At 36.3% G+C, this 65,238-nt stretch overlaps 1 pseudogene across 1 annotated transcript; it reads left to right on the top strand.

The window, feature by feature from the left end:
* Positions 1-9,795: 9,795 nt before the first annotated feature.
* Positions 9,796-12,598, top strand: LOC149491686 (uncharacterized; annotated as a pseudogene). The gene is made up of 8 exons (XR_016319314.1): positions 9,796-10,087; positions 10,161-10,263; positions 10,339-10,703; positions 10,800-10,873; positions 11,479-11,521; positions 11,607-11,664; positions 12,102-12,191; positions 12,284-12,598. The product of XR_016319314.1 is annotated as an uncharacterized LOC149491686 (transcript).
* Positions 12,599-65,238: the final 52,640 nt, after the last annotated feature.

Below are 65,238 nucleotides of genomic sequence, written 5' to 3' on the forward strand. Positions count from 1 at the left end.
AAACAAAACAAAATAATGCCAATTAGAGAGTGAACACCGAAAGAGGAGAGAAGAACAACCTTTTGCGAGAGCTAGAGAGGTTAAGAGAGCGATCGCCTTGAGGCAGCCCGTGTTGCTCCTTAGGTTCAAGAGTTTTTCTCTAATGCTGACATTAACTTGATAGTTTTGCCTTTCTGTTTGTTTCTCTGTTGCAGGAATTTTCTAATGTCGTTCCTAATTTACCTAGTATTTTGCCACCTTTAAGAGGAATAAAACATCAAATTGACTTCATTCCTGCCTCCATCATTCCAAATCGACCAACCTATAGAAGAAATCTAATGGAGACAAAGGAGTTGCAAAGGCATATTCAAGTTCTAGCAACCAATGGAGTTCAATATGGTCTAAAAAGGAGAAAGAGTACTGGAAAAGGCATGGATTCCAAGGAGAATGGTCGGATTCTAACAAGCAAAAAGGTACCTCAACTTTTAACTAAGACTCGAGGACGAATCTTTTCGAGGGAAGAGGGAATGATACGGATTCGCTCTCAGTCAACCATGGAGCTCAAGGGAGCATGGGTACCTCAACTTCTAACTAAGATTCGAGGACGAATCTTTTCGAGGAAAGGGGGAATGATACGGATTCTCTACCACTCACCATAGAGTTCAAGGAAGAACTTGAAGGCACACCTAAGTTTCTCACATTAATGGAACCACATGTTGAGATGGAATCTAAAATTCCAGCCTATGGCACGCCCAGACCGTGCTAGGTTAGCATGCCTGTGCGAATTGGCACGCCCAAGCCGTGCTAGGGTCTGGCTCTAGCGAGATTAGTTAGTCTAATTATGCTTATTTTGAGTTGTATCAATAATAATGGGTTGGGCCTCCTATAATTCGGTCCCCCCTTTGGATTTTATCCTTGATTTGTTTAGATTTAGTTAATCTTTAGTTGATTTGGATTAGTTAATCCAAATCCTTAAGTTGTTAAGATTTGTTAGTCTTATCCTTAGTCGTATCAAATTAAAAAGAAGCTAATTGAAAGAGAGAGAGGGTTCGACATTGAGAAAAAAGAGAATGAGGTTTTAGGATCGAGAAAACAAAAGAGAGAAGAGTGAGGATGAGAAGAAAAAGGCCACAAAATCACAAAACAAATTGATGGCCCAATTGAGAGTGAAAAAACAAAGAGACGGAAGAAAGAAACAAATTATGTATGTGAGAAAGAGAGAGATCCAAAGCAGTGTTAGTGAGGGTAGACCGGTCTTAATGATTCGGTTTAAGGAGTTTTTGCATAATTTGACTAACATTAACACTTCTTCTCTACCTTCTAGTTATGTTTCTTTGTTACAGGAGTTCTCTAATGGTGAGAAGAAACCTGCATTGGTGAAGGAGTTGCACGCTAAGGCTAGGGCTCATATGGGCATGAAAAATAAAGGCTATACCAACCGTGCCAACAAGGGAAGGCATGTTGTTTTAAACCTGGAGATTGGGTTTGGGCACATTTTCGCAAGGAAAGGTTTCCCAATCAAAGGAAGATTAAGCTTGATGAATGTGGAGATGGACCATTCTAAGTCTTGGAGCACGTTAATGGCAACACCTACAAGATAGACTTACCAGGTAATTATGATGTTTCCGTTACTTTTCATGTTAGTTATTTGTCTCCTTTTGACCTGGATGCAGATTTGAGGACAAATCTTTTTAAAGAAGGGGGGGATACGGATCCACTACCATCAGCCATCCAAGGAGCTCAAGGAAGCAAGGAGCACAACATGGAAAATCCATTAGTACTTCCTAGTGGACTAATTACAAGGAGTCGTGCAAAGAAATATGGAGCAACCATGTCCCTATACATTCAAGAACAAATTACACAAGAGCTCCATGACCTTGCTTTCAACAAGTGCTATGAAGAACTTAAAGGCACACCTAAGTTTCTTACATTAATGGAAGCACATGTTGAGATGGAATCTGAAATTCCAGCATATGGCACGCCCAGACCGTGCTAGGTTAGCACGCCCGTGCAAGATAGCACGCCCAAGCCGTGCTAGAGTCTGACTTGTGGAGGAAAAAGCAATAACATGAAGCACGCCTGTACCAAATAGCACGCCCAAGTCGTGCCAGGATCTGACTTGTGAGAGGAAACAATTAACATGAAGCACGCCCGTGCATATTGGCACGCCCAGGCCGTGCTAGAATCTGCCTCTAGTGAGATTAGTTAGTCCAATTATATTTATTTTGAGTTGTAACAATGTTAATAGGTTGGGCCTCCTATAATTCGGCCACCCTTGGTTAATTTATCCTTTTTTTGTTTAGATTTAGCTAATCTTTAGTTAGTTAGGATTTGTTATTCCTAAATCCTTAAGTTGTTGAGATTTGTTAGTCTTATCCTTAGTTGGTTTAGCTTAGCTAAATCCTTATCCTTAGCTGATTTAGATTAATTATTTTAAATCCTTTAAGGATCAGGACCTCTTAGATTTAGTATAAATAGCTTGTTATATTGTTAAATAAAACACAATTCAATGAAAGAGAATTCTTCAAATTTGTTCATGCTTTGGCGTGTTTTATTGATTAGAGAGATTGTGAGAGTGCATTCCTCTAATTGCATCAAGAATCAAGATAAACTTATCAATTTATTTGTGGCGTTTATCTTATTCTTTACTCTATTATTGGTGTTCTTGCTTCTTTAAGCTTTGGGTGCCATAGAGGGGAGTTTAGTATGATCTTTGATCTATTCCAAATCTTGTCATAGAGTTATTGGAATTAATTTCCATAGGGTTCTGCGTCACTGGTTGCGTGTTCATTTCAGTGATTTAGGTTGCATTTCGCGTGAATGTCTGTGTATGCATTATTTATGATTATTCGCTTAATTAAAGCACTCACTTCCGCTTCACTTGATTTTTTTTTTCAAGAATCTAGGTTATTGCCTCTACATGTGCTAGAAGCTTTGTATTCTTTCCTCTACAAAGCTAGATAGGATAAAGTCTAGTAGAATTATAAGCTCTTCTTAACTTAATTTTCTTATTATGTATCCACAATTACAATAGGAAAATAATTTATGTAATAAGATATTCAAAAATGTCAAATCTCTAGAAATAATGATTTGAAAAATTTAGGAATGAAATGTAGTGTTGAATATTCTTTGGCAAGCTCCATAGATACTTTTATGAATGCTGAAGGATTAATCATTATATAGGCACGGGTGACTAAAATGTTGAATGATGATGCTGTATCAAATTAGGCTTTGGTGTAACACTTGATCAATTATAAATGAATTGGACTTGCCATATATATATATATATATATATATATAGTTTAAGTTGTGATTGCCTTTATTGGACTCGAGAAATACTATTGATGTCAAAGGCTTACTACGGGTCTCGATGGCCTTAAGCCTACCTAGCCCTAGTGCCGGTTCGATCCATGGTACCTCGTGATAGTAACACTAGGAGACTAATTCATTAAAGACCCATATGCACTGTTATTGATGTTGACACCCTCATGCCCTCTTTACGGTGTGGTTTCGTCTATATCCCGCTAGTCTAATCTAGCTCCGCATGGATGCCGCACACAAGAATGGATAGTACGGCATGTAAAAATCAAATTTTGCATAAAAAACCAATAGGCGGGAAACATGACCCTCAAAATTGCATTATCCCACCAATTTCATTAGGCCCATAAAGATTTGACATTCTATACAGGGTCATGTGCAACACTTTTATCTCAAACTAAATGCATTGCACTCCTCTACAAGTTATGAAGTAGAAGATAAAACAAAAGCCTATTCTATTATCAAACTTACTGATGTCATGTATGACCAACAGTGCTTGAAAGTATTATTTACATCATTTGCACTTACATATGGGCGTGGTTTTCCAAGGAGCACTTGCTGAAACTATGTTTTAATATATTGGGCCTAATTAGTGTTATATTATGCAGGCCCAATGAATTTTTAATAACTTGAAGCCAAACTTACTTTCCTTGCCCTTTATTTTTTCAGATTTTTGTTGTCTTTGAAATTTCATCTATACACCTATCATTTATTTGAGGTAGGCTTTATTCAGACTCGTTGGATGACAAATGAAATTAATGATACCGACAACTGCTGGTGTAAAAAGTAAGTTGATGTCAAAAGAAAAACTTAAAATAATTGTTTAGTACATATAACTTGTACTGGATTTTGGCTTTTAGCTTCCAAAGCACACTTTGTCCATTTGTTAGCTTCCCAAGTACAATCAAATTTTTGTTTTACTTGTACTCAACCATATCCAGTAATAAACACAATAGATTTTTGGAGTCCCAATATTCATCTGAATCATCAATGAAGCCAATTCCGTCTCCAACTATCCTCCTTCCTTTTTGCTACAAAGGTGAAAAACTCTCAATCAGACATTAAAATGGAGCAAGATGGAATCCTTTCTCAGATGCAGAGCTCGACCCAAACAAAAAAGCGAACCAAGTTACTGCCGCTTTATCTTTGTCGCCTGCTAAAAATCCAGATTACGGCTACCACCGGAGAAAATTGTGGCCGTATTTTCCACACCTGTGCTGGAAAGGACGTTAATTTCAATTTCACGATTTTTAGCATTCTATTTTATATGTAAATCTTCAAAATTTATTACAAAGTCTAACTTTGCAAGGAAAATATATGTGTATTTAAGATTTTGCATGAGGAAATCATCAATGAGAGTAACTGGGTGGCCATGAAGTCCACCGAGGATAAAAGAGGTGTGAAGAAAATGGGCAAACCAAGCACTGATTACATCATGAACGAGTTGAGAAAGGAGTTGAGAAAGGATGTTGGTAAGGTTAAACATGCACTCATAGAATCTATCATACCTCATCTGCGTCTAACAGAACATGTAATCGAAGAGTACAAGGACGTTGTTAGGGACGAATTTGTTGTAGGTTTAGTTAGGATGAAGGAGGATGCTGCTGAGTTGAAGGCTTTCATGCAACAAAGCATCTGTCTCACTAAAAGACAAAATTTGCTCCTTAAACTATATCTAATTTGCATTTTTTGTTGTATGGTGGCAATTTTCTGGAAGTGGATCAGTCTATATTGAGCGATTTATGTCTTTTAATTTCTCAGTTTGTATCGAAGGCTTTGCGAAAATAAAATTCTAGTGTTACTGCCACTCAATATTTTTTATTTTGCCAATTTACCCTTGTGGATCAAAACATGGGACTGCTATTATGTTATTTGGCATCACTCTTTACAATTATTATCCATGCCATGGTTACATTTCTTGAACTTTAAAACATATCATCATCTTTGTTACTTAATCCATAATAATTGCTTTCATATTTTAATTACGATAATGCAAATTTTTTTATATGTTTGCTAAGTTTTATTCTATGGTTGATGATTGGGATAATTTTTATCTTGCTAGGCGCACCAAAGCTACCTACTTTGCAAATACGAGCAATTTTTTATGTGTTGCAATTTCGACCAATTTCCAGCAATGACAAGTATAACATCGTAACTTTTTTATGCAAATATGCAATATAAAATTAGTGAATCTGCCTACTTTGCTACACAGAAACCATATGAGAAATTTAATAAACACAAGACAACTTATAGCAAATAGCACAATTTCAGAAACCAAAAACCATTTTAACATTGGATAAAACCAAAAATCATAATCTGGCCTTCCACTTCCATGGCTTCGTGAGGTTACTGGTGAAGACAAGCGTGACTTGGAAATATTTGTTTCGTGGTTGTGATTGCCATGTCTCTTTCAAATGTGTTTGGCAAACTTGTTAGGGATTGGGTTATAAATTGGGGATTTACTGTTGGAAGCTTCTATTTCCTTCCAACAAAGAATGCCATACTAGTGGAGTATCGCAATACCCCCTAATACTAATGCCTGAAACAGTGGCTCAGAACAAAAAAAAAAAAAAAAAAAAAAAAAGTCAGCCCATTACAATATATGTAGGACAAAACTTTGAGTGGCTTACATTAAATCCAACCCATTCATACCTTGTAGGAAAGGCCCACAAAAAAATGGAAGCCAATTATGTGCAGGGTGGACTATATGGGTCCAATACAAAAAATTTGCAACTGGATTACTCCAACTTGTACCTTAAACGACAACGTCGATTAACGTATTGCAATTCGTATGCCATGATGGTAAGCATATTAACACTGTTGTTCAAAATGCAAGAGGTGTCCATTGATAATTGTATGGAGAGAGAGGTCCATCTCTCCACAATTGCAATTTTTTCGGATATTTATAATCAAATGCATGGAAAATGCAAGATTTTTTTATCTGTTGCATATGCAAACCTTTGTCTAATAAATGAGTGAATAATGCTCTTTCATGCAATGAAACTTTAATCTTAAAAATGAAAATTTAATTTGGCGAATACATCATTTAATCCTTGAACTTTAACAAAAAAACCTTGGGCACCCTGAACTATAGAATCGACCTTATAGCACTCTAAACTTCATTTTTTGTAATAATTTCACACCTCCTTTTATCAAAAACAATAAATTTTAAAGGTTTTTGACTTTTATATTAAGATATGATTTGATATGCGGTTAATAAACATTTGCAATAATAATTTTATATTTTCTAATTTTTCAATAAGTGTTTAATTGATCTAATTTTATAAGTTGAGGTGTTCAATGGGTCAAACAAAGTATTTAATAGGTACAATTTTATAAATTGAGGTATTCAATGGGTCAAAATAAAAGTTAAGGGGACACAAAATTTTTTGTGAAATGTCCAAGAGTGAATTTATGTATTCAGCCAATTGTAATTGTCTAATAAATATAATTACCTAAAGAAACAAGACGCATCCTCCGAGACCACTTGCTTTTCCGTCCGTACTTCCTAATTGCTTCCTTAAAACGTTGAATGCTTTTTACCAACCACTCGAGTACAAACTCAACTCAATTAAAAGAAAAGATTGCTATTATGTCAGAAACCACCTCCATCAAATGTGGGCTAAACCTAGAGCATTGTGTTGGACATAGTAACACACCCAAGTTTGTATAATAAGAAATGCCTCTAAAATTCATCCTTGCTACTGCTCAATCTAATCTTTCTCAGTACCTCTGCCTCTACAACCACTTACATCCATTATAATCATCAATGATGCACTTAACTTTCTTATAATCCTTCTTTATATCAACAGAAGCAGTTTCGACTGATGGAATTTTGAGAACCCATCCAACATAGTTTGGTAATATCCTAACCGTGACATTGCGTGGCACCTCAAGGTAAACTTTTTCACTATTAAATTTCTCACATAGCCAATAGCAAAGTTTTCGATTTAGAATTAGTTTAGGCAATTTTAGCAATTCACCAAAATCCAGTTCTATTACCCATTCCTTCTGCTCTTCAATAAGTTCACTGACTAATGCCTTTAAAGCTAAGGATCGACACCGTACATTCGGACTCTATATCGTGCAAATCATATAACATAAATTAGCACTTTCATTTTCATAATCCTCATTACATGAATTAATTATTTAGGTTAATCAAACTCTTACACACTTGGTTTCTTAGATTTACGAGTCACACAGCCACCACTATTTTGTTCTTGGAATATAACAAGAACATTCACATAGTTAGCATCATTGCCGCCTTCTTCGTATCTATGCACCTCCCTGAATAGAAATCAAATAAATTCCACAATAACCATAATTCATAAATTATGTTGCCATGCCTATAGCCAATACCAAATGTGCAATATATATACAAATAACAAATTTTTACCAAAGCTGCAACTCTAATACAAAATTAACTGCAACAAACATTAATAATCTTTAATTAAATTCATTAACAAATTACATAGCTTCTTATTTCCACGAAAATTTCATAGTATCATACTGTCTTATTCGACACTCACGGAAAAATATCCAATCAATTCAACAATAACCTATTTTTCAATTCTACAATTGATTATGCTTTTCTACTGTTCCTAAAATTAGAACAACATCTTCTCAATTGACATTAATCATTCTCTACTCCAAAACAAAATGATACAAACACATATAATTTACTGCTTTAAATGAAGATATTACTTACCGACTTAATCGATTGGAATGCATGTGCATAATGCTTTACAATCGGCCACACTTTCTCTCCTTTTTGTCAAAGGTTGCTCCGGTTATACCTTTAATTCCTTTCACATTCGAGCGAGAAAGATCTCTCAAAGCGATGACGTCAATCCCTTAAAGCTATGACCCGATTCCTTACACTTCCTGCGACTCCAATTGAAGGACAGGTTCTCTACTTATTTTGCCTCAACCTTCTTCCTCTCATTTTACTCTCTAGTACCATGTATTTGACAATTTTAGCTTTCATCTTTTTTTTTTTTTTATTAACACTTATATATTTACCTTACTAACTTTACACATACAGCAGTATTCTCTTCATGTAGAATTGTACATCAGCTATACATGTGGGACCCAAAATATTCTTTTAGCACTAAAATATAACTCACCCTTATGGGCGACTTAAGTGGCCAATCATTACCGTTATGAAATTACTAATAATGCCACTAAGAAACCCAAATACCCATTCTCTCTTCTTGTACATTAGCAAAACGGTGGCGAAGCTTTGATATGTGAAAATCACCCCCATCTTTTTTTTTTCTTTTCTTTTCTTCTTCTTTTTGGTCTCTGTGTTGTATAGGTTGACAACATGTTGGGCAGGAGGGAAAATCTAGGGGAGCATGACGCGATTTGGAAGATGAAGATTAAATTTAGGATGAATTGGGATGGGTTCTGATACTTGCAGCACGTGTGAGTTTTAATTTAATTTTATTTGTTGTTCATAAACCACTAATTTAAAGGGCAACAGTTACTTAATTGATTAGGTGATGGAACCATATTGTCAATGTCGGGTTTTTGTACAAAACATTCTTATCATAATTCCCGGAGAAGGAAAAGCAGGTGTGGGTTTTAATTTGCATCTTGAGAATTCACACAAGGTTTTTAATGAAATGGATAAAAGAGATGAGCTCTTTTTGCATTGGAGATTGCAGCATTGGAGCAGTCAATGATTCATGAGCATGCTGTGGTTGTTGGATTAGATAGGGTTGAGCTGAAATAATTAATGATAACTTTTGTTTTTATTCTGCTTTTTTAAATAATTTTATAGGGTTGAGCAGTCAGTGATTTTTGTTTTTATTTTAAATAGTCGGATTGAGGCATTGGTCAAAGATTACGAAATAATTTATATAAATAGTAAGGACGAATTAATCTATTTTGTTAAAACTTAGAATTTCCAAAAGTAATTTATATTTAACTTGTGATAAACAATTTACAAAATAATTAAAAAAAAATATTCCTATCTATAGAAAATTTGCGAGTACATTGCTAGAGATGGCAATTTAACCCGACACGGCGGGCACCTGATTCGATCCGATTTTAATGGGCTCCGATAGTGAAAAATGGGTGAATAGGTTCGAGTAGTATTTTTATTATCCATAATAGATTTGGATCGGGTTCAAGTTCAAGGACGCGGTACCTGCTACCCATTACTATTTAGTAAATATTAAAAAATATTTAAGATGACTATTTTTTAAATAAAAAATTATACATATTCACTTTTTGAATTATAATTAATTTTATAATTATTTAATATTTATATTATATTTTTTATTAAGTCAAATTAAATAATTTTATAATTTTTGACTATTTTCATTTTTAAAAAATTAAAATAAAAAACATTTTCTAATGCTAAACAAATTTTAAATAGATTTAAATTTTTAAATGGATAATTATAATCGGGTTTAAAATGAGCTGTACAGTAAATATAAATTTTTAAACGGATTTAAGACAAATTCAGATACTCGCTTATAATCGAATTCGAATTCGAACAGTGTATTTTAGGTGAGTAACCCATTCGTTTTCATTCATATGCATTCAATGACAAGAAGCTGAATTTCCTACAGATATAGGGCACAATTGAGCCTCTTCCCAAAGAGGAAAAAAAAAAAAGTGTTCAACTTCAAACATTACCAGCTACCAGGCCACCGGTTTGAGAGGAGAGGAGCTGGAATTAAACGGCCAGTCCTCTTAGGCAGCGGCGGTGATGGAGTCGGAAGCTTCATCGTCGAACGATCACAGTAAAGAAGACAGAAGCAGGGCAAAAAGAAGAAAGGTAACACAGAAAGAACTAACTTAAAGAAAACGATCTGATTTTTGATTCGCAACTTTCAATTTTTGGTTGATAGATATTAGAAAAGAAGAAGGCAATTGACGAATTGATAAAATCAGCTTCTGTTGTAAAGGATCATCTCGCTTCTTTCCTGCCATTTCGCCATTTCAATAGAAATGGTAACAGCAGTCCTTTTCTTTCTTTTTTTTTTTTTTAATGAAAATAAATAAAATTTGTCTGTGTGTGAGTGTTAGGCTTGTCATTGTACTTGGAATCCGGAAATGGTGATAAACTGTCTGCTTCTCTAAAGCGAAAAACTTCAAAACCTTCTTAAGGCTAACATGGAGAGGCATTATGGTCCTGATTGGGCTAGTGAAGAGAAGGTGAAGCAAAGGGAAATGTAGCACCAGAAGCACGTTATATATTCGTTTATGAAGCTCAGGCTAAAGCTCAAACTCCATCAAATGAGAGTATGTTAGTTGGGTTTGTACACTATCGGTTTACTCTGGAGGAAGAAATGCCTGTCCTTTACGTATATGAAATTCAGCTCGAGTCTCGTGTACAAGAGAAAGGATTAGGGAAATTTCTAATGCAACTTCTTGAGCTTATTGCTCTTAAGGTGCTGAAAGCATTTTCTTTTTGTGGGGTCTGCTTTATATTTGATTATAGTGCTAGTTTACATTTGGAATTCAATTTTTTGTTTGCTCTTTTGCAGAATTGCATGAGTGCTGTAGTCTTAACTGTCCAAAAAGCAAATGTAGACGCTATGAATTTCTATAGTAAGCTGAGGTATATTTTTGACTTGAGACAATATTCGCTTGATATTTTCTCATATATTGCTGATAGTTAAATTAATAGGTTGAAGGGAAAGATTCTTGTTAAACACTAAATCTTGAACACTAATTTACTTCTATATCAAACGGCCTTTAAGGACCCTACATTTTCTGCACAGTACTGTTCTTGCTTGCTGATTGCAATGTGAGGGCTATGCCGCAGTGGCCTTCGTCCTGCCCTGTCTTTTCTTGTTTATTTTTGATTTCTAGTCATTCCTTCACTAACCTTACTTGTCATTTGCTAATTTTTCTAATTTCTAGCTTTCAAATATATATCGAGTATAATGTGCAAACTGTCCTCCATTATACTAATCTGTGTATTTCTGTTGAATTATTTCTGACCTGTAAGATATTCTTCATGGAGATAGTTTTTTCTTTCGAGCTTTGTGCAAGGAGGTGGTGTCCTTCCATGTCTCATTCCTATCCTAAACCTCCTTTTATCTCTTTTCCTTGTTCACGAGCTGTACCAAATCTTGGATTTTGCATTTCCTCCAAATGTATGATTTTACTTCTTGGTGGTCCCTTTTTCTTATCTAGTGATTCAGTTCTAACTTTTTGCAGATATACCATATCAAGCATTTCACCATCAAGAGCTGATCCACTGGTGTGAGACTTTGGCTATTTACATTTTATCCTATTTTTAATTGTTTCTCAAGGATTTGATCATTGTTACTTGTCATTTTGTGCAGATGGGAAATCAGAAGAGTTATGAAATTCTTTGCAAAGCATTTGACGATGAAGCTAAAGGTAACTAGATGCTTAACATATCCAGGTCTTATACTTCTGTATGCTTAAAGTTTGACATGCTCATGTTGACGATTAATGAATGAAATTTATACAATGTTTTGTTTAGGTGTCTAATGTGCACGCAAACTTGCTATGACATGATAATTATTGTACTGGGATCCAAAATTTTGTTTTCAGTGTAGTTGAATGTTGATAGCTCTTCTAAGGGCTTGTGGGAAATAAGTTCATCAGGTTTTGCATGATTGTATTCTGTTCATTATTTTATGGGACAGCTTAATTAAGGTGGATTTATGCATACCCTTTTGCTCTTTCTATCTCCTATCTATAATTCCTTTTCATGAATATGTTTTCCTGTTGTGTTGGTAGCATTTGCAATTCTGTTCATGAGTATCATTGATTCTGTGAGTCCACTTACAACTGGAATTATTTCATTACAGCCAAAGACGGTTAAGTATTTTCAACGAGTAAACCTGGATGAAGTGGTTTTCTCTGATGAAAGGCTTAAAGATAATTCGTACTGGGCAAAGGTTTGTGTCATACCAGTTTTTTGAGTTCTCTTCATCTGAGTTTTCTATGTTTATATCATTTCCTTCAAGTTTTTTACCCTAATTCTTTGCAGGATGGTGTTGAGAATGGTTATGGTGAAAAGGCACAAGAAATTCTTGGGCAAGTTAGAGGAAGGTACATTTTGTAGTTGAGGCTTTTGTTTTTCATGATACCTTGAGATGCATTCACAGAGAATAAAATCTAGATGTTTATGCTGTTTTGATATAACCTCAATGCCTATGAGAATCAGAAAAGGAATCAAATTAGTTATATAAAGTCATCCTAGGATGATTTGGCAAATTATGCAATTATTATATCATGTCAAACTGCTCTTTTCAAGGAACCTGTAAATCATGTAGCCCATAAAGAAAGAGTTATTTTGTTTTAATTCGTACTTTTAAATTTTCAACAAAATAGATTTTTCTGATAATCTTTTTTTGGTATAAGTATCCTGTGGACCCCTAGTCTTTTTTCTTTAGGAAGACAGGGTTTTGGTATTGTTTAACAATTTTTTTTTTCAGCAAATTTTCCTTTTGGAATTTTCTCACTTGGTATTAACTTTTTATTAAGTATTATTTCCATATGTAATCACTAATCTTAATAGGAAAACTGGAGTCTCTAGAAAAACTCTGTTTATATAGTTCTTTTGCTTGGGCTTTTTCCTGAGTGTTTTTGCTTATCTCCTGTGAACTTTTTAATTCTCTTCCATCTTCTTCTTCTCCCTTCTGCTGCTAGAAAATTCCAGAAACTTCTTTTTCTTGGATGCTCTTTATGACCCAATTCTGACCTTTCTTTTCTTTTCTTTCTTTCTTTTTTTTTTTTTCGTCCTAAATTCTGATTCCTAATTTCACTATCGTATTAGGTTGGAATTTATCCCTTATTTTTGTGCGTTCTTCAATATTTTATCATCTATAGCTCTTGCTGATTATAAAGTTTGATTTTCAAATAGTTGTCATGCAACAATGTTTCCATGTGCCTGAAGGTGTATGCTCTATGAAATTAAAGTTTTATTTTCTCTTTTTGTTGGATTAAACTCTGTTGAGGTTGATTGGCTGTGGTTAGAATTGTGCATTGGCTTGTAGGTTTGGTTTACCGGTAGCTAAAAAAATAAATTTCCCATAATAAATATATAATTGAACTGAATTCAGAATGGAAGAATTCTGAATTCTTTCAGTTTGATTCTTATGTGCATATTTGCGTCTGAACTTCTAGCAGCATAGGGACAGCTCTTATATTTTAAAGCAAAATTACAAGGAGTAGAGAAACAGGGAAATCAAGTAAGAAACTGATTTCTGTTTCTGATAAAAGGAAAAAGAGTAGAAAGGCCAAAATGGTGATTGAATTATATAAATTGAAAAGTCTCAAAATTTAAACCAATGTGTTATTTCTCAGGTATTCATTCTGGTTTGACCTGAATAATGTTCATCTCTAGCTGTAATTAAGGATCTAATTTGTAAATTCAGTGCTGTTGAGTTGCTTTAGCGCTGTTGAATAATGTTCAACGGTTGTAGGGAAAATAATTATTTAGTCTCTCAGGTTTACTACAATTATTTAAGTAGTCCCTGACGTTTAATATAATATTTAATTCGTTCCGTCTCGATAAAAGGTCTCTCTCTGTCCAAAATTAGAGGGTCTTAACTTTTAAAATCATATAAAAGTTAAGAGAGAGGTGAGATAGTTATTTTGAAATGACAACATATGCCCTTATTAGCCTGAATCCTCAAGAAAGCCAAACATATGCCCTTATTGGTTACTCGGTTCTAAGAAAATATGTACTGGAAATCACGTTTATGAAATTGGACTTCAATTAAACAAGAAATCTTTTTGCACCAAACCAAACTTTGCAGTTAACATTATTACTAACTTATCAAGCAATCTGGCAACGCAGTGTTTACTTGCACAAAATCCACAACTTGTATTATACCAAATCAAATGAAGAATATTACCTCCGTGAATCATTTCCCTTTGGAAATGGCCAAACATCATACATCTTTATACAATATAAAGAACAGCCATTATCAATGAAAATGCCTAAATAAAATATGTTAATTTGATACTCATTAGCAGTAATGCAAGGTGTCGGCCCAATGTACGTACCTAGGTGTTCCCTCCTCGCCAACAGCAGCAACTGCAGTCAGGGTGTAGTTAGGTTGTGCCCGTACCTGGGACGTCAGGGTGTAGTCAGGGTGTGCCCGCACCTGGGACGTGGCCCATCTTCCTTCTCAATAATTGCATTAACCACAGAATAAGTAGGTGCGTGCCTCGGCCTAACCACAGGGCTCTTCGATTTGAGACCATTTGGAACGTGAATCATTTGTGGATTAGTATATATTTTCAGCTGAAGGGTTCTTTTTTTTTTTTTTTTTTTTTTTTTTTTTTTTTTTTCTGCTGTGAAAGAAATAAATGGGTGTTCAATCATGTAGAGCAAATACTTAAATGAGTCAAAGTTTAGCATATTTACCTCAAAATTGAAGGTTCTTGCGTTTGATTCAACCCCAATTTGCAGCGGTTACCACACTAATCACTTGGAATCATGAAAAAAATATCCCATTCTGGAAAAATGCTTCAATGGATGAATCAGTGATTGAGAGGATTTTTTTAGTGTCAAGTTTACATTTGGGAGAAAATGAGACTTCTGGTTTCTCTCCATTGCAATCCCATGATGGTCCACATCACCCAAAGGGTGTTTTAGTCTTTTTATATGATTTTAACGTCTAAAACCCTTTAATTTTGATGGAAAGACCTTTTAATCAGACGAGTATTTAAATAATTATGGCAAATCTGAGAGACTAAATAATTATTTTTCCACAATTCTATTCTAGCAAAAGTATGGAATTTTATCACAAAGCAAATTCTCCAGCAGATTACACATTTGTCACACTAGTTTTTATGACCTGTCGTACACACTCATGATTTAATTTTTTTACGTAAATATATTACAAAAGTAGAACAACTATTTAAGATAAATTCAATAAAAAATAAAATAAAATTCACTAAGAAAAGTTAATTAAATCAATATATTTTATAAAATAAAATTATAACCATGCATTTTGAAAGATCAATTTGAAAAAAGATAAACTTTACTAGGAAAAATTATTTAATTCAAGATATTGCATAAAAAAATTTATAAGCATAAAAATATAATAATTCACACTTTAAAAATTATTTTTATTTTGATATCTTAGATTATAATTTCACGGATATAAGAACTTAAAAAGCACAATCAAAATAATTGCGATTATTTTAATAAAACAAAGAAAAAATATAGAGCATGTAAATTGAATAAAGATATGTAATACATATTTTTATTTCTCATTTCTTAATATATTATTGTGCAGATGAAAAGTTATAAAGGAAATAGATTTATTAATTTTATAGAATTTTTTGGCAATTCGAATGTGTCTCTCCCCATTGCCCTTTTTGATATGGATCAACCATCACTCAAGCATGGAGCTCAAGGGAGCAAGGAGAACAACATGGGAGATCCATTAGTGTTTCCTAGTGGGCCAATTACAAGAAGTCAAGCAAAGAGATATGGGGCAGCCACATCCTTATATGTTCAAGCCCAAATTACACAAGAACTTCATGATGTGGCATTTAACAAGTGTTGTGTGGAACTTGAAGGCACACCTAGGCTTCTTACAATGTTGGAGACATGTGCTGTTGGTGTAGCACACCCTAGCCATGCTAATATGTAAGGGATGTGGGCTTGGACGTGTCCTTATCCCTTGTTGCATGTTTTGGTCCAATTAATATGTAATATGGGCTCATAGTGTTTATTTAAGTTGTTTTGGGTTGGTTTTATGATGCATGCAATCTGCCCAATATTAAGTTGTTTGTTTTGGGCTGGAAATGACTTTATTTTGTGTTTTAGAGTTAAGCCCATGTGTTTTGGCCCTAGGGCAGCCTAGTTAGATGCTCTTCTTTAGGGTTATGTTTGTTTAAGGCATATAAATAGCCTCCTTAAGATGTAAAACGGGATTTTTGGCATAATTTGAATCAAAGGCAGAATTGCTCATGCTCTTGCATGTTCTTCTTAATTAGAGTGATTGTGAGAATTTGCTATCCTCTAATTGCATCAAGAATTAAGGTAAACTTATCAATTCATTTGTGGCGTTTATCTTGTTCTTTGCTCGATTATTGGTGTTACCGTTTCATTATAAACGTGGGGTGCCATAGAGCGTTTTAATCTCGATTATTGGTGTTTCCGTTTCATTATAAACGTGGGGTGCCATAGAGGCGAACTTACATCTCATTCCTTTGATTTCCGATCCCGGTTCCGTGTCATTTGGTATCAGAGCCAAATCAAAGTTTTGGGGTAAGTTCTGTTATCTTAGTTAGGAATTTGAGTTTTCTTGTTGTTGGATTCATTGTTGTTTATCTTCGTGTTACATTATCTCTTTAGATCTTGTTGGATCTAGACATTATCTCTTTAGATCTTGTTGGATCTAGACATTATCTCTTTAGATCTTGTTGGATCTAGACATTATCTCTTTAGATCTTATTGGATCTAGACAATTTCTCTTTAGATTTTGTTGGATTTAGATAATTTCTCTTTAAATCTTCTTGAATCTAGTTTTCTTTTTGTATCTTCTTATTGTTTGCATCATTTTCTAGTTACCCTTTTGACTAATTCAAGATCTATCTTTGAATATTCTTGTTGTTTGCTTGTTTCTTGATTAAAAAAAAAAAAAAAAAAAAAAAAGGTTATTGATAAAGAGAGATAAGTCAGAATTTGTTAAGGTCATTACCTACTTAAGTTGAATTGGGAGACACAAAAATTGTTGGACAACCTACAAACTAAGTCAATATCTACCTAGATTGAAATTGAAAGACACAATTGCTGGACAACCTAAAGGCATTTTGACTTGATTTGGGAATTTATTGATAGTCCATCTTACATTCAAATTGAAGGATATCATATTTTGACTTGATTTGGGATCTTATCTTGAGAAAACACAAAAATCATTGTTGGGCAACCTAAATATTAATTCATTACCTACCTAAATTGAAATTGGGAGACACAAACCATCCACTTATACCTTGTTAAGCCCTTACCCTACCTAAATTGGGTCACATTTGTAGGTTAAGTGAGGATATAAGTCAAAAACGTGTGCTACAGTAACTTGCTACAGTAACTCAGAAGCAAACTTGCTACAGTACCTTAAAACGTCTGCTACAGTAACTTGCTACAGGAACTCAGAAGCAAACTTGCTACAGTACCTTTAAAAAAATTTTTTTTTTTTTTTTTTTTGGGTTTTCTTTGTTTGCTTGCTTTGATTGGGTAGAATTAATTAGGTCCATATTTGGTTTGCTTTGTAGTGAACTAAATTCATGCAATATATCCAGAAATTGTCTTTCAAATTCTAGTTTCTATTTCTTGTTTTTGTGCTATCTTTGCTTCATTTATATTGTTAGGGTGTATTTGCTTGTTCCAACACTCTAATTAATAATCAAGTAGTACATTGTTTTGTTCTTGTGCTACCATTCATTTCGTTTGAGTTTTCATTCTAGAATTGTGCTTACGTTTCTTTTGTTAAGGTTTATTTTCCTTGTGTTCTAAACGTGCTTTGAGATTGATTGGTTGGCTTGAAATTCTGAAGTACAATTGGAGGATTTGCAAGGAGTGATTGAGGAGTGTAAACACGTGAGGGAGTGCCTTATCACTAACTCAAATTTTTTTCGTGTTTTCTATTTTTGAATACTAACCATGAGTACAGGCAAATCTGGAGATGGTAATGATGGAATTCCAATTAAAGATCCTCAATTGAAACTTTTCATGGAAGCAATTCAAGGACAGTTTAGAACCTTCAATAATCTTGTCCAAGACATGAGGGAGGAATTGCAAGAGATAAAAGCTTCACATAGCTCTAATACAACTAGAACTCGTCCACAAACTAGATTTCAAGACCATGATGATGAAGAAAGTGAAGAGACCAATCCTAATAAACTTGATGGGGACTTGGGATCAATTAAGATGAGGATTCCAGAATTCAAAGGCAACAACAATGCTGAAGAGTATCTTGAATGGGAAAGGAAGGTAGAACAAATCTTTGAATGCCATAACTATTCCCAGGAGAAGAAATCCCATCTTGCAGCTGTGGAGTTCAAAGGATATGCTATGTTTTGGTGGGAACAATTGCTACTAAAAAGAAGAAGCAGGGGGATGCGACCAGTACCACCATGGGAGATCATGAAGGAATTAATGCACCAAAAGTTTGTCCCTGCTCATTACTTTAGGGATTTACACACCAAACTAGCAAGAATGGTGCAAGGAGGGAGGAGTGTGGAAGAGTACTACAAGGAGATGGAGATTTGCATGGCAAGAGCTAAGATTGAGGAAGATGTCCAAATCACCATGTCACGATTCCTTGGAGGTCTAAATAGCGATATTGCTGATGCTTTGGAGATGTATCACTATGATACACTAGAAGAGATGGTAGATATGGCCATGAAGCTAGAAAGGCAGAAAAAGGGAAAGTCTACCAACAAGTATTCCAACAATACTTTGGGAACCAAATGGTCCAAAGGAGGTGAGAAGAAAGACTTCAAAGGTCCTAGTTTCCAAAGGACAGAATCAATTTCGAAAGGTAAAGAGGTTGCCCAAACTACATTCAAAGGAAACAAAGGTACTTCTAACTCTATAAACCCTGCTAGAGAGATTAAATGCTTTAAGTGTTTAGGAAAAGGGCATATTGCATCTCAATGTCCTAATAAAAGGGTTATGATTATTAGGGAAGATGGAAATGTTAGTTCTGAATCCGAATGTAGTGATTGTGATGATATGCCTCATTTGCATGATGTTGATAATGATAATTCAGATGAGGATGAGCATAACTTGTTGTTTGCTGAACGTGGAGAATCTTTGGTTGTTAGGCGAGTTTTGAATATGCATGTTAAGGAGGAGAGCCTTGAACAACGTGAGAACATATTTCACACTAGATGCTTGATACATGGAAAAGTGTGCTTACTTATTATTGATGGGGGTAGTTGCACTAATGTTGCTAGTGTAAGTATGGTGAATAAGTTGAATTTGGCATGTCTTAAACATCCTAAACCTTATAGATTGCAATGGTTGAATGATGGTGGAGAGGTGAAGGTGACACGCCAAGTGCTTGTGCCATTCTCCATTGGATGGTACAAAGATGAGATTTTGTGTGATGTAGTACCGATGCAGGCAGGCCATCTATTGTTGGGAAGGCCATGGCAATATGATCGAAAGGCACTACATGACGGGTTCTTTAACCGATACTCTTTGGTTCATAAGGGGAAGAAGGTGACTCTTGTTCCATTATCACCTCAAGAAGTGTACACCGATCAGAAGAAAATACTTGAGAGAGAGAGAGAAACTTCAGCTTTGAAGGAAAATGAGAGTGAGACATCCAGTTCGAGAGAACAAAAGAGTATTAAAAGAGAGGTTGAAAAGAAAGAGGCCACAAAAGATACCAAACAGATTATTGGCCCAAAAGTGAGTGAAACACAAAGAGGGGAGAGAAAGAAACACACTTTTTATGCGAGAGCTAGAGAGGTTAAATGTGCCATAGCCTTGAGGCAGCCCGTGTTGCTTCTTAGATTCAAGGAAATTTTGTTTTCTAACGCTGACACTAATCTTGATGGTTTACCTCCTGTGTTTGTTTCTATGTTACAGGAATTCACTGATGTTTTTCTAGAGGAGCTACCTAGTGGATTACCACCTTTGAGAGGGATAGAACATCAGATTGATTTCATTCCCGGCTCCACCATTCCAAATCGACCAGCCTATCGAAGCAATCCAACGGAGACAAAGGAGTTGCAGAGGCAAGTTGATGAGCTTATGGAGAAAGGATTGGTGCGAGAGAGCATGAGTCCTTGTGCCGTTCCAGTACTTTTAGCACCCAAAAAGGATGGTACATGGCGAATGTGTATTGACTGCAGGGCGGTCAACAAAATCACTGTAAAGTATAGACACCCTATTCCTAGACTTGATGACATGTTAGATGAGTTGTGTGGGTCTACTTACTTTACAAAGATCGATTTAATGAGTGGTTATCATCAAATTCGAATGCAACCAGGTGATGAATGGAAAACTGCTTTCAAAACTAAGTATGGTTTGTATGAATGGTTAGTTATGCCTTTTGGATTGTCTAATGCACCTAGTACTTTCATGAGGCTTATGAACCATGTTTTACGTGCTTTCTTAGGAAAATTTGTAGTTGTGTACTTTGATGATATACTTGTTTATAGCAAGTCTCTTAATGATCATGTTGGGCATGTTAGGCTAGTATTACAAACTTTGAGAACTGAACAATTGTATGCTAAGCTTAAGAAATGCACATTTTGTATAGATAGACTTGTGTTTCTTGGTTTTGTTGTGAGTGCGCAGGGTATAGAGGTGGATGACGAGAAAGTGAAAGCTATCAAGGAATGGCCGACGCCGAAATCAGCTTCGGATGTACGAAGTTTCCATGGGTTGGCAAGTTTCTACCGACGGTTTGTACAAGATTTCTCTTCGATTGCTGCACCACTCACGGAGGTAATTAAAAAGGAAGTTGGGTTCAAGTGGGGCGAGGAACAACAGAAAGCGTTTGACATGCTTAAAGGGAAGTTGACATCCGCTCCAATACTTTCTTTACCTAATTTTGAGAACACCTTTGAAATTGAGTGTGATGCTTCTGGTGTAGGTATTGGAGGAGTGCTGATGCAAGAGAAGAAGCCAATTGCCTACTTCAGTGAGAAGTTGAATGGAGCACAACTCAATTACTCGACCTATGATAAGGAGCTATATGCCTTGGTGAGGACTTTGAACGTATGGCAACACTACTTATTACCTAAGGAGTTTGTCATTCACACTGATCACGAAGCCCTAAAACACTTGAAGGGTCAAGGTAAGCTCAACAAGCGACATGGTAAGTGGGTTGAGTTCATTGAACAATTCCCTTACGTTATTAAATACAAGCATGGAAAGGATAACGTTGTTGCTGATGCATTGTCACGGAGACATGCTTTACTTACTACTCTTAGTTCTAAGTTGCTAGGATTTGAGTATGTTAAGGATTTGTATGTGTCTGATTCAGATTTTGGCAATGTGTATTTGGCATGTGAACATGGAGCATTTGATAAATTTTATCGACATGAAGGATATTTGTTTAAGGGCAGTAAACTTTGTGTTCCTAAATGCTCTATGCGTGATTTGCTTGTACTTGAGTCTCATTGTGGGGGATTGATGGGACATTTTGGGGTACATAAGACTTATGACATGTTGAATGAACATTTTTATTGGCCTCATATGCGTAAAGATGTCGAGAAAGTTTGTGATTCTTGCCTTACTTGTAAACAGGCCAAGTCTAAGTCTATGCCTCATGGCTTGTATATGCCTTTACCAGTTCCTAGTTCACCTTGGGTTGATATCTCTATGGATTTTGTACTTGGATTACCTAGGACTAGGCATGGTAGAGACAGTATATTTGTAGTGGTTGATAGGTTCAGCAAAATGGCTCATTTCATTCCTTGTCATAAAACTGATGATGCCATTCATATTGCTGAATTGTTCTTTAGAGAGGTGGTACGATTACATGGAGTTCCACGGACTATCGTTTCTGATAGGGATGCTAAGTTCCTTTCACATTTTTGGAAGGTTTTGTGGGGTAAGCTAGGTACAAAATTACTTTATTCTACTACCTGTCATCCACAAACAGATGGACAAACTGAAGTTGTGAATAGGACTTTAGGAACTTTACTTCGTGCGATAGTGGGTAAAAATTTGAAAACTTGGGAGGATTGTTTGCCATTTATTGAATTTGCATATAATCGAAGCATACATTCTACTTCAGGTTTTACTCCATTTGAACTTGTTTATGGATTTAACCCACTAACTGTTTTGGATCTTGTTCCTTTACCTTTACATGAGCTCTCTAGTTTAGATGGTGATAAAAAGGCTGAATTGGTGAAGTCTTTACATGAGAAGGCTCGAGCAAATATTGAAAAGAGGAACAAACAATATGCTGACAGGGCAAACAAAGGAAGGAAGAAGCTGGTGTTTGCGCCTGGAGATTGGGTTTGGGTGCACCTTCGGAAGGAAAGGTTTCCCAACCAACGAAAGTCTAAGCTAGATGCACGTGGAGATGGTCCATTCCAAGTCTTGGAACGCATCAATGACAACGCCTACAAGATAGACTTGCCAGGTGAGTATGGTGTTTCCGCTACCTTTAATGTTAGTGATTTGTCTCCTTTTGACATGGATGCAGATTTGAGGACAAATCTTTTTGAGGAAGGGGGGAATGATATGGATCAACCATCACTCAAGCATGGAGCTCAAGGGAGCAAGGAGAACAACATGGGAGATCCATTAGTGTTTCCTAGTGGGCCAATTACAAGAAGTCAAGCAAAGAGATATGGGGCAGCCACATCCTTATATGTTCAAGACCAAATTACACAAGAACTTCATGATGTGGCATTTAACAAGTGTTGTGTGGAACTTGAAGGCACACCTAGGCTTCTTACAATGTTGGAGACATGTGCTGTTGGTGTAGCACACCCTAGCCATGCTAATATGTAAGGGATGTGGGCTTGGACGTGTCCTTATCCCTTGTTGCATGTTTTGGTCCAATTAATATGTAATATGGGCTCATAGTGTTTATTTAAATTGTTTTGGGTTGGTTTTATGATGCATGCAATCTGCCCAATATTAAGTTGTTTGTTTTGGGCTGGAAATGACTTTATTTTGTGTTTTAGAGTTAAGCCCATGTGTTTTGGCCCTAGGGCAGCCTAGTTAGATGCTCTTCTTTAGGGTTATGTTTGTTTAAGGCATATAAATAGCCTCCTTAAGATGTAAAACGGGATTTTTGGCATAATTTGAATCAAAGGCAGAATTGCTCATGCTCTTGCATGTTCTTCTTAATTAGAGTGATTGTGAGAATTTGCTATCCTCTAATTGCATCAAGAATTAAGGTAAACTTATCAATTCATTTGTGGCGTTTATCTTGTTCTTTGCTCGATTATTGGTGTTACCGTTTCATTATAAACGTGGGGTGCCATAGAGCGTTTTAATCTCGATTATTGGTGTTTCCGTTTCATTATAAACGTGGGGTGCCATAGAGGCGAACTTACATCTCATTCCTTTGATTTCCGATCCCGGTTCCGTGTCACTTTTTCAATATACTTATTAATATATACAAACGTGCATTGCACATTATACAAACGTGACTTCATTTTATTTTGTTTTTAATTTTCTATATGTAATCTTTTTATAATTGTACAGAAGAGTTTTTTTTTTTTAATATCTTAATTTTTGTTAATTAAATTATTAATATGCGGTATTTTATCAAACCATCTAAATAAAATAAAACAGAGAGAGTATATATTATATATTTTGTGAACTCGTTAAGCACACAAAATGGATGATAGCCCCAGTACCCATTTCGTGAGGGCGACAGCAATGGCAACCTTACTCCGGCACTTGAACCCTACGTTAAATTAAAAAAAAGAAAAAAAGAAGTTAAACCCATTCTTTATCCTAATTATATATATGTAATCCACAATATGTTTGATATAATTATGAATACTTCCCTTAAAAATATAGTAACCTCCGTTGTGAAGAAAGAGATTGTAATTCTTAATTTTAATGTAAGATATGTAATTTTAATGTATGTATACTAAATCAAAAATAATCCATAATAATTTTTTAATTCATTGGAGGCTTTTATGAGCCGAAATAATATAGTGGAATATACAACAGAGAGTGACCCTCCTCTTGGCTCACCAAATTAGTGAAAATAACTATGGTCCGAGAGAACTCGAACTCAAGACCTCCCACTTTTTACATAAGTGAGAAGACCAACCAGACTGCTTCCTAATTGGCAATAATTTATAATAATTTAATTAGCAAAATAATTAATACGTCCATAATCAAGAAAGAGCTCGTAGAGTGATGAGTCATAATTTGAAATAATCAACAAAATAAAATTACAATGATATGGTTCGTTTGGTATAAATAAATTCAAAATATGGAATTCATTTGTGAATGAATTATTCATGTTTGATTTGATTAGTTTAAAACATGCAATTCAATTAAATTCCACATAAACAAGTATGGAACAAATTTATAATTGAAAGTTTATTTGCTTTTGTTTCCTAAAATATTTTTGAAATAATAATTTTACAATAACAAATACCACTTATATTTATGTTATGTTATATAATTTTTTTTATAATTTTATTAAAATAAAAATATAAAAAATAATATTAATAAAATTATTACATTTAATTTAATAATGAAGGTATATTTAATTTGAATCTCTCTCCTCAATAGTAAAAAATTTGCTTAAAATATTAAAATAAAAGATGAAAAATGTTAGAATAAAATACACAATAATAGAAAAATATTTTTCTAAAAAAAAAAAAAATTTGTTTACATGGTTTTGGTTAAGTTTCATAAATAAATGAATTAAATAAGTAACAAAATTGAAAAATTGACTTTGTAAAATTGACTTTGTAGAAGGAGAAGGGTAGTTTTATCATAAAAAGTTAGATGACTTAGTTTTGTAATTCATTTGAAAACTCCAACTATTTTTGTGAAATTTGGTATAGTTATGTTCAATTCCATAGAATTGAATTTCTAAAATTGAAATCTGCATTTTTTTTATTTCAAACACAAAAATATGGATTTTTAAATGAATTTCATTCCAAACAAGGGGTTAAAAATAAAAAATAATAATAATAATGAAATCTTAACCCACACAACAAAGCCAGAGAGAGCTTTAAAATCCTATATGTGGCCTTTTTGTATGCAAAACAAAGGACAAATTAACCAATTATACAAGACAAGCCTGCATGCGAAAAAGGTTAAATAGGGCTCGATATATAAATTCATTTCTTAACTTTACAAATGACCTAATATGTACTTAAATTTATAAATTTGGTAATATTATATATTTTTCGATACTAACATCAATAATTTTTTGAGTTTTTGGCTTTTTTCTGTAAAATTTCACTTGATATGCAATTAGCATGACTTTTGGAACAATAATTTTCATAAATTTCAACTCTTTAACGAGTATGTAATTAATCTAATTTTGCAAGTTGAAGTGTTCAACAAAATAAATTTAAAAATTGAAAAGTTTAATAGGTGCAATTTTATAAGTTGAAGTGTTTGATGTATCAAAGTAAAAGTTGAGAGTATCACAAGGTTAAAATAACAAAGTTCAAGGGTAAATCCATGTATTCAGCGGATTAAATAAGATACCAAGTTTGCAAGATTACGTTTCCGTAAAGCAATTGGCAGATATTTTTACAAAACCTTTAAATGAAAGCCAATTTTGCTTGATTAGAAGAGAACTGGGTATGTTAGTTCTAAACTCTTAAATTTTAGAACTCTGTGAGTATGTTCTAAAAATGCTTTCTATATTTGATATTGAAAAACCTGTTCTGTGTTATGTTCTAAAATTCTATCATGTGTGACTTGAAAAACATTTTTGTGTTTAGAAGAGCTATGTAAGGTTCTGATGTGGATTTCTAATGTCACTGATTTCTAATATCTTCATCTACATCAGATTTTTTCTTAAAAAAAAAAAAAATCATTTTTAAAAATTATTTTATTTTTATTTATTCCATCTTTTTGTTTTTTTTTTTGTTGTTTTTGTGTGTTTTTTATTTAAATTCTTGCTTAATTTTTTTTCGGAAATGAAATCAAGTTTAGAAAAAGAAAAAGAAGATTCTTCAGAAAAAGAAAAAGCTGAGAAAGACAAAACAGAAAAGAAAACATTAAGTTTAGAAGAAGAAGAAGCTGATAGTAAGAACAAAAAAAAAAAGGGGGAAATAGAGTTCATGAAAGAAAACCTCCTCTACATCCCTTTTCTAAACAATTTGAGAATCCAACTAAAACATCACCTGCTCAGAATCTCAGGACATCGAAAAGACTCAGAACTGATTCTAAACCTATTTGATTTCTTTCTAATCTACTCTCTGATTGTGTTTCTATTTTGTTTTGTGAACAATTTTTTTGTTATTTGCTCTGATTTTTATTTGTGTCTGTCGTTTACTTAAAATTTTTTTTTTCACTTTGTTTATTTTTTTATTTCTATTTTGCTCTGATTTACTAACCCTTTTCTCTGATGACAAAAAGGGGGAGAACACAATACACTTGATGCTTGAGTACTTGGAGGAGAACATAATATATTTATTTTAAGTACTTAATCTCTTTGCTTATCATGTTCTAATCTGTGATATTTTTATTATAATGTGGGAGAACACAGTACACTTGATGCTTGAGTACTTGGAGGAGCACATAGTATATTTATTTAAGTACTTAATCACTTTGCTTATAATGTTCTAATCTGTGATATTTTGTTCTAATGTTTTGTTTCTATGTGAACAGAATATGCTTTACATGCTCTGATTGTTAGATCTTAAAACTTAGTTTCAATTCTAAGTATGCTCTGATTAAAGACTTAGAACTCAGTTTTAATTCTAATGTCAGTTTCTAAATCTGTATTCTGTTCTAATCCCCACAGATATTATATTGTACTTATTCAGGGGGAGTTTTATATAAGTTCTTATCTTGCTTCATGATAAATCTGTTATGTTTAGAACTTGTATTTTGTTGACATGCATAAATTTAGGGGGAGCACATGATTTAATGTTTGATAAATTTATTAGTTTTGTCATCATCAAAAAGGGGGAGATTGTTGGCTCAAGGGTCAATTTTATCTTGAGATTTTGATGATTATACAAAACAAATAAATTTAATTTTCTTGTATGTGCTAATATTATTTTATGCAGAAATTATTATTGAAAATTATTGAAGAAATGAAGTTCCTACATCCCAAGATTTTTATTTGAAGACCATGAAGATTAATGAAGATATTTTCTATTGGTTCGTATTATAATAAGTCTTAGGAAATTATTGTGGGATAGAGAGTAAATGATATTATAAGCACAAATCTATTTTATATCTCTCAAAATTGTTTTGAAATGTTTTTGAATAAATTTATTAAGAGGATATAGCCAAAATCTTTACTCTTCACGTTTTTCCATCTAAAATATCTTTGGAGTAAATATTCTTGGTAGCTATTAAATGAAATTCTGCAAAAAAGCATTTTCTGATCTAAAAAGCAGTTTCTAATTTAATACAGCTGGCTGTTTCTAATACAGCTGGCTGTTTCTGATATAAATGTTACACTGTTTTCTAAACTGAACCTTTCACCTCCAAACCTTGTATGTGTGAATATTAAATGTGGTCAAACAACCCTTTTAATTGCAACCCATGCATTGCCTCGTTAGTTTTAAAAACATCAGAAACTTTATTGCTCATTAAAAATCTCAACGTTAACTTCTAAGAGAAAATTCATCTTTTCATATAAAAACCATTTCCTCTTTTAAAAAGAATGGGTTTTGCAAAAGAGTATGAGTTCATTGTTCATAGTTTAAATCTCTCAAAACTCTCTCTTCAATCCCCCTATTTCTTTCGTCTCTTTGCTTCAAGAAAAATTTTTAAGAGAAAAGAAAATTTATTAACAACATTTTCTGAAGAAACAGTTCTGATCTTTAAATCTGTTTTCTAAATTCGTTTTCTGTTCTTCCTGTGCTTATATTTGCATTTCTCTCTGTCTATATAGATTCTGTAATCTGTTGTAGACAGGCCTCTTTATTTGAAAACTTTTATGTAATAGCTTAGGTGAAAAGCTATGGTGTTATAGGGTTATCAAGCGACCTTCTCCTTGTGTGAGATTCTAATGTCTTGATTTGAGTTTCTGATCTCTGCAAAATCAGAAAGGGTTGAGGTTAACTAGAACCTTTGGAAAATCTAGTGGGATAAAGGTTAGATCTAGGTGTTGATCTATTTCCTTGTATTGTTGGTTTGTCTCTTACCCTTGAAAAGAGATAACATAGTGGAGGATCTCAAGATGCGTCTTGGGGAGTGGATGTAGGCGAGTTAGTGCCGAACCACTATAAATCTCTGTGTTTATCTTCTTTTACTTTCTGAAGTTCTGCTTGATTATATTCTATTTACGCAACTGTTAATCTGTTTAGAAATGCGATGTTGTTAATGAGTTTCTGATTCTAATCGTGAATAAGCTTTATCTCTGTGGAACATTAGAACTCTGGATTTCTGTATTGTGATTTACCAAGTTCTAATCTGTCCTTCTATATTCAGTGTAATTCACAATATGAATTATAATCAGTTTTCTAATCTTGCTTAAAGCTTTGTGAACCAGTTCTAAAATGCAATAACTGTTGTTTACAGAGTCTTTCTAAAATTGCTAAGCTTGTGAAGCTGTTCTAATCGCAATAGCTGTTCTTCACAGAGTCTTTCTAAAATAGCAATAAACTTTGTGAAGCTGTTCTAATCGCAATAGCTGTTCTTCATAGAGTCTTTCTAAAATTGCTTAAGCTTTGTGAAGCAGTTCTAAATGCAATAGTTGTTCTTCACAGAGTCATTCTAAAATTGCTTAAGCTTTGTGAAGCAGTTCTAAATACAATAATTGTTCTTCACAGAGTCTTTCTAATCGTGCAATAAGCTTTGTGAGGAAGTTCTAAACTTGATAACTAACTCTCACAAATGCTTTCTAATTCCGCTGCAATAGAATTCTGATTTCTGTTTTTGAAAGTTAAATTTTTAGAAAACCCAATTCACCCCCCTCTTGGGTTGTGCCATATATAAACGGGACCCACATGTCCTAAATTGAAAAAGAAGTCAACGAAAGAGAAGCTGAAGCAGGCTTTCATAGCTGCTTGGAGTGATTCAGATGATTCTAATCCTGAAAGCCACAGCGATCAAGAAGAAATTTCTAATATCTGTCTAATGGCTACTATCGATTCTGAATCTAAAGAAATCAGCACTCTGACTTCAACACAGAAAGCTGGAATCAACGAAACAAATGCAACGGTCCAGAGAATGAAGAAAGCACTGTAAGTATTTCTGAACCTGAATCAGAAAATGATCTTCTAAATACTTACAATAATCTTTGCAATGAGTTTGAAAAGCTTGTTAGAAAGCATAAAGTTCTAAAGAAGATTTCAGAAAATTAAAATCTGAAAGTAATCTAAAAGATGCTTTTTTCAAGAAGTTACATGCAAAGATCTCATACAAATCAAAGATCTTAAAAGTTGTAATAATCGATTTTGAAAATCTGACATCTTGAAGAAAAATGTAAAATCTGAATTCTGAAAATGAATCTTTGAAAACTGAGATTAGAATTCTAAAATCAATTTCAGAATCGTTTTCTAAGAGAAGACAAGTTCTAGCTATGATAGCATTTCTAAACTGAATCGTGTTTCTAATAAGAAAAATGTTTTCTAATGTTGTGACTTTAGAACATCAAAGTTTCAACAGAAAGAAAAATCATAGTAAGCTAAATGCACCTGTTACCACTAACCCTCCAGGACCCAATATGAGTTGGGTACCTAAATCTGCTTGATCTTTTCATGTGCCTAAGGAGTGAGCTGAAAGAAATGTGGTACATGGACAGCGCTTGCTCTAGGCATATGACTGGTGATAGAAAGAAGTTCACCAGATTAGAAAAGAAAAAGGGAGGTACGTAAGCTTTGGAGACAAAGCAAAAGGTAAAATCGTTGGTATTGGTGTGGTAGGTTCTAATCCTTCAATAGAAGATGTATGCTTAGTAGAAGGATTACATTACTTGTTAAGTGTTAGTCAGATTTGTGATAAAAAGAAGAGTGATCTTTGAACCTTCTCATTGTGAAGTTCAGAACATGCATGATAATAAAACCTTATTCGTTGGAAAAAGGTTTGGAAATATATCCTAGTAGATCTCTCTGATATGCATAACCAGGATATATGTTTAGTTTCTATTGATAATTCTAGTTGGTTATGGCATAGAAGACTTGGACATGCAAGCATGCACCTTATTTCTAAACTGTCTAAGAAAGATTTGGTTCGTGGTTTGCCAAAGTTGAAATTTGAAAAAGATCACATTTGTGATGCTTGTCAAATGGGCAAACAAACCAGAACATCTTTTAAATCCAAGGGCATGGTTTCTACTTCTAGACCTTTAGAATTGCTACACCTTGATCTATTTGGTCCAATTACTCCTTCTAGTCTTGGAGGAAAATTCTATGCATTTGTTATTGTAGATGATTACTCTAGATTCACCTGGACACTCTTCCTTAGAAATAAGGATGAGTCATATGACATGTTTGTTCATCTTTGCAAGAGAATACAAAATGAGAAAGGATACAACATCACGCAATTAGAAGTGATCATGGAGGAGAATTTGAAAATCAGAAATTCGATGCTTTTTGCAACGAGTCAGGAATCTTCCATAACTTCTCAGCACCTAGAACACCTCAACAAAATGGAGTGGGAACGCAAGAATAGAACACTTCAAGAAATGGCCAGAACCATGCTAAGTGATTCTAAACTACCAAAGTATTTCTGGGCAGAAGCAGTTAACACTGCCTGTTATATTCTAAACAGGGCTTTGGTAAGATCTAAACTTAAAAAGACTCCATATGAGCTATACAAAGGTAGAAAACCAAATATTGGTTATTTTCACATTTTGGGTGCAAATGCTTTATTCTAGATAACAAGAAAAATCATCTTGCTAAATTTGATGCTAAATCTTATGAAGGTATTTTTCTGGGATATTCTAGTAATAGTAAAGCATATAGAGTTTTAATAAAAAGACTCTAGTTGTAGAAGAATCTATTCATGTTGTGTTTGATGAATCTGACTCTACATCTAGAACATTAGAAAGTGATGATGTTGTAGATTCTAATCATGAAAAGCAGAATGAACAATCAGAACAACTAGAACAGCCAGAAAGTGATCAGAACATCATAATCAGGCTGAACCAGAAGTTGAACATGAAGATCAGAATACAGTTGAAAGTCAAATGCCAGAAACAGAAAATGAAGATTCTCAATTACCAAAAGAATGGCGATTTCATAAGTATCATCCCAAGAAGACATTATGGATAATCCCTCAGAAAGGATGATGACTAGAGCTCAACTTAAAGATATTTTGGTAATGTTGCTTTCGTTTCTCAATTAGAACCTAAAAATTTAGAAGATGCTCAAAATGATGAAAGTTGGATTCTTGCTATGCAAGAAGAGCTAAATCAATTTGAGATAAACCAAGTTTGGAAACTTGTTTCTAGACCTAAAAACCATTCTGTTATTGGAACAAAATGGGTGTTTAGAAATAAGCTTGATGAACAAGGTAACGTTGTGAGAAATAAAGCAAGATTAGTGGCTCAAGGGTACAACCAAGAGAAGGCATCGATTTTGATGAACCTTTGCCCCGGTTGCTAGACTTGAGGCCATTAGAATGCTTTGTGCATTTGCATGTTTTAAAAACTTCATGTTATCAAATGGATGTGAAAAGTGCTTTTCTAAATGGTTTTCTAAATGAAGAAGTGTATGTAGAACAACCTCCTGGTTTTGAAATTTTTGATAAACCTAATCATGTTTACAAACTTACTAAAGCTCTTTATGGTTTGAAGCAAGCTCCTAGAGCTTGGTATGAAAGATTAAGTAAGTTTCTATTGGAAAATGGTTTTTCAAGAGGAAAGGTTGATACAACACTATTTATTAAAAATAAAGCACATGACATTCTAGTTGTACAAATTTATGTTGATGACATAATCTTTGGATCTACTAATGATCTTCTTTGTAAGGAATTTTCTAAGATTATGCAGGGTGAGTTCGAAATGAGTATGATGGGAGAATTAAACTTCTTCCTTGGACTTCAAATCAAACAATGTGAGAATGGAATTTTCATTCAAGAAAATATACTAGAGAATTGTTGAAACGATTCAAAATGGAAAATGCCAAGGTATGTAGTACACCAATGAGTCCATCCTCAAAATTAGAAAAAGATGAAAAAGGTAAGGATGTGGATATCAAGTGTTTAGAAGTATGATTGGTTCTTTACTATATCTAACGGCAAGCAGACCAGACATACACTTTAGTGTTTGTCTATGTGCTAGATTTCAATCGTGTCCCAAAGAATCTCATTTAATTGCTGTAAAAAGATATTAAGATATCTTTGTGGAACTTCTAATCTGGGTCTGTGGTATTCTAAAGATACATTTGATCTTGTTGGTATAGTGATTCTGATTTTGCAGGAAGCAGAATAGATAGAAAAAGCACGTCTGGACTTGTCAATTTCTGGGTAGCGCCCTTGTATCATGGTTTAGCAAGAAACAGACATCTGTTGCTCTTTCTACTGCAGAAGCAATATGTTGCTGCTGGAAGTTGTGTTGCACAAGTTCTATGGATCAAACAACAGTTGGCAGACTATGGACTGAAATTAGAAACAGTGCCAATCAAGTGTGACAACATAAGCGCCATCAATTTATCTAAAATCCAGTTCAGCATTCTAGAACCAAGCATAGAACTCAGACATCACTTCATACGTGATCATGTACAAAAAGGTGACATAGTAATTGAGTTCATTCCTACAGAAAAGCAATTGGCAGATATCTTTACTAAACCTTTGAATGAAAGTCAATTCTGCTCAATTAGAAGAGCTTGGTATGTTAGTTCTAAACTCGTAACTTTAGAACTCTGTAAGTATGTTCTAAACTGCTTTCTATATTCGAAAATAAAGACTTGCTATGTTCTAATTTTTGTTCTGTGTGAAAATTGATTTTGTCTAAAACGCATTGCCTGATATGACTTTCTAATGTCATATCAGAATCTTGCTTTAGACTAAATCCAAAAAGTTAATTTATTGTGTGTTTGTTTATTATGTTTCGTATCTTAGTGTTTGGGTTTTATTTTTTATTTTTTTTATTTTTTTTCTTTTATCTATTTGTCGTTTTGAATTCCTTTAAAAACTGTTCTTTATTTTCTTCCGCCACTTAAGTGTTCTTATTTCCTATTAACTGCTTCGTATTCTTTCTATCGCTCTTGCTAACAAAACCCTAAGCTGTTCTGTGTTTCGAAAATCTCAACAATGGCCGAATCAAGCTTACCTCTTCATCCAACTCCTTAACTGAGCAAGAACTTCAACTCCTGAAAAAGCTTTCAAAGAAATATGAGCAAAAGGAGTCGAAAGAAAAAGCCAGAAGAGGAACCAAAGGAAGGAAAAACGAAACTGCTACTTCAAAGAAACAAGTAGCTAGGGCACGCGACAAAGGTAAATCTGTTCTCACCTATCCTCTCATGCGTTCGTATGTCATTGATTGGAAATTCTTTGGTAGTGATGAGTTTGATTTCAAGGAACTCTTTGAGTTTCAAGGCTGGATGAGTTTTCTGTCACTAAAGACTGTGTTATGAAAGTTTGGTTAAAGAGTTCTACGGTTCTCTTAAAGTTAGTGGAACAGAGTCGATCTCTGTTAAGCTTAAGGGAGACCAAAGCTTGTCTTACGCTGACTTGGGAAAGATTTTTATGTGCCAAATACTGGGTCTAGGGTGACAAAATTAAGGATATTTCTAGGGTTAGTGATTATAAAAAGGAAGAATTTGTGAAGAAGATTGTGAAAAGGGTTCTGCAGACAAACAGGGTACATAGAATGCTCAAACCTGACAGATATGAAATGGCTGTACAAACTATTGTACATTACATTTATCCCAAGAGTGCCTCACTCACTATGTGAACCAGGTTGAGTTGTGCATAATGTGGCACATAGTTGAGAAGAAACCTCTCAACCTATGTCATATTATCTTTGACAAGATGCAGAACAACCCTAAGAAATGCCCTATGGTTGATTCTTACACCAGTGTTTGAGTTTCTGATGTTGATTTAAAGGAGAGTGATGGTCATAATGTCTCAAGTTGGACAGCGGGTCATTAAAAATGAAAGATGAAGAAGGAGAGAAGAGAAGGAGAAAGAAGAGAAGGAGAGAAGAGAAGAAAAAGAAGAAAGAAAAAGAAACTAAAAAGAAAAGAAAGAAAGAAGTTGGAAAGTAAAGAAAGAAAAAAAGTTGAGAAAGAAAAGAAGAAGAAGAGATGAGAGAAAGAAGAAGAAGACAAAGGAAAGCGAAGAGAGAAAGAAAGAGAAAAGAAGTCAAAGAAAGCAGAAGAAGAAAAAGAAGTTAGAAGAAGCAGGAGAAGAAGAAAAATTAGAAGAAGAAAGAAGGAGGAACAGAAAGAGCTGCTGAGAAGAAGCAGAATTAGAAAAAGAAGAGAAAAGAAAAAAAAGGAGTCTGAGAAGATGGAAAAAGGAAAGAAAGTAGAGGAAGTCAGTGATGCTGAGACAGAAAAGCTAGAAATAAGTGATGAAGAGAAATCTACTGAGGACAAAAAGAAAAGAATCTGAGTGTTATCAGCTCAAAGGAGTAGGGAAGCTATGCTAGGAAGGAGGAGAGAGCTAATAGAAGAGCACAACAAGGAACTTGATGAGGCAATACAACATTGCAAGACTGTGATTGGACAGAATCAGTCTCTCATTGAGACCTTGGAAAGAATGAAAGATGTGAATGAAAGGAAATTAGCTACTCTAAAGTTAAAGGAACACCCTACACCCTCCTCAGAGAAACCAAAGAAGGTCAAGCACACTGCTGGAAACATAGGACTCATGGAAGAAAGCCTCCACTTCATCCATCTTCTAAAAGGCCAGAAAGTTCTTCTGAAACTGCTCCAGCTCAGAATTTGAGAAGTTCTAAGAGACTTAGAACTGATTCTAAGCCTCTCTAATCAGTCTTTATGTGTTGTGAACAATATTTTTGCTTTATCTTTGTAGTTTATTCGTTGGAATTCTGTTCTAATTTTCTTTTTATTTGCTCTGATTTTGTCAACCCTTTTGTATGATGACAAAAAGGGGGAGAACGCAGGTATTTTGGTGGTACTTTGAATATTTTGGTACGTACTTGTGACCAAAGTACTTATATCTTAGCGTTTATTGTTTTCTAATCTGTGTTGGTGTTTATTGCTTTCTATATGGTCTATTTTGGTGAGCTATATTTTCTATATGATAAGCTGAGTGTTTTTAGAACTTAGATCTTATTCTAACGACTGTTCTGCAGGTTGGACATAAGATCTTTTGTTCTATTTCTAATATCAGTTTCTATTCTTTTGCTCTGACCTATGCTCTGATTATTAGAACTTAGAATATCTTGTCTATCTTTGCTAATTCTAATACTTATGCTTGATTATTGAATCTATTCAGGGGAAGCAAATATAGTTCTAATGTGCTTCATATTAAGATCATTTGGCATGATTAGAACTTATATGCATAAAAATTTAGGGGGGAGCACACTTTTTTTATGTTTGCTAAATTTATTGGTTTGTCATCATCAAAAAGGGGGAGATTGTTGGCTCAAGGGTCAAGTTCTAATCTCGAAATTTTTGATGCTTAAAACAAAACAAATAAATTTGAATTATATTATATGTGTGCTAATATTATTTATGCAGAATTCATATGGAAAGAATCGTACAAGGCAAAGTCCTACAAAAATCCATAATGTGTGTGAAGATTTTTTGAAGACCCCTAGTGGTTAGGAATTTAGGATACATTGTAGTATAGAGAGAAAATTCATCTATAAGCACATAAATAATTGTTTCTCTCATCAAAAATTATTTTCGAAAATTAGACTCTTCAAATAAATTTTTTCGTCAAAAATTTATTTCGAAAATATGCTTTAAAAATTAAAATGATTTAATTTCCTAAAACTAAAGAGATTACGTCCTAAATGTTTTTGGTAATAAATCATACACTTTTACTTTGTGGAAATATTCTTTTGAGATCTAAAGAATTTCTCAACTTATTCTCTTACCTAAACGAAGGAAGATTGATCTTTTTCGTTTTTAGTAAGTAGTATCTTATTCGAAAAAATATTTTCCAAATAAAAATTCTTTTGAAAATCTTTTTGTTTAAAGGAAAGATCGTCTTTTATTCTCTACCAAAAAGGATAAAATAAATTTTGGTAACTAAGATTTTCGTATCTTAGAGATAAGGAAAGCAAATATTTTGATTTCAAAATAAAATATCCGCTTTCCAAAGCAAGAGACACGAAGCTGTCTATATAAAGGAATTCTTCACTCTTTGAATGTGGTGAAGTAAGAGTTTTCGTTTTAAGAGCATTCTCTCATTGATCACATCTTTATCTCTCAAAACTTACTCTCTACCCCCATTTTTCTTTTCATCTTTACACTTCACGTTTTTATCTTTTAAAGAAAAAAGAATTTTTTTACAACTACTTTTTGAAAAACGGTTCTGTGTTCTAAACGATTTTCTAATCTGATAAACTGTTTTTCTTGTGCTTATATGTGCATTTCTTTCTGTCTATTTAGATTCTGTAATCTTTAGTAGACAGGTTTTTATTTGATAAACATTTGTGTAATAGCTTGGGTTATAAGCTATTGGGAAAGAGGTTATCAAGCAACCTTCTCCGTGAGAGAGATTCTAATGTCTTGAATTGAGTTTCTGTTCTCTGCCAAAACAGAAAGGGTTGAGGTTAACTAGAACCTTTGGAAAATCTAGTGGGATAAAGGGTAGATCTAGGTGTTGATCTATTGCCTTGTACTGTTGGTTTGTCTCTTACCCTTGAAAAGAGATAACATAGTTGAGGATCTCAAGATGAATCTTGAGGAGTGGATGTAGGCGAGTTAGTGCCGAACCACTATAAATCACTGTGTTGATCTTTTAATTTCTGAAGTTTGCTTGATACTGTTTTTATTACACTTCTGTTTATATTTTAGAAATGCTAAAATTGTTAATGATTCAGATGTTCTAGAAACAAGAATAAGTCTTATCTTCTCTGAATATTAGAACTCTGGAATTCTGATAAGTGAATATACCAAGTTCTAATTGTTCTTCTATTCACAATATATTTCACTACTTGGGTTTTTAATTTATTTTCTAAACTTTATGAGGAAGTTCTAATTACAATAGCCTTCCATCATAAAGTAGTTCTGATACTTGATTAAGGCTTTGTGAAGCAGTTTCAATTTCAACAACTGTCACGCACATAGTCTTAAATGATTTTCTAAACATTATGAGGAAGTTCTAATTTCAATAGCTTTCCTTCATAAAACAGTTCTGACATTGAACAAGACATTGTAAAACAGTTCTAATCAATAGCTGTACTTTGCATAATCTTTCTATTTGTCATGAATAAAACATTGTGAGAAGTTCTAATCCATAACTTATCCTTACAAGTTCTTCACTTTTCCGCTGCACTTAGAATTCTATACTTTTGTTTTAAATTCTAAAAGATTTTTAGAAAACCCAATTCACCCCCCCCTCTTGAGTTGTGCCATACATATACGGGACCCACAACTGTCACCATTTTGGTAAAGAAGGCCACTAGAGGAGGATCTACGATGAGTAGTTTGTAACTTTGAAGGCAAATATTGGTGAAGCTTATACTTCAAATATGTTTACGATTGAGATTCATCTTTCTAATTTTAATTCTGGTTTTTGATATTAGATATCTGAATGTGGAGTTCTGGAATAATGTGTAGGAATTGAGAAACAATAGAATATTGAGCAAAGGAGAGGTGAACTTATGAGTGGGCAATAGAGGAAAGGTTGTTGCATTAGCTGTAGAAACATATTATCTATCTTTGCCTTTGGGCCTAGTATTGAATCTTAATAATTATTATTTTATTCCAATAATTTGTAGAAACATTAATTCTGTTTCTTATTTAGCTTTAGATGGCGGATTCAAATTTTTTATTGAAAGTAATACTTGCTATTTTATAATAATAATATTTATTATGGATCTAGTATTTACACAACCGGTTGTATTATCTTCATTTGGAAAGCTCTATACTCAATATAGATAGCAAAAAACCTAAACTGATAATTAAAACTTATCTTATATTTGGCATTATAGACTTGGTCAATCAATGAAACAAGAATTACTAAGTTGCATAAAGATGGATACTTTTGATTTTTTTTTTATTATGAATGATATGAAACTTGTGAATATTATTTAATGGGTAAAATGACCAAATCATCCTTTACTAGAAAAGGTGAAAGGTCAAAAGAGTTTTTTTGGGGCTTATGATAACCTATGTTGTAGGTGGATATTCATGTTTCATTGTATTCACTGATAACTATTCTAGATATGGTTAAGTATATTTAATGAAAATAAATCTAAATCTTTTGAAAAGTTCAAAGAATTCAAAATGGAAGTAGAGAAACAAATTAGGAAAAATATTAAAACACTTCAATATGATTGAGGTGGGAAACATTTAAGCCAATAGTTTAAAAATTATCCAAAAGAGAACAAGATCCTTTCACAATGGGCTACTCCTGGAACACCAGAATATAATGGAGAGTCAAAAAAGAGGAATTGAACCCTATTATATATGGTACTATCCATGATGAGCCTTATAAACTTAGCACTTTCCTTCTAGGGCTATACTATGCAAACTACAATTTACCTTCTAAATAGAGTTCCGTTCAAATCTATTCATAAGACTCCATATGAAATATGGACAAATAAAAGGTTTATATTGTTACGCATAAAGATTTGTGATGTGACACTTATGTGAATTGAATGGTATCTAAGATGCTTGGAGCTAAATCAAATTAATGCAAATTTATGGAATACCCAGAAAGAAAATATTAAATATTATTTCAATCATCCTATTGAAAGATAGGTCTTTATCTCAAAACATGCTACCTTTATAGAAAAGGAATTTTTCCTTAAAGGAAGTAATGAGAGTGAGGTAGAATTTAAAGAAGTTCAAGAACCACAAACTGACATCGAACAAGAGCTAGAGACTGTAGCATCAGATGTGCAGCCTAAACTCAATTAGTACAAATTATGCATAGATTTGTTAGGATGCATCAAGCTCAAAAGAGGTATAAACTTCTTATAGAAGCTGGTAATGTTGCATCGCTCTGCTTGATGAGCCTACCAATTATCATGAAGCAATATCTGATATTGATTCCACAAAATGGCTTAAGCCCATAAAATCTAAAACAGATTCCATATACACTAATTAGGTATAGACCTTGGTTGATCCACCTGAAGGGATAAAACCTATTGGGTATAAGTGGGTTTTTGAAAGAAAAACTGACATGGATGGTAATGTATAAACATACATACCTATGCCAAAGATTATAGACAAACGCAAGGAGTTGACTTTTATGAAACTTTCTCACTAGTAGTAATTAAATCCATAAGAATTTTGCTTGCAATAACTATATATCATGATTATGAGATCTGGAAAATGGATGTCAAAACTGCATTCCTAAATGAGAACTTACTTGAGGAGGTATACATAACACAACTTGAAGGTTTTGAGTCTAAAAAATTTTCCAATAAAGTATACAAGCTAGAGAAGTCCATTTATGGACTAAAATAGACATCACGAGTTAGAACATCTGTTTTGATGAAACTATTAAACAGTTTGATTTTATAAAAAATGTGGACAAACCTTATATAAGAAGGTAAGTTAGAATCATCTTTTTATTTGCGGATGACATATAATTAATAGGAAATGACACTCCAATCTGTAAAGATTAAATTGTCCAAGAACTTTTACACGAACATTAGAAGTAGCTTATACACTGGTAATTAAGGTTTATAGGGTTAAATCTAAAAGGTTGCAAGGTTTATCCCAATCTACATATATAGACAAAGTGCTTAAACAGTTTAGCATGGAGAAATCTAAGAAAGAATATCTACCGATGTCATATGGAGTATTTATCTTCAAAGACATGTCCCCACAAATTAAGAGAAAGTAGGATTAAAAAAGCTCCTTATGCCCCTGCAATATAGGATGTTTATGTTTAAGACCATATACATCTTGTGCTTTGAGCATAATAAGTAGGTACCAATCTAACCAAGAGAGGGTCATTGGATAATAGTAAAGAGTATTCTTAAGCACTTGTAAAGAACTAAAAATGCTTTTCTTGTCTATTGAGATGTTAAATTAAAAATTTTAAGGATATTCAGATACTAATTTTCAGTCAAATATTGATGACAGCAAATCACAATCTGGATACATCTTTATTTTAAATGCTAGTATCGTGAGTTGAAAGAGTACCAAACAAGATATTATAGTAGATCAATTGAGACTGAGTGCATCTATGCATTTGAGTTGGCGAAAGAGGCCATTTGGATCAAGAAGTTCATTTCTAAACTAAGTATCATTCCTATCTAAACTAAGTATCATTCCTAGTATTGTTGAACCAATAACCTTGTACTATAACAGTAATGTAGCCACTGGACAAGCAAAGAAATTCAAGTTTCATCAATGATCCAAACACGTCCTTAAACGCTATCTAGTCATAAAAATCAAAAGGAAAGATGTAAAGATAGAGCAAGTATCCACTGAAGATAATTTTATAGCGCCTCTTACCAAGGCACGATCCTTGCAGAAACCTAATTGCCACATGAATGCTTATGGCATTAAGTACATAGGTAATTGGCGTTAGTGCAATTGGGAGGTTGTAAGTATGTATAACTTGCATCCAATCAGGTAGTTGCCCATGGACATCATACTTTCATGTACTACACCTTTTTTAATTAATAAAAGACATTATATATCTTTAATATTCAATTAATGAATCTCGAGTAAAGATAAATTCTTTTGGTGAACTGTTTATAATTTAATTATTTAATTGTTTAAATTAGTAAATAAGTTACAGTTATATTACAACCTAGTATATATATAATCTCTTACATGGATTAAGAACAATACTTTTTAGCCATTAAAATAAGAGAGTGTATTTTGAGATAGCATTCAAAATACTCGCTGTCTCTTAAATTTTGTTCAAATAATTTTAGAATTTTTGCATTGTCAATACATGCGGATATTATTACAGACTGTACAATTGGATGATTTGTGATTTGTGACAACTTAGCTATGAGCAACAACTTTCTAATTCTACCTATGAAATATTTTATAAAAGGTGTTATTCCAAACTAATTGTTTATTGCTTTAATCATTTAAACGTGATCCCTTTGAATTAAAAATTTTAAATTATCTTTTCCTCTATGAACTTTGTTTCATATAAAACTAACAATATGCACTTGCATAAAATTAATAGTCCTTATTGAATTATTAAGAGTTTAAAATTTTCAAGAGAAACGACAATTCTTGTAGTAAGCAAGATTAAAACTCTGACATCTAATTCTCAATGATAATGGTGTTAGAGTTTAAGATTATGCAACAAAGCCACTAGTTTGTGACTAATGCATGTTTCAATCAAGGAAGTATAAGAACATAGGAAAAGAGTGAGAGAACGAGGAGAAAGTAAGAGAAATATTTCAAAAAGAGTAAACAAGAGAACAAAAGGAGAGAAAAAACATGACGTGGAACCCTATGGAAATTTATTCCAAGAACTCTATGACAAGATTTGGAAGAGATCAAAGATCTAAATAAACTCCCCCTCTATGGCACCCAAAGCTTAAAGAAGCAAGAACACCAATAATAGAGTAAAAGAATAAGATAAACGCCACAAAAGAATTGATAAGTTTACCTTGATTCTTGATGCAATTAGAAGAATGCAATCTCACACTCTCTCTAAAGCAAGAACACGCCTAAGCATGGAAGAAGAAATTATCTTGCAATTCCTCCCTCATGTCTTGGACAAGATTATTGAAAGTTCTAAACTGTCCTTGAATTGCTTCCATGAAAAGTTTCAATTGGGGGTCATTAATTGGAATTCCATCCCCTTTACCATCTCCAGATTTTCCTGAACTCATGGTTAAGAAAGAAACAGAAAAACAAGAATAGAAAACACTCCCTCATGTGTTTGCACTCTATAATCACTCCTTGCAATTCCTCTAATTGTACTTCAGAATCTTAGGTCAACCAACCAACTCAAAAGTACGTTTAGAAACAATGAATAAACCTTAACAATGAAAAGCAAGCACAAATTCTAGAAAGAAGACTCAAAACGAGATGGACAGTAGCACAAGACAAAAATAATGCACTACTTAATTATCAATTAGAGTGTAGTAAACAAGCAAACACACCCTAATAATGTAATAGAAGCAAAAGAAAGTTCACACAAAAACAAAGAAACTAGAATTTAAAAGACAATTTCAGGATATAATGTATGAATTTAGCTTACTACAAAGCAAACCAAATATGGACCTAATTAATTCTACCCAAAACAAAGCAAGCAATCAAAGAAAATCCAAAAGAAGAAAAAAAATTTGTTTCTTTTATATGGTCAGAACCGAGCACGGGCGGGCTAGATGGAAGCACGGGCGTGCGTGTAAAGCTTGGTCCAAGAATTGAGACTCAGGACCTAGCACGGGCGTGCTTGTGGTGAAGCACGGGTGTGCTAATTATATCCTCCCTTATCCTTTCAATGTAACCCAATTTAGGTAGGATTTTAGATTTTGTCAAGGATTATAATGGATAAACTAAATCTCAAAAGATATGGACAACTAATTCTTGTTACAAAGTAGTTAAGATTGGATTTTATCACAAGATTATGGTGGATAAACTCAATCCCACAAAATAAGGTCAAATCCCTTAGAATTAAGAATAAATCCCACAAAATAAGGTCAAATCCCTAAGAATTAGGATCAAAATCCACACAACACAATCAAGCTTTTAATGATGGACGAAATTTTGTTTGTACTCTTTTTTTTTTTTTTTTTTTTTGCAGATCTAATTAACAAGATCTAAAGATCACGACTTCCAGAATTAAAACAAGAACGAAATTAATCAACACAATTGAAGCAAAAATGAATTTAAATCTAACAAACAAGAAGATAAAACACAAAAAGAAGAACAAGAACACATATAATCACAAACCCTAGAACTAAGATAAATAAGAATTTACCTTAATCTTTGGCTCTGATACTAAACTGACGCAGAACCCTATGGAAATTTATTCCAAGAACTCTATGACAAGATTTGGAAGAGATCAAAGATCTAAATAAACTCCCCCTTGTTGACGCGTGTCTTTATGCCCCCCTAACCCGATGAGGATACGAGGACGTGAAATGAGGGATCATGGTTGTCCGGAAGTCTTTAAACCCAAGGATTTGATTTAAACCAATTTGAGGGTGACTGATTTGTATTAGAGTTGCGTCACGCAGCTATAAGGTGTGTGACGGCACTGACAGTTGCGTCACGCAACTCCAATTAAGATGAAGACACCTTGAAAGTCGACATAACGGTTTCACATTCTGTTTGGATACGTGGCGACGGTCCAGAAAGAGAGCTGCGTCACGCAGCTATCGGGTCCATCACGTAGCCGTCAGTTGTGTGACGCAGCTATCCCCTGTTGCTCTACCCATATAAATACTGCGTTTTTTATCTTATTGAAGAAAAAATTCGGAGGGCGTAAAAAAAAAAAAAGACAATTGCGGCTAGGTTTTTTGCAAAAATCCTCTGAGTTATCTTGAAGAAAAACAGCCTTTAGAAATTAATTAAGTTAAAAACGAAAATCATATAAAGAGAAAAAAAGAGAAAAACAAGAGAGAAGGAGGCGGGTGTTGAAACTTGGTGAACAAAGGCTTCTGGGACCCTGAAACCTCATTCTTTAAGGCATTCAGATTGTTTACAATCCTCAATCTGAGGGTTAGGTAATTATCTAAGACTTTTCTTGGTATTTTTAGTTGTTTATTCATTATTATTTATTTTATTGATGTTTTAGTAGTGTGATCTTAATTAAGCGGTACTCTGCCCATTCTTGGATGTTTCTAGGTTACATTAAAACAAGTTCTAATAAAAGGAAAACGTAAAAAGGGTTGTTTGAAAAGTAGTTACGGACCAGAGCAGTTGCGTCACGCAGCTACAAGGTGCATGACGGAACTATTCATGTCCAAAACATAGTTATATTACCCTGATTAGTTGCGTGATGGAACTGTTCGTATTTATGATTTTGTTTCACTTTTATTTTTGTTTAGTATTGTATTTGAAATAAACGACTGATGAATCTGAAGATTTTTTCTCAAGTTATGAACAACTGCGTCACGCAGCCATTAGATCCGTCACACAACTGTTCTTCCATAGAACAGCTACGTGACGCGACTGTTCTAGGGTTCCAGAAAAGATTTTTGTTCTTTTTAAAAAATAATAATAATAATTTCGTCCAATTAAATAAATATTCAATTCTTTTAATAATTCAAGAGACAACCAATCATGGGCAGATTGTAGTTTAATCAAGTCTAGTATGTTAATGTATTACTATGTATGATTTCGGGTTTTTAGGGTTTCTGGGATTTAAATTGGGTAGAATGTATTTTAGGTTCGGTTTGTGGCCCGCCTTTAGCCATAAGGCAAGAGCAGGTCTTTGTTTACTTTGACTTAACTGCTTTGAGTTGAATGGTTTGAATGGTTTGAATGTTTATGAATGCTACGAATGAATTTATTTGGGACGATTAAATAATTTTCCGTATAGGAACTCGGTTCGATTTATTCGGGTTGGGTTTGTATAAATAAATTAGCTTTTCGAAATTAAAATAAATTAGAAATTGTAGGTTAAAAGAGGCCGGTCTTCCGGGCGTCAGCTTCCAACGGGCCGACGTACCTAATTCCCTTATCTAGAATCGCACTTGGTGAGCCTGACCAGTTCTCTAAATTGGCCTTAAACAAAATTGGGTTTTAAATGAAGTCACTTTTAAAATTGGAAACGGTCTCATTACCGAAAAAATGGGTGGCGACTCAAATGTTTTATAAGATCGATTTATCGGCATCGTATCCTAAAAATATTTTGTCACCACTGTTCTAAATAAAAATCACCTTTTCCATCAATATCAAAAGAGGAACGTTTTTCGGATCGCTCGGGGGCGAGATGAAAACAGATTGGCGACTTCACTGGGGAAAAGCAACCATTAATCCCTGGTTATTTTTTAATAACTAGATGGTTGCAATTAGGAATTGACTCTAAACCTACATTTTCTAAATAAAAATTGATTAGAAAGCCATTGGAAAATTCTTTAATCGTCCGTATATGTTTATGTGCTTTCCTTTATTTTTCTAAGTTCTTGCATTCATACCACATTTCTCTCTTCTCATCACTTTCTACCCATGTTACCCTTCGATATCTTTGTTAATTTCGAAGGTGGATCCAGCCTAAACCTCGCGTTTTAGGTACATCTACCCAAGAATTAGCAAATGTACCAATCGCAAGCCTAGTACCTTTAAAGGTGCGTCAAAAGGAGTAGGCCCATAAAAAAGCCCGAATCCTGTTTGCGGAACCTGGACCTTGTAAGCCTAATAGACTAAAGCCCATGCATGTAGTCAAAAACCTTAGTTACTTTCCCTAAGGAACACCTGGTTCTGTTTGCTGTTGTTCTGTTCCATTCATTCCGAGAGTTTATATCGTCAATCTCAAAACCCCCTGTTGGTTGTCAAGATTAGACCAAATCCTAGGAAACAGATGTCGAAATTTGTACCAACAGAATCCGTGTGTGGGAGAAATAAGGTTGGAAGGCATGCATTTCCCAACTCCCGTTCCCCTGTATGTTATAAACTGATCATATGCTGTGACATTCATGCACCATGTAATACTTTTCAGCCAAGCATTTAAGAGCTAAATTTTCAGTATGGACGTTTGATCTTGATTTTGAGACTGGACCTCAAATTCGTTTTGAATAACATAATGCAATCATTTATAGTGAATTTATACCCAAAAGAAAAGGGAGTTATAAGAGGGTTATGATTCCTTTGTATTTTCACATTTCTCGCATTATCTGAAAGTAAGTGAGATTACAAAATTGTAACTAATCAAAATGAGATCCTGCTTGGGACCATATGTTCCAGCAAAAAGTAAGGATACAAAACAAAAAAAAAAAATAATAAAAGTGTTCCGCTTGGAAATCCTTTCACTCCAAGACAAAAGTTAGGAACTTGAGAGAAAATAGCCGACCGCAAAATCCAAAAGGAACAGTCGACGACAGATAATGCCAGAAATGTTTGAATACGAAATAAGTTATTGCCATGTTATTCACACCGAATTTTGGGTCCAATCGTTGAAACCGAGATCTTACTTCCATACCGATTATTAGCACATTAGAACTGCATTCCTCATTCTATGTGTTGTTATTTCTCATGCATACATGCAGGACCTACTTTAAATCAGGTATTTCTATCTATCAGTCAGAACTGATCCATCCCGGGAAATCGCTTCGAGAGCTTGGCATCGACGCCCTAGTCAACGTTTGGTCAGAGTGTCCCCAATCCCCAAGCCTACTCCGGTTAGTCCTGTGGTTCATTCAAGTCCATCGAATTCGGCTTCTGATTCAGATTTGGTAGAAATGGCTGACAACACTGTGAATGAGATTGGTTTCTCTCCAGCCCAGCTAAGGACCATCACTGAGATAATAGCTGCTGCCTTCGCCCAAGAGAGGGCACATAACCAGGTTCCTCCTGCTTCAAGCAATCAGCCTATGGTTGAGGAAAGGGAGATTCCAGAACCCACTTTGGATAATCAGGCCTCTACTGGTAATGCTGTCCCAGTTGAGAATGATCTAATTAAGCAGCTTGCAGAGCTGAAGGATAAAGTGAAAAAAATGTCTGTTGCAAAAGAGAAGGACCCAGTCACTAATTTCCATGTGGTTGAATATGTCTTGCATCCAACGAGTTCCACTTCATTCAAGACTTTCAAGCATACTTTGTTTGAAGGAGACAATGACCCGCGATCCCATCTGTCTGAGTTCCTCCGGGTCTCCCAAATGAACCGATATAATGAGGAAGATGTTTTACGGGTATTTCCTTAGACACTGCACAAGAGTTACAGGAGATGGTATGATGGCTTGGATACGGAGACACAGAGAGATTAGGTCAAGCTACAGACTGCTTTTCTCAAGCACTTCAAAACAGATGACAGTGATGAGTTCGGCCTGTGTGACTTGGAGAGCTTAAGGCAGGAAAAGGATGAAAGTTTCTCAGATTATTACAGGAGGTGGAGAACAAAACTGTTCATGGTCCAAACAAGGCCAAAGGATCAAGAGTTGATCAAGATTTTCAGTCGAAGCCTCCTACCTTTCTTCAAGGAGAGGATGCTGGCCCAACCTCTTACTGATTTTGCTCTAGGTCAAAGGGCTGGATTGAATATCGAAGAGCTTTACAAAGATGAAAAGAAGAAGAGCTGAGGGTTTGGTAACTACCGGTCCTCCTACACTGATAGAAATGCTGGAAATAGTGCCCCAAATCAGTCAGGGAATAGCAACACGGTTGGAGCTGTTAACGAGAAAGTAAGAAGGGAGTTCACTGACTTGGACAGACCTTTAAGCACGGTCATGAGATCTTGCATTAAGAATGGGGTGCTGTCCAAATTGCCAGTTAATCCAACTAAGCCGGTTTGGGGTAGGTTTATGGATCGGGAATGCGAGTATCATCAGTGCAAGGGTCATGCTACTGATGACTGCTTCAAGCTTAGGCACGACATTCAGGATCTAATAGACAGTGGGAAGATTACCAAACCTTCTGAAAGGAATAAGCCGAGCACAAAAATAATCCATTGCCACAATACCAGTATAACTATCCGGCCCATAAGTCTCAAATGGGTGGGTCGGTTAATGCAATTGGGAGTGGTCTGCCGGAAGAGCTAGTGTTGGAAAAAGCCGAATAGGAGGAAAGGATGTGTGCCATGTTCAACATCTGGGATGATTGCAGTAGTGAGGAGGAAGAAGAAAGGAGGCCTGTGAAAATTGAAATTGAGAAGAGCATCATAGTCTAGGTAGGAGAAGTACCAGATAACGAAGATGAACAGATTCAGCTAGCGATTCAACAAAGTTTGGCTGATCAAGCAGACCAATGGTACTATAGCAGTGATGAGGATGTAAATGAAGTTGGCATCCAGAGCTTGACCCAAAGTGGTCATGTGTATAATCCAGACAACAATGCTCAGTCTAAGGGAAAAGGAGTTGTCATCGATGGGACAGGAAAGAAAGAAACATATAAGGGTGAAGAACAGCCCAAGGAAAAGAAGAAGGAAGATGAAGTGGGAAAGGTACAAAAGAAGGCTACCGAAGTGGGTGAGAGTAGTCAAAACAAAATACCAAGCGGCGTAACAACAAGTTCGGTATTGAGTCAACTACAGAGGACTAAGGCTGACATCTCACTATGGGATTTACTGATAGCCTCAAAGGAGCACAGAGAGTCTTTGTTAGAGGCTATGACATTTGTTAGAGTTCCTGCTAGAATCCAAGCGTGGATATGATTAATGTGTTACAGCGCAGGATTGGTGAGATCACCTTCTTTGATTCCGATCTTCCTCCGGAAGGTAGGAACACTTTAAGCCTCTGTATCCAGGTTGCTATTAATGGGCGAGAAACCCGCAATGTGATGGTGGATAATGGGTCGGCATTGTGTGTATGCCCATGAAAATGCTATCCAAATTTAAGATTGAGGAGTCGGGACTTAGCCGTCTAACATGGTAGTTAAAGCCTATGACAACACCATGCGTAATGCTAGGGGAATTTCAGGCAAAGATTTCGACGGGGACTATAGAAAGTTGGGTAGATAGTCGTCTTGGATATTTTGGCCAATTATGCTCTACTGTTGGGAAGGCCATGGCTTCATCCTCTGGGTGCAATTCCTTCCACATTGCACAGAAAAGTTAAGGTTCCTGGGGCACTGATGTGGTAACTATCAATGCGTAAGAAGATTTGAATGTGGCGGCTGTAGAAGGTTTAGAGGCGGCTGTGCCTTTATCTGGTTTTCTGGTGGCTGTGATTGATGATGTTGTAATACTGAAAATAAAAGTGCAGTCAACAGGATGAGCCCTTTTTCTCGTAAAATGATGAAAAAGATGCAATGGAATATGATAAGGGGCTAGGCCGAGATTTACAGGGAAGGTTTGAACCTGTGCCATCATCACATGGACAGCAAGGTCGACGTGGGCTGGGGTATTCAGAGAGTAGAAAGAAGGAGAAATATGAAGTCCAGTCTCCGATAAAAGAGCCAGGACTAATAAGATTTTCTTTATCCCAGAGGCTTCAGGGGAATTTCAAAGCAGAGGAAAGACATATCCTGGCCTTGAGATCTTCATGACAGATTTGATGAGCAGCTAAACAAGTCTCCTGAGCCTTCCTTCGAACAGTTGGTAGAAGGCACACAGTTCATGGTTGGTATGGTTCAAACAGGCAGTGGCACAGAATGGTCACAGAAGATACCTAGTTTGAATATTTCCTTGGGATTGGGACGAAGCTTCAGAATGGTGCAGGAACAGAAGTCTAAGGCAAGGATCCTCCAGTCATACTAGCAGCTGAAGATGCTGAAGAAGCAGAGAGGAAGGTGATGAAGATGACAGAGCATGAAGAGGAAAGAAAAAGCTGCCCCAAAGCAAAGGAAGCTCTAGATGCTGATGAAGTGATTCAAGCTATAAAGGACAGCTGCGATGAATGTATTGAACAAGTTATTAATCCTGTCTTTTGCTTTTCTGATTATTGTTTTGAGAACATTTGGATGGATTCCCTTTATTATTTCAATCAATAAAGTGAATTTTGACTACTTGTTTTCTTGTTTTCCTGATTGTCACGTTCATGGCATTGATTATACCACGCATATTTGACATAAATGCATTGCATCATTTTGCATTTAACCTAAGCACCGCCGAAGATCCCAAAATAATCGAAATCGGATCGGACTTTAAACCCGAACTTAGATAGGATATCCAAGAATGTCTTAAGAGGAATTCAGAGGTATTCGCCTGGAGCTATGCCGATATGCCAGGAATCGACATATCAATCGCAGAACATTTCATCCCTACCGACCCGAGTATTAAGCCAGTAAAGCAAAAGAGAGGCGGGTCAGACTAGAGTGGCAAGACAAGATCAAGGGTGAGGTCCAGAAGCAGTTAGATGCAGATTCTTAGAGGTAGTACATTCCTGAGTGGCTGGCAAACATAGTCCCTGTGCTGAAGAAGGATGGGAGAATAAGAGTTTGTGTTGATATAGGGACTAAACAAAGCCTCGCCCAAGGATGACTTCCCACTTCCACACATAGATGTTTTGATCGACAGCGCTGCTGGAATGGGATGTTATTCTATTATGGACGGATTCTCAGGATACAACCAAATCTTGATGGCCTTAGTTGACAAGCATAAGACTGCCTTCACTACTGACTTTGGGACTTTCTGCTATAGGGTGATGCCATTCGGACTGAAGAACGCCGGGGCAACATATCAGAGAATGGCTACAACATTATTTCATGACATGATCCATAAAGATTGGAGGTATATGTGGATGATATGGTGATCATGACAAGAACACAGGAAGAACACACAGATGTTGGAAAAGTTCTTCGCACGGGTCAAACAGTACAACTTAAGACTCAATCCCAAAAAGTGCGTATTCGGAGTAACGAAAGGGAAGCTGTTAGGTTTTATTGTGGGACCTAACGGGATTGAGGTTGAACCAGACAAAATAAAAGCCATTCAGGATATGGAGTCACCAAGAACAGAACGTCAGGTGAGAAGCTTCTTGGGAAAAATCCAGTATATCAGCAGGTTTATTTCTAGGTTATCCATCACATGCGCTCCGATCTTCAAGCTGCTTAAGAAGAATCAACCAGTTAGATGGAACGAGGACTGTCAGAAAGCCTTTGATCATATAAAGAAGTATTTGATGAATCCACTAGTGTTGAGTTCGCCTAGACCGGGAGAGCCTCTGATCCTGTACTTGTCTATAGAGGATGCGGGAGTGGGCTATGTTGGCACAGCCGGACGCTGCTGGAGTAGAAAAGGCCATCTATTACATCAGCAAGAAATTACTGCCTATCGAGGAGAAGTATAATTTGGTAAAAAACGTGTATGGTATGGTGTGGTCGATAAAGAAATTGAGGCCTTACTTTCATTCCTTCAGGGTCACTTTCGTTTCTAAAATTGATCATGAAGTATCTTCAGAGAACACCTACTCTAGAAGGACGACTGTCCAAATGGCTAATTCAGATGTCCAGTGTGGATGCAAGTTTGTCACGAAGAAGACGGTCAAAGGTCGGGTTGTGGCAGAGTTTCTGGCTGAAAATCCCATTGTAGATGAGAGTCATGGGAATTGAAATTTCCAGATGAACATTTGTTGTGTGTTGAAACAGGGGTTTGGAAATTGTACTTCGATGGGTCAACCAACAGAAACGGAGCCGGAGCTGGTATCGTGATAGAAGCACCCAATGGCGAGGTCACAACAATGCAAGGATTGTTGTTCCCAGTCACCAACAATATGGCCGAATATGAAGCATGTATCATGGGAATGGAGGCTCTTCTTGCATTAAGTGCTAAGGAAGTCGAGGTGATAGGAGATTCACTGTTGGTTATCGAACATGCTAACGAGAGATGGAAAGTGGAGGAAGAAAGGTTAAAGCCCTATGTTGAGTATTGTTAAAGAAGGCGGCACTCTTTGACTCGATCACCTTCACTCACATAGGAAGAATTCATAACAGAATCCCAGATGCTTTGGCAAACCTGGCATTAGCTTGGCAGATTTAAGTAAAGTCCCAAAGAAGCCATTTATAATTACCGCGGCAAATATCCCATGCTATGAAGAACATTTTGTGAATCAGGTGGAGTCAGAGGAAGAACCCTGGTTTAGGATATCCTGCGATACATGAAAGACGGAACCTTCTCTAATGATGCAACAAAGGAAGACCGTTCAGTTCTAAGAAAAATGGCTTTGAATTATGTCCTGGCCGATGGTGAACTATATAGAGGGCTTGGGACGGAATGTGCTAAGATGTGTAGGTAAGGAGGGAGAAGAAATAATGAAGAAAGTCATGAGGAGTCTGCGGTACTCATTTGAGTGGCATGAGTTTGGCCAGAAAAATCATGAGGCAAGGTTATTTTTGGGTGCAGATGGAAGGTGATTGTGTCAACTATGTTCGCTATTGTAAAGCCTATCAGTACCACGATGACAAAAACCATTTCCTGCTGCTGAACTCCATCCAACAGCTCCTTCTTGGCCTTTTTCAGCATGGGGTATAGACATCACGGCAAGATCACGCCAGCAGCATCGAATGGTCATCAGTATATCTCGGTTGCAGTAGACTACTTTTCTAGGTGGATCGAGGCTCAATCCTACAAAACCTTGACCCAAACATGTGGCTAGATTCATTGAACATAATATTTTCTGTCGCTATGGTGTTCCCCACACATAGTTACAGACAATGGTTCTCATTTTCAAGCAGACGTCGGTCAGTTGCTATATAGATATAAGGTTGAGCATCACCATTCTTCTCCTTATCGACCTCAAGCTAATGGTGCAGTGGCAGCCGCGAATAAGGAATTAAGAGAATCCTGTCTAAGATGTGCGAGAGTATAGAAGCTGGGTTGAGAAACTTCCTTTCGCGCTCTGGGGGCATCGCACTACATTCAAGTCAGTGAATGGAGCTTCGCCTTTCGAACTTGTATATGGGATGGAGGCAGTGTTACCTGTAGAGCTCGAAAAGAAGTCTCTCAGGGTTATTGTGGAAGCTGGTCTGACCGAAGAAGAATGGGTCAAGAAAAGGTATGAGGATCTGGCGCTTTTAGATGGAAGAAGATTGAACACCCGATTCCAGGATCAGATGAGAAAGAGAAGGATTGCTCGTTTCTACAACAAGCGGGTACACCCAAGGGCTTTGAAAAATGGGGATTTAGTATTGATCAGGCTGTTGGACCATGAATCCCAGAATCATCCTGGTGGGAAATTCAGACCCAACTGGCATGGACCATTCAGAATTCAGAAGCTATTAGCTAAAGGTGCCGCTGAATTGATCACCATGGAAGGGAAGCCTGTCAATCATATGTTAATCAAGACCAAATGAAAAGGTTCTATGTCTGAAATGATGATTTCATTAAAAAAAAGGGGGCTAGGTTGAAAACCCGAAAGGCGACCTAGGCAAGAAATGAGCTCGCTAGGTTGAAAACCGGTAAAGGGCGGCTAGGCAAAAGTTAGAGCATAAGAATAAAAACAAATAAAACTTTCAGGATTAACGCATGGTGCTTAGTTTAAATGCGAAATCTATGCCATGCGTTCGTGACATATTTGTGACTGGTTGCTCAATGTCATCAACTTGACTAGAAGGAGAATAGTAAATGAGTAGTTAGAATGAATGACCATTGTATTAAAATAGTTTTCTTTACTTCTGTGTAATGTTGATAGTGAGATTAATAAAGAGCTGGAATTTCAAATTTCTCTTCTTTTTGTTTCAGGGATATGATTAAGGAATGCAAGACCTTCCTCTCTGCTTATTTGATCAAGACTTGCTCATCTATTTTGAAAATGTCCTGGCTGCTGGTCCTGTTTGAGTAATGAATTCTTTTAAACATCGATCAGAAGAACAAATGCCATTTTCTCAGTGATTTCCTTAGAAAGATCGATAAAAAACCATGGATAAAACCTTAGCACTCAGTAGGTTCATGCATACATAAAGGAGTTGCATATGTTATTCTTGTTTGATTACTGCAGGTGATAAAGTGGTCACCCCATCTTTTTATTCCAGCTATCAGTTTCCGTCTTTAGTCAAAAAGTTTACCTTTACGTGCTTTCATTTCTTAATCCAAGGGCAGGACGCCAAATGCTAACTCGGCAAATCATTTCGAAAGAAAAGATCTGTTGCCTTTTGTTACCTCTATGTGCAGAAAGCAGGAAATAACAAAGACAGAGCCATCAGAATCAGTCATTCAAAAAGGGGATACATTAATTAAGAGCTCATGGCCCTGGAATACAGGAAATTGAAAAGAAAAAAAGTAGCAACGGCATTTATTCTAGTGGGTGAATCATCAGACTCCAATCCTTTCAAAACCTAGTATCATCACTGGGTGTAAAACCAGTCGACGTACTTGGATGTCACGGTGTCCTACATCACCCCTTGACCCAGGTACCAGGTGTTTCGGTTTCGCCAACGGTCAGCTAAATTGGTCAACAGACTCTGCGTCATAGGACCACTCTCGAAGCCATGGGTTTTGGGAACGCTGTATCATACCATACTGACGGCTGATCCTGTCTGGGAAATAGGCCATGGAACGGTCAAGACTGGCGTACAACACATAATTAAGGTTCATGCTCCCAGCAGTGACCAATCTAATCCTCCACCAAAGACAACTCCACCAAATCACAGGATTATCCCCGAAATTAAAGTGTCCTCGGGACCGGGCCAAAAATTGGCAGGGCCATAGGTTGGAATCAAATGGGCTAGGACTGGAGGAATCAGGCTTAACTTATCTAGAGCCCAGGCTTACAACAACATTGGGCATCCCCGATGGTGAACATTGAAGTTGGTGACATGAAGGGCAGTATCCCTGACCTAGCACATTGTCTCTCCCATGATCATCATAAAGACAGTGCGATGATACACCTGCATGTCACGAACAACGGTCAGCAATCGAAAATCTCCAATTCCAGGTTGGCGATTCTTCATGGCATACATATTCAACAACAGGAAACAACAAGCTCGAACCCAAGAGGGGTTCACATCCATGGACAGAACCTATTCAGAAAAGGCTTAAGGGAAGGCCTTGATCCGGGTCTATGCCGTCAGGAAGGTAAACCGGGCATAGGGCCGCAATCTCGGCTAGATCATGTCTCGGACCAGGGGGCAAAGCTGGAGTTTCATCTTGTTCAGGGTGATGACCCATCACAGCACACATTTCCTCGTAGGTCGGGGTTACTTTAGAATCTTCAAATCTGAAAACCATGGTGTTGGGGTTGAAGTACGTGATGAGCCAAGACAGGAAACTATGATCAGGCTTCAAGTCTTTGAAATATTTCAGCCAGGCGAGTTGGTTCATGGGGTGAATCTGCCACAGGTCGTCAGGAATGGATTGGACGAAAAATGAAACTTGGGTTCTGAAAGCCATGAAAAAGGGTTATTCAAGAAAAAGGAGTTGTTTTGACTGCCGGGAATGAAGAGGACGCAGAGGGAAGCGTCTACTTATAGGAGTGGAAAGGGTTCAGTGAATGAGACACCATCATCATAGTATTTACTGTCAATGGTGGTTGGATGAGCATTTATGCCTAGACCACTCCGGTAGTTGGACATTTATACCTGTGTTAATAAGATGGACAGCTCTTACAATAGGGAGGTTGAGCCTTTATGTCCGCATTAACCAAGCCAGACCATGTCTGCAAAAGAGTGGGATTATCCTTTTCTCTTTCTGATTTTTGTTCAGTTCTTGTTTTATTGCTTATTGTCCTTTGAAAAGAAAAGTAGATGAACCAAGTGGACTGCGCTGTCAGGTAAGTAGTACGCTTCATTTTTGTTTCTGATTCGTTCTTATCTTATCTTATTTTATTTTCCTTGTCTTATTTTATTTTCTTTCCTTGTTTACAATAAATTGGTTGAGCACTAATGAGGTGAACCTCTTGCAAGTAAGTGGGGTGCTTCTATTTTGCATTTTTTGTGTTTGTATTTTGCTTATGCAGGAATAAAGCCTCGCAGATTGTAAATAATAAACATGTAAATAATACTATAATACTGTAATGAAGAAAATGTAAATAATATGGTAAAATAAATGTAAAAACACTGAAAATGTACTCCTACAAGCTACAAAAATGTCATCAGAAGGGAAGGCCGGTTAACGTCGCCTTCGGCTGGGACCAACTGCTGCCTGAGAGGGTGGAGGTGGCGGCGCATCATCGGACGAGGAGCCACCATCATCATCCTCCTCATCCTCGGAGAAATCCAAAGGAATCCCCTCCACCTCCAGCCTGGTCCGGAGTCGATCAACCTCCATCTGGAATCGGGTAACAGCGCCGGACTGGCGGGACTAGTGCCTCCGCAACCTCCCAATCTCCAGATCCTGTGAAAATATAAAAGCAGAGAAAGGTAAGAGGAGTATGTAAAGCAAAAAAAGGAAAAGCACATGAGAATCATACCCTCTCATGGAGCTTAGGATACAGTCGGGCGATGTAGGACCGGGCAAAGCCGAACCTCTGGTATAGCTCTTGATATCTCTGAGCAGGCACCTACAAGCGCAGAAAGACATTCAATAAGGAATCATCTAGGTGAAATATCTCTGACTTATTGAATACATTTTTTCTACTTATGTGTGTGGCATGCTCAGGATCCAGCTGTAGTGGTGGAGGAGCCTGCCTGAGGTCAGCAGGGATGATGATGGCCGAGCCGAGGCCCAGAGTAGGGTCCAGCGCAACCTCCATGCCTGGAGGGAAAGGGACATCGCCTAGCACGGCTCCTATAGGTCCAGCCAGAGCATCCGCCTCCGCCTCTGCCTCCGCCTGCGCCCTGTAGTATGCGGGGTTCCGATGCCTCCTCCTGTCCTACAACAAATCAAAGATAAATACACTTAGTCGCTTGGCCAAACAGTTGGAAAAGTCATAATTAAAGGCAAAAGAGTCACCTGAGTGTACTCCTGGACCTCCGGCAATCTAGCCTGTAACCGGGTGGTGAAGTATGAGGCATAATCGCCAGCCGTCAGATGGGCATCCGCAGGAGAGGCGCATACTCCTCCAATAGGTCCTCCGGGGTCATACCCTCCAGCAGGCACATATGGCGAGGAGGAGCATCGGGCACTTGCCTCTATGCCGTGGCAACCTGAAGCTCATAGATCCTCTCCCCTAAGAAGTACTAGTCTACCCAGTAACCCTGCAGCAGGATCCTGGATCGGGTAAAGGCCTCTGCCACGACATGAGCAGGATAGGCCTCCCAAGCATCTCCCTCTCAGGGAGTCAGAAGGAGCTACAAAACAGAAGAGTCAGTAAATACGCAATAAAAGGGGAAAGGGGACATGCTATTCAGAAAGTTCCTTGTACTTACATCAGCTAAGGTCCTATCGTTAAAAGAGCACCTCCAGTAATGTGAATCCTCAGAGCTAGAGAAAGTGTGGTGGCGGTGCGCCAGGTACCGCGAAATCCGCCAGGCATCGGCAGAAGCATCACCCCCCAGACCACTAGGATAGATCCGGTACTCATAAGCCCACACCTGTAGCAAGATCCCAATAAGTTAAGTATAAATCTGAGTAATGAAAAATAATAAAGGAAGAAAGTTATGGAAATAAGTGTCTTACCTCGAGCGGGCGAAGGAACTGCCAGTTAGACTCACCACTACCCCTGGTCCATACGTCCAGACCATGGTAGAGGTGAGCCAAGGCGAGAGAACCCCAGGCATAAGAGCTAACACGGCCCAAATCCCGCAGACAGGCCAGCACAGCAGGGTCTCCCTTATTCTGGGAGGTGCACAGCAGCTTGTTTTCCCCGAAAACACGAAATCGGTTGGTTTTATTTGGTTGTTATTATTTTGTTTTGAAAAAGAGGTGATAAAACCCTTTTTGGATACGTGGTGCCGATAAATCGGTCTTAAATTATTTTAGTCGCCACCCATTATTTCGGCAATGGGACCGTTTCCAATTTTATTTTATAAAAGTGACTTCATTTAACCCAATTTTATTTAAGGCCAAATTATTTGAAAGAAAACTGGTCAGGCGAACCAATGAAGTTCTAGGTAAGGGAGTTAGGTACGTCGGCCCGTTGGAAGCCGACGCCCGAAAAACCGGCCTCTTTTAACCTACGATTTCTAATTGATTTTATTTTAGAAAAGCCAATTATTTAAACCCAACCCGAATAAATCGAACCGAGCTCCTATGTGGAAAATTATTTAATTGTCCCAAGTAAACTCATCCATTGCATTCATTCATAAATTAAACATCACATCCATCATTCATCCACCATACATATCAAATAAAATTAAAAGACCCGCTCTTGCCTTATGGTTAAAGGCGGGCCACAAACCGGATTTAATAATATAATTAAAAGGGAATAACAAATATTAAATCTAAAAAAAATAAAAAAAAAACTACAATCACAATAGATTAATTGACTTGGTTTGATTAAAATTCGATTTACCCATTGTTGATCATTTTTCTGGATTAAGATTAAGAATCTATTTAATAAAATGAAATTAAGACAAGATAATAAGAGTAATCTGGGACTAGAAGCTAGCCGCGTCACGCAACTGTTCTATGGAAGAGCTGCGTGCATGAACAGTTGCGTCACGCAGGTGGTCCAATCCAGGCTAAGAGCTTTTGGACAGGAGCAGTTGCGTCACGCGGGTAGTAGCTGCGTGACGCGGCTGCTCTGGTCCGCAACTACCTTTCAAACTACTCTTTTCTATGTGTTCTTTTTATTATAAGTGATTAAAATCAACCCAGAAGATTTCAACAATGGGCAAACTTATGTTTAATCAATAATAAGTCAACTAAACACTATAAAAATGAGATTTTTAGGAGATAAAATGCTAGAAATGAAAAGGAAAAAGTTAGAATCGTTACCTAGCCCTCAGATTTGAGGATTGCATGCACTGAGATTAACTCAGAAGCGTTGTTTCACGATTCTAGAAGCGTATTCACCAAGTCCTTTCACAGAATAGATAGTTTTCTTTTTTTCTTTCTTTGCTCTCTTTTCCTCCTCTTATCTTTTTGTATTTTTTTTTTTTTTGATTTGATTTTGAATCTAAAATATCTATGACTCGATCTTCCCCAAGTTTACTCAGTTGAATTCTTAAGGAAGAACCCTAGTCGTTAACCTAGAAACTTAAAACTCAGAATGCGATTTTTCTTAGAAGAAATGAGAGCAAAGTGTCAAAAGTCCCGTTTTTGCTGTAAAATGTTGTATTTATATGGTTAGGGCAACAGAGCAGTCCCGTCACGCGGGTAGAAGCTGCGTGACGCACCTGTAAGCTTGCGTGACGAGACTTACTTTTCGTACAGTTGCCGCGTATCCATACAAACAATGCAGGCCGTTGCACGGGCGCGCGCCAGAGGTGTCAGCCCTGTTAGAGCTGCGTGACGCAGCTAAAAGTGCCATCACGCAGGTACTAGCTGCGTGACGCAACCCTAACGCGGGTCAGGCTCCTTTGGACGGTTTGATTCAATTTTTGGTTCAAACACTTCTGGTTTATCGTGGTACCTTATCCCTTGTCCTCATATCATCATCGGGTCAAGTGGAGGCATAAAATCACGTGTCAACACAGCTGCGAGGAGATGAGGTAGAAAATGAAAGATCGTGCTGCCTGGTCTCTCTCCTCTCTGGTGTATGCAGGGGCTGTAGGCCGGACATCCTCAGGTAACTCTCTCCACGCAGCCAATCTCGTACGAATCCGCTCGGCCCAGAATCTGTAAACCACCTCATAGGAGACGTACCCCTGAGCTGTGTACCTGGTGCGGGTAGGAACACCAAGTAGGGTCCTCATAAGCTCAGCACCCAGGGCGGCAGTCTGGTATCAAGCATTTAAAGGGGCGACCGTGCCACCGAACGCGAGTCCGGTGATAGCAGTATAGTCGACTGGAGTCAGGGTCATCTCTCCGAAGCCAAAAATGAACGAGTGAGTGCAGTCGTTCTAGCTCTCCATCAGCGCGTAGCGCATGGCGAGTGGAAATCGGGGCTGAGTCAGACAAAGCCCAGCGGCATAATCGCCGAAACCAGTAGCAACGACTCTGGACCGCATCGGGGGGTCCAACAAATCCCAGAAGGCTGAAGCATCGGTGGAGGATCCACCAGCACGGGCCTTGCCCAGATCAACCTGTGTAAGAAACAATTTTATTTAGATAAAGAATTAATCTAACAGTTGTTTATTTTTATTTTTATCGTAGGAAAATTGAGCATTACAATCACTGGCCAGGTACAGCTGCGTCACGCAACTGTGGATGCGTCACGCACCCAACAATTGCGCCACGCAACTGTTCAAAGGCTGCTGTTCCTTGGCGCACAGTCGCGTCACGAAACTGTTCTTCCGCAGAACTAACCTAATGTTCAATCTATTCATTTTTGTGCTTTTCTTATGCATTTTCAGGGTCTAAATGCGTCACATGGGAAGTGGAATCAACTCTAAGCCAGTAAATAAGGTATTAACACATGCAAAAGGGGGCAAACTCAAAGGATCCAGAGGCACTAGGGTTCGCGCCGCTTCGAACAGTTGCATCACGCAACTGTTCACACAGGAAAAGCTGCGTCACGCAACTCCTTCCTACGTGACGCAACTGCCGACGCGCAAACAGTATACAAATTGCAATAATTCATCCACAACGCATCATCGAAAGCAAGAAATTCAAGTGCAAAGCTACTCACCTCGGTCTGGAAACCGCGCATCGCGTTGGTATCATGTCAAACTGGGAACTCAAAACCCGGCAACGGGAGAAGCTGAAGGGGTTGTGTCCCGAGAGTCAGGGCATTATGGCTAATCGGTACTTGCTCACCCTCGAAAATCGAAATGTCCGGGATCGCCCCCAGGGTGTCCATCTCCGGCGTGTAAGCAGAAGCTGGGATCTCGAAAAGCTGAGACATCTTAGCTGAGGTTCAGAGTGTTTTTGGAAGGTTTAGAGTTTGAAAAGTAAAATGAAATGTTGAAAAGCTTACTTATAGTTAGAAATGAAAATGGACCCAAGCCCATTAACACTTCTTTAAGCCCAAGCCCATTAACCGCTTCAAGTCCAAAACAGCCCATTAATGCCCATTTAAGCCCACTATGGCCCGTTCAAGCAATTTGAAGTCAGTGTACGGTTCGTATACTTCAGTAATTTTGTCTACTCACCGCACAGGGGTAGGATCATCAAATTGCCTAAATTACCCTCAGGTAAGTTTTCTTTCAAACACCGCATCAGGAAAGGTATACTGAAAATTCAGGCTTAAAAATTTTCTTGCCTAAATTTTTTGCTAAAATTTTAAACCAAATTTTACAATAAACATTAAAAGGTTTACCTGAAAAGATAATATTTTTGGTCCTGAGTCGAAATTCCAGACTGGGGGCAAAAGTACAATCTTTTGCCCTGATGCAAAATTTCAAAGTTTATGATTATTAATGCATGGGGGCATGTGACGCCCCAACATTTAACAAAGACAAGATCTGTTTGCACACAGAAATTGCTCTTTTTCTCTTAAACAATTTTTCAGGCCAACTGGTGATGGTTTCTCAAAGCCGTTTGGTCCCACCAAGCAGTGATCGTGTATTACGAAGCTGTTTGGATCGTTTTCTCGATTAGTGATGGTGTATTGCAAAACTGATCGAGTCAAATCCTTATCCCTGATTAGTGATGGTGTATTGCGAAGCCGATCAGGACAATCTCAATGACTAACCGGTTATTTGGTCTCGAAGCCAATAGGTCCCACCGAACAGTGATGGTGTATTACGAAGCTGTTTGGATTCTCTTCTTGGTCAATGATGGTGAATTACGAAGTTGATCAAGACAATTAAAAGCCAATCAAACCGAGCCTCAAAGGTATCTTCACAGCCAATTAGACCGAGTTTTGGAGGTCGTTACCGATCCGACTGGAGCCAATAAAGCCGATCAAACTGAGCTTTACACGCGACCAGATGATCAAAAAAACCATTTCGTCCAAGCCAAAGTGGAAGGCGCGTTAATGGACCACTTTAACATTAATCGTTTATACAATTAATGATAAAGTGGGGGGGCAAACTGTTGACGCGTGTCTTTATGCCCCCCTAACCCGATGAGGATACGAGGATGCGGAATGAGGGATCATGGTTGTCCGGAAGTCTTTAAACCCAAGGATTTGATTTAAACCAATTTGAGGGTGACTGATTTGTATTAAAGTTGCGTCACGCAGCTATAAGGTACGTGACGGCACTGACAGTTGCGTCACGCAACTCCAATTAAGATGACGTCACCTTGAAAACTCACATAACGGTTTTATATTCTGTTTGGATACGTGGCAACGGTCCAGAAAGAGAGCTGCGTCACGCAGCTATCGGGTCCGTCACGCAGCCGTCAGTTGCGTGACGCAGCTATCCCCTGTTGCCCTACCTATATAAATACTGCATTTTTTATCTTATTAAAGAAAAATTCGGAGGGCGTAAAAAAAAAAGACAATTGTGGCTAGGTTTTTCTGCAGAAACTCCTCTGAGTTATCTTGAAGAAAAACAGCCTTTAGAAATTAATTAAGTTAAAAACGAAAATCATAAAAAGAGAAAAAAAGAGAAAAATAAGAGAGAAGGAGGTGGGTGTTGAAACTTGGTGAACAAAGGCTTCTGGGACCCTGAAACCTCATTCTTTAAGGTGTTAGATTGTTTACAATCCTCAATCTGAGGGTTAGGTAATTATCTAAGACTTTTCTTGGTATTTTTAGTTGTTTATTCATTATTTTTATTTTATGTTTTAGTAGTGTGATCTTAATTAAACGGTACTCTGCCCATTCTTGGATGTTTCTGGGTTACATTAAAACAAGTTCTAATAAAAGGAAAACGTAAAAGGGTTTTTTGAAAAGTAGTTACAAACCAGAGTAGTTGCGTCACGCAGCTACAAAGTGCGTGACGGAACTTTTCATGTCCAAAACATAGTTATATTGCCTCGATTAGTTGCGTGACGGAACTGTTCGTATTTATGATTTTGTTTCACTTTTATTTTTTGTTTAGTATTGTATTTGAAATAAACGACTGATGAATCTGAAGATTTTTTCTCAAGTTATGAACAATTGCGTCACGCAGCCATTAGATCTGTCATGCAACTGTTCTTCCATAGAACAGCTGCGTGATGCGACTGTTCTAGGGTTTCAGAAAAGATTTTTTCTTTTAAAAAATAATAATAATAATTTCGTGCAATTAAATAAATATTCAATTCTTTTAATAATTCAAGAGACAACCAATCGTGGGCAGATTGCAGTTTAATCAAGTCTAGTATGTTAATGTATACTATGTATGATTTCGGGTTTTTAGGGTTTCTAGGATTTAAATTGGGTAGAATGTATTTTAGGTTCGGTTTGTGGCCCGCCTTTAGCCATAAGGCAAGAGAGGGTCTTTTGTTTACTTTGACTTAACTGCTTTGGGTTGAATGGTTTGAATGGTTTGAATGATTATGAATGCAACGAATGAATTCATTTGGGATGATTAAATAATTTTCCGCATAGGAACTCGGTTCGATTTATTCTAGTTGGGTTTGTATAAATAAATTGGCTTTTCTAAATTAAAATAAATTAGAAATTGTAGGTTAAAAGAGGCTGGTCTTTTGGGCGTCGCGGCTTCCAACGGGCCGACGTACCTAATTCCCTTATCCAGAATCGCACTGGTGTGCCTGACCAGTTCTCTAAATTGGCCTTAAACAAAATTGGGTTTTAAATGAAGTCACTTTTAAAATTGGAAATGGTCCCATTGCCGAAAAAATGGGTGGCGACTCAAATGTTTTATAAGCCAATTTATCAGCATCGTATCCTAAAAATGTTTTGTCACCACTGTTCTAAATAAAAATCACCTTTTCCATCAATATCAAAAAAGGAACGTTTTTCGGATCGCTCGGGAGCAAGACGAAAACACCCCTCTATGGCACCCAAAGCTTAAAGAGCAAGAACACCAATAATAGAGTAAAAGAATAAGATAAACGCCACAAAAGAATTGATAAGTTTACCTTGATTCTTGATGCAATTAGAAGATGCAATCTCACACTCTCTCTAAAGCAAAAACACGCCTAAGCATGGAAGAAGAAATTCTCTTTTAATTGATTAATTGAATATTGAATTATTACAATATAACAAGCTATTTATACTAATCTAAGAGGTCCAGATCCTTAAAGGATTTAGAATAGTTAGTCTAAATCAGCTAAGGATTAGGATTTAGCAAATCTAAACCAACTAAGGATATGACTAACAAATCTTAACAACTTAAGGATTTGGATAACTAATCCAAATCTACTAAAGATTGACCAAATCTAAACAAACCAAGGCTAAAATAACCAAGGGTGGCCGAATTATAGGAGGCCCAACCCATTAACAAAGCAAAAACTCAAAATAAACTAACTAATATTTTAAGAGGTAGTGGCGGGCATGGTCTGGGGCGTGTCAATCCGCACGGGCGTGCTTCAATGTAAGTGGCTCCTCGCGAGAGGCAGAGGCGTGCACGGTCTGGGGCGTTCTAGTTGGCACGGGCGTGCTTCAATGTAAGACTTCCTTCGCGAGAGGCATGGCTTGCACGGTCTGGGGCGTGCCAATGCGCACGGGCGTGCTTCAATGTAAAACTTCCCTCGCGAGAGGCAGAGGTTTGCACGGCCTGGGGCGTGCCACCTTGCACGGGCGTGCTAACATAGCACGGTCTGGGGCATGCCATGGCTGGAATTTCAGATTCCATCTCAACATGTGCTTCCATTAATGTGAGAAACTTAGGTGTTCTCCATGCTTCCTTGAGATCTATGGTTGAATGGTAGTGATTCCGTATTATTCTCCCTTTCCTCGAAAAGATTCTTCCTCGAATCTTAATTAGAAGTTGAGGTATCCATGCTCTCTTGATCTTCATGGTTACTCCATATTTCTTTGAATGACTTCTTGTAATTGATCCACTAGGTAGCACTAATGGATTTTTCATATTGTTCTCCTTGCTCCCTTGAGTTCCATGGATGAGTGATGGCGGATTCGTATCAAAACAGATTCATGAGGAATTTGGATTTGAAGATAACAAGATATTGTATAAATGATGTCTCTTATGAACGAAATCACTGAAATCTAATCTAAAAAAAAAAAAAATTGGAGCTACTAGATCTAGAGGTAGAAGAAACAATATAGGAGAGAAAAAAGCAAAGAAAAATAACGCTTGCAATTGATGATGATAATAACACGTAGTCTTTTGTTCCCGGTTCACTCGCTTTTAGAGAGTTTGAAGTATACTTGCTCCTTTGCTAGTACGCAGAGGATATAATGATATTAAAATTGTAACTTTTAAGAGTATAATAGGTCAAAATTAAAGTACAAGGTCCTACAATATTTTTTATCAAAGTTTAGAGATGAATTTATATTCAACCAATAATTATTCAATAATCATTGTGGAAAAATAATTAAAATTGATTTCTAAATAATAGTCAAATAACATATAAAGACTTTTGTTTTTTTAAAAACCTAACTATAAAATCTTTAATATATGATTCCGTGACACTTTAGTCTTTCTATCCAAAATATCTTCTTTTGACTATCAATTAACGAGAAATAGTTCTTAAATTATATTTAAACTAAATATGAGATCTCTAACTTATAGTTTCCATTAACACTTTGATCCCTTGTTTTAATGCCTCTACTCTTTGGATCGAAGATGTTTAAAATCATAATTTAGGAAGCTCACAGTTAAGTTTTGAAAAATAAATAGTTTTTATGTGTTAATTTAATTATAGTTTAGGAGTTAATTTATTTTTTTTACAATATTATTTATCATTAAGTTCCAATGTGTAAATAATTTTATTGAATCAACGAATAACTCTTATAGATAATATGGGAATTGGATTATAGTAGCAGTAAAACACTCATGTTTTTTATGTGTGATTCGTGTTAAAGTTTCGGCTTTGCATCATCTACTATA

The sequence above is a fragment of the Jatropha curcas genome, unplaced genomic scaffold, assembly GCF_041381405.1.
Source record: "Jatropha curcas cultivar XTBG-Jc1 unplaced genomic scaffold, XTBG_Jcur_1.0 HiC_scaffold_856_pilon, whole genome shotgun sequence".
NCBI lineage: Eukaryota > Viridiplantae > Streptophyta > Magnoliopsida > Malpighiales > Euphorbiaceae > Jatropha > Jatropha curcas.